Source organism: Grammomys surdaster, unplaced genomic scaffold (assembly GCF_004785775.1).
Source record: "Grammomys surdaster isolate TR1022 unplaced genomic scaffold, NIH_TR_1.0 125985, whole genome shotgun sequence".
NCBI classification, from domain to species: Eukaryota; Metazoa; Chordata; class Mammalia; order Rodentia; family Muridae; genus Grammomys; species Grammomys surdaster.
In genome coordinates this window covers 3891962-3963833 of record NW_021620801.1, presented here as the reverse complement: position 1 = coordinate 3963833, position 71872 = coordinate 3891962, and the positions used below count along the sequence as shown (strand labels likewise).

The 71872-nt window shown below is 40.9% G+C and overlaps 1 protein-coding gene and 1 long non-coding RNA gene across 3 annotated transcripts; both read left to right on the top strand.

Moving 5' to 3' along the window:
• The first annotated feature begins 12222 nt into the window (after nt 1-12222).
• Nucleotides 12223-56441, top strand: Sucla2 (succinate-CoA ligase ADP-forming beta subunit). Of its 2 annotated transcripts, XM_028754265.1 has the most exons (12): nt 12230-12328; nt 19345-19525; nt 24790-24889; nt 25018-25180; nt 37069-37197; nt 39477-39615; nt 48213-48374; nt 48465-48607; nt 50382-50502; nt 51496-51584; nt 55672-55771; nt 55976-56441. In XM_028754265.1, the coding sequence occupies exons 1-11, from the start codon at nt 12239-12241 to the stop codon at nt 55744-55746; spliced, it is 1392 nt and encodes a 463-aa protein (XP_028610098.1). In that variant the 5' UTR covers nt 12230-12238; the 3' UTR covers nt 55747-55771; nt 55976-56441. The 2 variants fall into 2 exon arrangements, with proteins under 2 accessions (XP_028610097.1, XP_028610098.1); XM_028754264.1 differs by having other exon boundaries at nt 12223-12328; nt 55672-56441.
• On the top strand, nt 14551-16030 carry LOC114609866. The gene is made up of 2 exons (XR_003709600.1): nt 14551-14998; nt 15298-16030. It is a non-coding gene; the product is annotated as an uncharacterized LOC114609866 (long non-coding RNA).
• Nucleotides 56442-71872: the final 15431 nt, after the last annotated feature.

The following is a 71872-nucleotide window of genomic DNA, read 5'->3' as shown; positions in this document are numbered from 1 at the left end:
TCCTTTTAAAATAGTAAACTTTTGGAGAGTTGTATTACCTTCATTTTCCACGTTTCTTGTATCTCTGAAGTTAAGCCACTGGTTGAATTTTTTAAATCACCCATCCTTACTCTTTGTGTGGAAATGTGAGTAACTAGGTTATATTAGAGTCACGATGTCATTTTTCTCTGCTAGACTTAGGTTGGCCGCACCAGGCTCAATTCCTAGTACTCCCCTGACAGCTGAATGCTGTGTACAAAGCCAATCCTGATCAATGGGTAGGCCCACTATGAGAATATGGTATAATCAAATAAAAAATATTCCAGAATGCCAGGAAGTATAGGAACGCTGTATTATATGAACTTATGTGTTAGTTACTGTGGTGTAAATGGAAGGAAGTAAAGCAGGGTAAGAGCAGCCACTAGTAATGAGTTACAGAGAAGCAGCAGAGTGGAAACAAATAGAAAGTGAACAGTCAGGACAAAGGCAGGGACACTACTTAGTTCTGGTAAAGAAATGCAAGCTGATAAGGCAGGACAAGCCTGGGCTCAGGCTGAGACACTCAAACTAATGCCAGCATGTTAGACCAAAGCTCCTCAAATGGAAAAGGGAATGGAAAGAAAAGAAAGAGGAGACAGATGGTGTGTGTGGAGTGGATGGGGTGGGGAAACAGAGCAGGATGAAACACCGGCTAAAATGAAGGGTGAGAACTGGGTAGAGACTTCTGTTTCAGTTTCAGCTTTCTGAGGACTTTCTTCCTGGGGTTCCAGATACCTGTTATGTTCCTGTGATCCATTCTGAGTTTAAGTCACAGATGCTGGCCTTTTCAGTGGGTAGTCCTTCCTGGGTCAGGCCATAGAGGCTGGTGAAACCTCCTTAGGCTTAGGTTGTAAGCACATTCTAACTTCTGCTAAGATGAGACAGGAATGAGATGCTGTTTCTGTCTGTGAGTAGTCCTTCATGGGTTGAGTCACAGATGTTGGTTATATCTCAGGACTCTGGTTGTAAATGCTGGACTCACCTCTGAGTGGTCCTTTCCAGTGTTGGGCATGCTGCCTAGAACCTGAGTCTGTTTTCCTCCAGGTGGTCTCCAGCTAGATTTCTAACTTGGCAAATACAATGCTTCAAAAATTCCTTTCCCTAAGTCTAGAGGTATTCTGCTGGCCAAGGGTCATCATCTAATCCCAAAAGTTTGGTTCCCTGAGGTTCTGGGATGGCCAGACTGCTGATTCAATGGGTCTTGTTAAAATGGAATCTCACTGCTGCTCTGATAGGCAGTGCCAAGAGAGTGTTTTCCTGGTGTTTCTCCTCCTGTAGAAGGGTGTGTGTGTGTGTGTGTGTGTGTGTAGTACAGGCATATATGTGTAGTAGATGTACGTGTTCATGCTGAAGCATATGGACGCCAGAGTTTGATGTCAGGATATTGACCTCAATTTCTTTTTCTTCTCAATTTTTTTTTTTTTGAAATGAGATCTCTCACTGAATTAAGTGCCACATTTTAGTTAAACTGGCTGACCAGCGAGCCCTATAGGTCCTCCTGCCTCTGCCTCTCAGTGCTGGGATTACAGATGTATACCACAATGCTCAGATCTTTATGTGGATGCTGGGGAATCTGAATCAATGTCCCCAGGCTTGCACTTTACCCATGAGATGTCTCCCAACCCCATGGTGGAAGGTTTTAAGATAGAACTACTCGCCTGAGTTAATGTGAGGATTAATTTTGAAAAGGTAGATTCAGGCTTAGAGCTATACTTATCCTGGGCTGTACTCAGTGGTAGTCTTAATTGTCGTTCCTGGTAACGGACAGATAATCATTTTCTGGATGTCATAAGAGGTCTGTTTAGGGGAAGGGCCTACCATTAAGGATTTCTAAGGGGCTGAGGTTATAATAATGGGGAATAATACAGAATCACAAAATCAGGCCAAGAAGACCATGGAGTTTCAAGTGTGAGCTTACTGAGAGATTTCTTAAAGGATTAGACTAGTCTTTTTGACCTTCCAGGAAGATTACGGATGTTGAGGGTCAGGCTATTTTAGTTTTGAAAGCCTTACTCCCTGACTGGTATTAAAAATGAAGCCTAACTATAGTCATCCTGAAGAGATCAGAGGAGCATGAGGTATGTAATAATTCCATGAGGACAGTGGTTACCTCTGAGGCTGTTCCTGCCTTAGTTTGAACAGCCTTTCTCTCCCCAGTGAGTACATGCATCCACTAAAACTGGCAGTTGTTCGTGTCCCTTGTATGGCTGTGGTTGTCAGTCTTCCCTGGCACAGTTCTCCTATGCTGGGCTGGCTGTAAAAGAGGAGGAGGTCTGAGACTCCTTCAGGATTGGCCTGACAACAGATGGGTAAAGCTTTGGAAATGGAGCATGGGTCTAAAGATTCCCATGCCTCTGACAGAGGCTCAGTTAGAATTTGGACAGTCATAGCTATTGTCAACTTGACACAAACCTAGACATACCTGGGAAGAGGGAATCTCAATTGAGGAAGTGCCTCCATCAGACTGTCCTGTGAGCATGTAGAGTATTTTCTTAATTGCTAGTTGATATGGGAGAGCCAGGCCCAGTGTTGGCAGAACCAGCTCTGGGTAAGTGGTCCTGGCCTGGATAGGAAGGGTAGCTAGGCAAGCTTGTAAACACCACTCCTTCCTAGTCTCTGCTTCAGCTCCAGACTCATGTTCCTACGTTACCTTTCCTTGATAGAGGGCTGTAACCTGTAAACCAATAAAGCCTTTCCTCTTCTAACTTTGTTCTTGGTCAGTGTTTTATCACAGCAACAGAAACCTAAGAGGTCTTTGCCCTCCCCCCCCAAATGTGGCCTTGTAAAAATTGTTCAGGGTTTTCCATTAGGAGAATCCAGGAAGCAACAGATTGTTTGAGGGCTCCATAAAAAGACATGACTGATCCCTTAGGGGTTGTTGTGAAGCCCTCATTTAAAGCCTGCTGTGTGTCTTGAGGGGTGTGTCACAGATGAGGGGAGCTTACTTAAGGTTGGGAACTAAGGCATCTTGCAGTGGAAGGTGATCCATAACATGATTGTTATCTGGAGAAGCATCGGAGAGCTTCTGGTGGGTCTTTCAATGAATAATGACCACCTGATCTGGAAGCCAGGAGGCTTTGAGTATCTCAGAGGCATGTAATAAAAGTATCATGGGTGGTGAAGAGGCTCCTTTCTCTACAGATGAAAATCATGCTTTTCCAATGTAAAGCAGGTGAAGTTTATATCAATAGCAAGTCTCACTAAATCCTGCAACCTCTGTGAGGGTCACTAACACCTGTGTTCTGTCACATAAACCTGTTTTCACCTGTGAACCAGATGGCCTTGTGGTGCAGAAGTGGAGAATCTTGTACAGCTAGCCCAGTGCTCCAGGTCCTGTCACCTGTTTCACAGGAATGTTGTAGAGGTCTCAGAGTCAGGGTCTGGCAGTAAGGCCATGGGACTTAACCTCTGGCAGGTCTTACCATATGCTCTGGAGGTTTGTAAGGGCAGACACTGGCACTTGCTCTATACCACCTATGACTCAGTGGAAGGCTCTGGAATTAAGAATTTCAGAGAGCTAATGAGGCATGTAGGTCATCATACTTAGCCTTAGGGTTAATTTAGATGTCTCTGCTGTTCCAGGAAGTCTAGGAGCCGTGTCATTTTAGGGACTAGTCTATTCATTCTTCTCTGGTCTCCTTAAGGCCTTTAAAGAGCTTTAGCTGTAAGGCCAAGCTGAGGAATCTAATTTCTGAAAAATCCTGTTATGACAAGAAAGTCCATTGTCCTGTTTTCTGACTTGTGTCTTTGCGGTCAAGTGAAGGTCTTGTGACTGGAAAGGCTCCTTATGACTGGAATGATAAACCCTGTTGACTGGATCTTCTGATACAATATTGGGGCTTTTGAAGGAGAAACCTTATACCTATATAGGCCTAGCCTTTGAAAGGTGAGAACAGTATTTTGATCTAGAGTGGGCTTGTTTGGGATGCTGGTTAATAACTCATCTAACATATTGAGAGTCTATTCCCAGGGAGAAATTAAGGAAGGACATGTTTTTGGCTAGGGTCTATTCAAAGAGATAGGGACTCTCTTAAAAGCCGGAAAGGAGGTAGCTCAGGTTAGCTATTGAGTGAGCTAGTTAAAGAAATCCAGTCTGAGTATACTGGCATACAAAAGAAAATGTCCTATGATGTAAGATATAAATGAAGATGCATTAGAGGATAGATTACCAAGAAGGTGGTCTGTGACCACAGCCTCATTTATAGCCCCAGGTCCTTGAGCATTTCTGTAGGATCCATTTAACTACTTTCAAGATAGGGCAGCTGCAAGGAGTTACATGGGTAGCCAGAAGTTCATCCATTAGAGGCTATAAGCTCTCCATGCCTCAGGCTTTGAAGGGTATTGGGACACAGGGGAAAACTGATGTGGTTCTCAAGAGGAACTGTGAAAGGAGTAGCTGTCAGTGAGCACCCAGAAATGGGACCATCTCATGTTTCAGGGAGAACTTGATGGGTTCTGTGGGGTCTACAGTATAGACTATAGGGAAGACCTTTGGGAACCCAGACAGCTCTGTGCCATGGTAGGACAGTAGGCTGGTGTCAGGAATGCCATGGGTGCTTCTGAAGTCTCAAGGATATTCAAATGACCCTGAAGTTTAGACATGATGTCCTTACCTAAAGGGGAGAAAGACAACTAGGTAGGACCAGAAAGGAATGAGTTTAAAAATATTTGTCTATCATATAGGCTAAAAAAGGGGTAGGGGAGCTTGACATTAGTAGCAGTGGGGTGGATCAGGGGCCAGATGATTTTCCTTGGGAAGACAGTGAGGGCTGAACAATTAGCCCAGTATCTAAGAGCAAAGCCATTCTGTTCCCTACCACATATAAGGATGCTAGATCTAGTTTGTGTGGCCTCTGTACTCCAGTTAGATTTCAAATGTGAGCTCCCTTTTGCTGGGCCCCTTAAAGTCCAAGAACAAAGTCAGAGGCAAAAGTGAAAACAAATGCCTTCAGGTTTGATCTGAGCTCCTTAGGTGGAGTCTGGCCTTCCCTCTTATGGGAGAGAAGCACATTATCACTTCAAGTAAGCCCCCACTTTGCAGACTGGGCATAGCTGGCCCTTGGAAAAGCTCTGTGGCCTTGGGCACTCCCAGATGAACTGTTGTCTTAGATAGGGTTTTCTATTGCAGTGATGAAACACCATGATCAAAAGCAACTTGGAGAGGAAAGGGTTTATTTTACTCACAGCTGAATATAACAGTTCATCGTCAAAATCAGGAACTCACATAGGACAGGAACATGGAGGCAGGAGCTGATGCAGAAGGAGCACTGCTTACTGGCTTGTTTATCAAGGCCTGCTCAGCCTGCTTTCTTATTTGTTTGTTTGTTTATATATTTATTATTCTCTCACGAATTACGTCTCAACTGCTGTTTCCTCCTCTCTCCTCTTAGTCCACCCTCACACCTTCCTTCTTCCCTAAATCTACTCCTTTTCCATATTCCTTCAGAAAAGAACAGGCCTCTCAGGGAGAACAACTAAACAAGGCTAACAAGTTTCAATAAGACTATCAGCCTGCTTTCTTACAGAACCCGGGACCACCAGCTCAGGAATGGCACCACCACGATGGGCTGGGCCCTCCCCATCTATCACTAATTAAGAAATACCTTACAGCCAGATCTTATGGAGGGGTTTTCTCAATTGAGATTCGCTCCTTTCAGATAACTCTAGCTTGTGGTTAAGTTAACATAAAATTAGGCAGGACAACTGTCCTAGTCGATCACAGTGAGAACAGAAGAGTCCTTTGATTGAGCGCTGGGTTGGTTTTCTTAGGCTGAACCATATGGTGACTGGAGAGATGACAAGGTGGAAGCAGTTACTACTGCCATTCATTTCACCTGCCCCTTTGCCTTTCTTCCACAGGGTTGACTCTTCTGTTCCTCAATCCCTTCCTCATTATTAAAGACTCAGATCTCTTCCTAGTTATTAAAGATCTTAGAACTTGTATTTAATAAAGTAGGGAAAGGAATCTGAGGTCTCTGGTCAAGTTTTTGAAGCCTTTGTCTAATATTCGAAGACACTTAGCTTATACAATGTACAGCCAGGTCAGCGTGAGCCCCTGGCTTCTGGTGAGTGTACTGTGCTGTCTCATCTCTCTAGACTGAAACAGTCCGGGGTTTTCAGAAGATCCCGCACGATATCCCATCACTTGGTAGTTAACAGGCTAGATAAAGGTCCCTCCCAGCCCCCTAATAGAATATAGTGATATGGCTTCCCCACTCATTCCTCACACTGCTGATCTGATGTGATTGGCAGGCCAATGAAACCTGAGCAGGCTGTATCTGGGTTAGGAGTGTGAGCCTTCTTTTCCTGGTATGCTTGAAAGAGCAGATTTGGGACTTTCTTCTTTTGCACAGGCATGCAGCAAGTGGCCAGATAGGCATCTTGTCAGGTTAGAAAAGCCACAGTAGCCTTTTGGAACTCTCTAATAAACGTGGCAGATCCTGGCTTAATGACCCTGGCCAGGATTGTCCTTAGATTAGGTCATTCACAGGGAAGGGGATACTCTGAGTATGACAAGGTTAACCACCTTGTAAAGCAGAAAAATGTTTTCTCTGGGAAGAGGGGGAAGCTTTTATTTATTTTCTGCATTTCCTGTATGAAGTTTCCCAGTGGGTGGGTGACTGAGAGAGTTCACCTGGATAAGGATGGGGTCAGTTAGAGAGAGCTTCATGGGCAGAGTGAAGGAGGTGGGAGCAGAGCGAGGATGAGCAAAGGGGTAGTAGCTGTTGGCAGAGGAGTTGGAAGTTGAGCAGGAGCTTCGTGAACACAAAGGGCTATCATGGATTCCCTCTGTGGCTGAGTGTGGTGGAGAGGGAGGAGGATAAGAGAACCCAGCAAGACACCTATGACATCCCTCTCATAGAAAAGGGATCTCTGACAAGGCCATGAAAGCTTGGCAAGAGAGATGATAAAGTCATTTCCTAAATTACAACACCAGAGGCATGACTGTAGGGGATTGGTGCTCACTGTGTCATTAGGCAGCCAGTGTTCATGGCTGAGTATGAAAGGTTTCTTGAGGGTACATCATGGGGTTGAGTCAGGAGAAATAGAAGATGGGACACCTATTGTGGGTCCTATCAGAGGTGCAGCAGGTAGCCTGGAAATGTCCCAGAGAGTATCAGACCTCTCTGAGTGTCTTGGGTGAGTCCTGATCTCATTGAATTGACTCCTGAGCAGTGTTCTCTTTGGGGACATACCCAAGAGAAGCAGCAGCCTCCAAGAGTAAAACTTGGTTTCACTCTGGAGCTAAACTGGTCCAACTGGCCAGGCCAGGCCAGCCTCACAAATTGAAACTGGCCACAGATCAGCTATGAGGGACAGGAGGCCCTCCCATCCTGGAAAAAGTACAAACTTGTGGACATCTTGGATGAGGGAATCTGGGAGGGAAAGAAAATGGCAGATGTGAACACCAAAGCCAGACATGGACACTGTAGCTACATGTCTTGCTTCCTCCCCCACAAAAGCAAGAAGGGAAAAGCAGTGGTGGGAGGCAGGAATGAAGGCATCCCCACAGACTGTGTCCCTGCCATTGACAAGCTGCACTTGTCAACACCCCCACATGTTGAGAGTGAGGAAGGAAAGTAGCTTCTTATCTTTGTAGACTAGTCTCATTTTCCTCTCGTCTTCAGGTCCCACTGAAGTGTTCAGCCTTGGCCAGGGTCCTTCAGACACAAAGGGGAAGTAAAGCTTTCTGTAGTATACTGAAAGGCACTTCTTGGCTTTAACCTGACGGGCAAACTTGTCTGGAATTCCAGGTCAGAGGCCTTCAGATCTTACTGGAGAGCAGCCCCAGCCAGAGATCTTTAGTAGCATTTGAGCCAGTTGGCCACCCACTATAGCATTGGAATGGAGAAGGCAAAAGCTGTAAGGAGACTTCCCAGGCAGACCACCCAATTGTCATGCCACAATAAGAAGCTCCAAGTATGGGGATAAAAGTATTTACCCGGCCAGAAATGATACAAAGAGTTTTAAAAGAATATACATGTCGGAGAGACAGCTCAGCAGTTAGGAGCCTTTGGTGCTCCTTTAGAGGACTTGTTTTTGATTCTCAACACCCACATGGTAGCTCACAACCATCCTCATAACTCCAGTTCCGGAGGCTCTGATGTCTTCTTCTGTCCTTTGGGAGCATCAGGCATGCATGTGGTACACAGACATACATGAAGACAAAATATCTGTACACACAAATAAAATAATAATTTAAAAAAATGAAAAGTGTATATGGAGCGATGGCTGGAACAGTAGCCCAGTTGGTAAAATGCTTGCTGTACAAGCATAAGACTGAATTCCCCAGCACTTATGTAAAAAGCCAGGTGCAGTCTTGCACAGCTGTAATCCCAGTGCTGAGACAGAGTCCCTAGGGTCTGTGGGGTATCTGGCCCAGCCAATCTTTAAGCTCCCAGGTCGATGAGAGGCCCTTTCTCAAAACACAGCCATGAGAAGGTAGGGTGTGATTAAGGAAAACACTAATATCAGCCTGTGGCCTTGGCGCACATGTGCGCGCACACACACACACACACATACACACGGGTTGGGGTGAGGTTGGGAAAAAGGGGAGATAGGGAGGAGGAAGTAGGGAGAGGAGAAGGAAGGGCACTATGGATAGAAGTGTAATGAGAGAATTCTCAGAAAATCAACCCCTCTCTAGGGGCTGCGATGCCCTTAAGAGTTAAGTGAAGTGACATGGTTTTAAGTAGGCAGTTCATTATCTTATATATTTTGTCTGTCTGTCTGTCTGTCTGTCTGTCTGTCTGTCTGTCTGTCTGTCTTGTGTGTCTGTCTGTCTGTCTATTTTTTGACACAAGGTTTCTCTTTGTAGCCTTGGCTACCCTGGAACTCATAGATATTCTCCTGTCTCTGCTTCAGGAGTGTTGAGATTAAAAGTGTGAACCACCATGCCCAGCTCTTATAAATTTCATAATGTCTTTTGCTGTTTCTGAGTGTGGCCATTTGGGGTAAGGCTGTACTCGGTGCCACAAGGCAACACAGGTCACTGTGTCAGACTCCAAGTTGTCAAGTCTGATGGAAATAGAGTGGGGAATTCTGATTTTTATTTTTTGGCCTTTTTATCTTTAAAGGACTGCCAATTATTCTTGTGGTGTGTGACATTTTCATAAGTTTTTCTGAGTTTTGGTTTTTGAAAACCAAAAGTTCAACTTCTTTCAGTTCAAAGCCCATGCATTTCTTTGCAACTTAAAACTGGTCCTTTGCTAACAGGTGTTACTTTAATCAATTGATTAACTAGTTAAATGAAATTAAAGATAGGAGGTTAAAAATGGCAATTAGGAAGTTGGGCATGGCATCATATGCCTTTAATCTTTTAAGGCAGGTGGATCTCTGAGTTCCAGGCCAGCCTGGTCTACAGAGCTAGTTCCAGGACAGCCAGGGCTACACAGAGAAACCCTGTCTCACAAAACCAACCAACCAACCAACCAACCAACCAACCCCTGCAAACAGTTGTTATCAACTCAGGTCCACTGTTGCTTCCAACATTTATAGGGAATTTGTTTTAAGGTTGCTTTCAGCCTTTTGGCTACTTTCAGCAAATGATAATCACAACACATATACACATACATTATTCTAGTTCAGAGCATAGAAGAGTATATAACTTAAGAGTAAAGCTAAGCGTTTAACTCAGGTTGTAAATGCTGATTATAGACATCCAAGACATAATAAAATTGTTACGTTGTACTCTTAAAGATAGGTTAAACTCAAACAAACAGCACATGGTAGGATAGCAGGTTGAGTATGTAGTCTTAAATGGTCTCAAGTAATATTACTAACTCAGCTTCTAAGTCTAAAAAAAAATTCAGTCTGTTTGCAGGCTTTCTGGCGGGGCCCCCCCCCCCCAGAAATGTTAATACCATAGCCTGGCACTTACTGTGGCCAAAGATTACCTTTGGACTTCTGATCCTCCTGCCTCCAACACTTGCAATGCTGACGTTACAGATATGTGACCCTGTGGCCAATTTCTGTGGTGCTGGGGATGGGTCTATGGCTTCATGTATGCTAGTTAAGCACTTTGTCAACTGAGCCATGTCTCCAGGATTTCTTCCACATATGTAAAGCTCAGGGATCCTGAGAGTGGGGGCAGGAGCTCAGTCGTCTGTCCAGCAGGGGATTTTTATGGTCCAGTACATGCTTTTGTGATGGTTGGCTTTAATTATGAATCTGACACAATTTAGAAACCCTAGGGAATGGAGTGTCAACAAGGGATTGCCTAGATTAGGCAGGCCAGTGGGCATCTCTATGGGGAACTGTGGACTAATGGGAAGGCCCAGTGTTCCCTGCATGAGGGATCTGGATTACATGGGAGTAAAGAAAAACAGCTGAGCAGTAACCCACTGCTCTTCTCTGTGCGTGGGACATGTCTAGTTGTTTCAAGTTCCTGTCATCCTGCTCTCCCACAATGATGCACTGTCACCTGGATTTGTGAGCCAAGTAACCCTTTTCTATCTTAAATTGCTTTTGTCAGGGTGTTTTTTCACAGTGGCAGGAAGTGAGATTAAGACGACGTATGTGTCTGCGCCACCTAGAGACTCTAATAAAAATTCCCTTATTTCCCCTGGGTGAGGCCTGGGGTGGTTTTCTTGCTTTGTTTTTTAATGTGGAGCTATTTTATTAGCATATCTTAACTGTACATAATAATGTATTTCATTGTGGTATTCCACATATGTATCTAATACATTTTAAAATTTCATCTTATATGTACGAGTGTTTTGCCTGCTTGTGTGTCTGTGTACCAGTTGCATGCCTGGTGCCCTTGAAGGCCAGACAAGGGTATCAGATCCTCTGGAACTGAAGTTACAGATGATGTGAGCTGCCATATGGGTGCTGGGAATCATACTGAAGTGTTCTGGAAGAACAGCCACTGCTCTTAACTGTGGAACCATCTCTTTAGACCCAGTATGTAATTCATTTCCATCATATTCACCCATTTCTGTTTTTTGTTTCTCTCCCAATTCTGGAGGCTTTCCTTTCATGTCTTTTCTTTGATGACTGAACAAGTTTCCTTAGGCTTACTTACAGGAATGTAGGCTACTCCACTGAATAAACTGGCCTTTCAGTGCCAACCATTAACTTTCAATCAATTTTCATGGAGGAGTGAGGTCTCATGAGACCATTAGCCCCTCCATGACAGGATGCAGGTGGGTTTCATGGAGAGTGGGATATTTCTCCCCACTCCCCTTTAGAGACAGTGTCTCACTGTGAGTTGTAGGGCAGTCTGGAGTTCTTTAACTCCCATCATAGCTTTCACTGGGATGGAATCGCAGGCATATACTACCAGGCATGCCTTGGGGTGGGGTATATTTTAAAAATTAGCATACAACCAATAGGCTTTCTTACAACACTTTTATTTGTAGTTTTGGCTGATTCCCTCCATCTTCCCCTTATCTCACCGTCCCTTCTTACGTGTTCTATTAGTTACTGTGCCTTCACCATAGACATATTATTTTGTCCTCTATAGTTTTCTGGCCTCTAACCCTTGCTCACACATTAATACATACATATAAAAATCTAAAGGTAGCATATTTGAGAGAGAACATGTACTATGTCTTTCTGGGTCCTGGGTCACTCTACTTAAAGTCATTTTTAGTTTAAATCTGATAGTATTTTCTTTTAATTATATGTATACATTGTTGTATGTATGTGCAAGTGTGTGCAGGTGCCCAGGGAGGCCAGAAGAGGGTTTCAGATCCCATAGGCTGTGGTGAGCTGTCTGACACGGGTGTTGGGAATTCAGCTGGGTGCCACAGCTGTACCAGCTTTTAACTACTAAGTCATCTCTCTGTCTCAGAGATACTTTGCTTGTGTTTTCAGTGTGATCGGCTTCAGTAACTAGTGAGTAATAGTCTTTCTAGTATCAGGGGCACTGTTTTTATTATTTTATCTTGTTTTGTTTTAGGATCTCTTGTATCCTGAAGGCTCAACGCATACATTGGCTCTCACAAGTGAGACTAAGAGAAGGTAAGAAGACAGAAGCAGCGGCGTCACAGTTCTCTAGGAAGTGTTCTAGTGGCCTCGTGGCCCCATGTCACTGAGGTGAAAGTTCTGAGGGCCAAAGTTCTCTCTGTGCCTGCCAAGCTAGGCCAGTCTGGCAGCGTCAGGGTTAACCCGAGGCCCCGCCCCGGGGATTGTCCTTGTCACGGGCCGGGTGCGCCTCTGGAGCAGCTGTGTCTCTGCGCCTGCGCGCTGCTGAGGGGACGGGTCGGACTCAGAAATGGCGGCGTCCATGTTCTACGGCCGGCAGTTGGCCGCGGTCGCCCTGCGGAGCCACCGGCCGCAGACCACGCTGCGAGCCGCCGCCCAGGTAAGTCTGCCCTGTTCGCTTTAGTCTCGGGGGTCGGCGGGCACGGCGTGAGGACGCGGCCCGGCTGCGGGGCTCTTCGCGGCGCTGGCACGGCCGGGATGTTTGCGGTGCTCAGAGGCTGCGGGCCAGGGCTGCGAGCTGGCGCTCGGGCTGCTCGGCTCTGCTCCGGCCCCCGTCCTCAGGAAGCCGGACAGGGCGTCCTGGCTGTCGGTCTCCTTTGCGGGAGCCTGCGGAGCGCTCCCAGAGGAGACTGGGGCCGTCCCTGCGGGGGGTCAACGCTTCCGGGCCCCTTTTGGGGAAGGGGGATGCCCTTCAAGTGTACTTTCAGGTCCCGGGAACCGTCGTTGGTGGGAAGGACTTCGGAACACCAGCAGAGTCGGCCTGCCTGCCTTCCCCAGATAGTTGTGTTTTGATCAGCCAGCCCTGGTAGTGAGTACTGGTATCGAGTTTTACGTTTCCCAGCTGATTAGATGGGAGAGTAAGGAAGGAGTCTTTTTGTGAACTTCATTTCTGGACAGACTCTAGGACCTACTTTTTGTTGCTTTGCTTCTCGATATTTAGAGTGTGTCATTAGGCTTGTCAACAGCACTGGAGTTGTCATTAAGGCCAGTTACCATCGATGACAATCTGGTGGCTTAGAGAAGTACTTTGGCCTAAGAGACATAGCAGACAAGACAAGGCTGAGGTCTTATTCCACAAGGGTCCGTTTCTGAAGCTGTGTGCTTGTGTCAGTTCTACAGCATTGAGATCATAAAAACTGGGTACTGGGGATGCAGTTTATTTGGCGGAGTATCTTCCTGTCATGTAGGACATTCTGAGTTCCATCCCCAGCATCCTTGTAATCCTAACACTCAAGGCGGAGGTGGGAGGCTCAGACATTCAAGGTCATCTTTTACATAGAGAGTTCATGGCCAGCCATGGCTATGGGAGACCCTGTCACTAAAGAACAAAAACAAACCAATTAAACAATACGCCCCATAAAAATTGGCCCTCAGTGTTAGTACCTTAAAACTTCAAGAACAAGATTAGCTTTCTAAAATAGAGTCTTGGTTATGTTTTGAAGTAACTACACACACAATAGTTGGATTTAGCCCCTCCTCTTCCTTAAATAATGCTGCCAAGTTTTTAGAGGATAAGGATTTAGTGAACAAATAGGTTTCTATTCTAATAGTTTTTAATCTTTTTGGAAATCCCTTTGCATCTCCCTATGGGATGTTTAATATACCATCTTTTATTTCAGCGCTTTTCCTTTTACCCTAGCATCAAGAATGTGTCTGTGGAGTTTGCTGGTCATCTGAAACCTTGCTCTTGTAGATGAGGACACAGTGTTTTAGGAGGAAACTTGTTCAAGGTCACACATTAAATTTAGTAATTCAGTTCACTTAAAGAAATTATTCCTCTGAGCAGGGTGGTGGTGTCTCAGGCCTCTTAATCCTAACACTTGGGTCTCTGTGTTTAAAGTTAACCAGGTCTACAGAGTAAGCTCCAGGACATCTAGGATACACAGAGAAACCCTGTCTTGGAAAGAAAAAACAATTATTCCTCCGGTCTCCCAGTTTTTCTATATTTATGTGGAGAATAACCCGGGTTATGACAGATATTCATAGATTTGTCCGAGAACTGGCTACTTTTTTGGGTCAAGAATGTTCTTTTTCCTTAAGTGTTTCCCTCCTCCCTCCTATTTCGAGACAGATTCAATGAGTAGCCTGTGCAGCTGTCCTGGAATTTTGTAGACCAGGTTGGCCTCCAACTTAGACTCCTCCCTCTGCCTCCCAAATGCTGGGATCAGAGGGAGGTGTGTGTCACCATGCCCAGCTTTATTTGTCATTTCTTTATGATGACGACATGTATAACTGTGGCTTCCCCTTGCTTTCAAACAGATGATACATTGTTGTTACTCATAGCCACTGCAGTAGAACACCAAAACTCTCTGCTCTTGTCTGACTGTAACTTCTAATGCTGCCCAGTCCTTGGGATTATGCTGCCCAGTCCTTGGAATTTGAATTATTAACAGAACTTTAAAAACCAGTGAAATTTGAAGAGACAACAGCTAGCGCTGCAAAGAAACAATTTATCTAAATACTTCAGAGAGTGAAATTCTTTACAGATCTGGGCATGGATCTCTGAGTTCAGGACCAGTCTGGTTTATAGAATGAGTTTCAGGATAGCCAGGGCTACACGGAGAAACCCTGCCTTAACCAAAAAAAAAAAAAAAAAGCAAGCAACCAAACAACCAACCAAACTCAAACTGGTGAAAATATTCCAACAGTAGGACTTTAATGTTTTCACCTGATTTAACATTTTGCAATATATGCTTTATATTATATATTTTTTAAGAGATCGGACTGCCTGTACCTCCTGAGTGCTGGGATTAAAGACATATGTCACCACCACCACCTGTCTCCATATGCTTTATCTTAATTATATGCATGTATCTAACAGCCAGAGACCACCTTAACAAAACCCCCAGTACTAGGCATGAGACACCCTCTTTTGAGTTGTTGGCCAAGAAACTCTGAAAACATACAGCCTATTGCTCTTGTCCTTAGTTACCCCCAGGAGGTGGAAGATAATCGTGCTCCTGAAGACACGGTGTACTTCAGAAAAGGGCCGGGAGACCTCTGAGGGATACTGATCCAAATGTCCCCTCCGTGGAGACTAGCTTTCCTGGTACTAGAATGCACCATACAAATCTTCCCAAAGGAGGGAGGCAAACTGTAGTCTTACTGTATGAATGACCACCATGGCATGAAAACCCTAAGGGTGCAATAGTGGCACACATACCATCATAGTAATCAGCAACCCCGTTAGATTTAAGACCTGCTCAATAAGAGGGAGTCCAAGCCTGAGACTGGAAACTTAGTTAACTGCTTAGTGGTAGTGAAGTTATGATTATTGGAGGAGAATCTGTCACCACCAATTTATTAAACCAGCATACTCCCTAACAACTTTTCGTGTCATACCCACAGGTAAGTCTAGTCCTCAGCCCTCCTTATGGAAACTTCACTTTGCAACGGATGGAGACTACTACAGAAAACCACAACCAATCAAAATGCAGACTTGTGGAACCCAGTTCCAGTGGATACACCTACAGAACATTCCCATACCTAAGGCTCAGGGAACATTGATGAAGAGGGGCTGAGAGACTGTAAGAACCAGAGGGTCAGGACGAGGGAGTTTCTGTGAGACTGTGTCTTTTAGTAATGTTGGAAGCTATACCGATAAAGTCTCACCAACATGACCGCTCAATGTGAGCTGAACAAGGATGAGAGCAATGGACATGCCAGAGTGAATGAGGAAAAGGCCACAAGGCTTCAGCCCCAACTCTGGGAACTCTAGGCAACTAAGAACTGCTGGAGATGGGAGAGGTAGCCCTTCACAGGGAGAGCACATCACTTAGTTGCTCAGTGCCAAATGGTCATCTCTGAGAACGTACATACAGGGAGCATTAGCTGAACAGACCAGGCTGTATTTAGGAACACATATGTATATATGAGTACATCTATACATGCAATAACTAGTGACAAAAGAGACTGTGAATTTGAAGGAGAATCAAGAGGGTGTATGGGAGAGTTTGGAGGGAGGAAAGGCAAGGATAAATATTGTAATTATAATCTCAAAATTATATGTATATATTTATATATCTATTATACCATTTCTTTTTGCTGGACTACCTGAGAATAAATTGAAGATATCATGACACTTCATCTTGTGTACTTATATGTGTATCATTAAGAATAAAACATTTGAACCCATAATATGTGTAGTACCAGCAATTTGGGGACTGAGATAGCAGGATCACTTGATTCCTAGGCCATCTCAAACCAAACCAAGACACACCCCACCCCCGCTCCATTTCCCAAGGAATAGGATCTTTTCCCAAGTAACCGTAGTATAGTCATATGGAGGAACTTTATCATTGAGTAAGTGAGTATCTAATACGGAGTTCAGATTCTGGTGTCCCTACGGCATCTTCAGATTTTGTTTTAGGAATGGGGGATCTGTTTCTGTGGTATTTCTTTCTGATACATGCAGCTAAGGAAGTACCATCTATTGGCATAAGTTCTGATTCTTTTATTTTTAAAGGTTTATTTTATTTTTATTGTGTATATATGTGTGTGACTATGCATGGGTATGTGCACATGTGTCCAGGTGCCTGTAGAATCTGGAAGAGACTGTCAGATTCCCCAGAGCGAGAGTTACATGCAGTTGTGAGCTTTTCAGTGTGGGTGCTGGGGACAGAACCTGGGTCATCTGGCAGAACAACAGTATGTCCTCTTAACTGCTGAGCCATCTCTGTAGCCCCAGCATTAACATCTGTAACATTAGTGGCACACTGTCTCCTTATAGAAACATTTAAAAGATTAGTGTGACAACCTTTACTAGGTTTATCTAGGTACTTTTTTCACCTGTATTTATTATTATTTTGAGGTATAGTTTATATACAATAAAATGCATGATTTAATTTAATGGCTAGATTGATTTTTAATGTTTGTACAACTCTTGTCACCACTTGGATAAGGCAGGTAGAGTTGTCAGCTCACAGAGAGTCCTGTGCCCCTCTCTTTATCAATACTCCCTTGAAAAGTAACCTCTGATTCTGACTTCTGCCACCACAGGCCAGTTTTGACCAGTTTGAACTATGTAAAAAGAGAACACAGGGGCCAGCAGGATGGCTCAGTGGGTGAAGGTATGTGGCTCCAAGCCTGAACTTGAGTTGGATCCGGGACTCACATCGTAGAAAGAGAACTCACTCACACAAGTTGACTTTGACCTCTTCATATGTGTCATGACATGTGCACCCACATATATAAATAAATGTAATGGAAGCTAGGCAATATCATAGAAGTTACTATTTTTCTTTGGCATCTTTGTTTCAGCATTACATTTATGATTTTAATTCACTGATGTGTGGGCGACTTCCCCCCTCTGAATGATACACTTATAATTTAACCTGTTGATAAACAATTAGGGCATTTACCATTCTGTCCTAATGTGTAAGCCTGCTGTGAATGTTATTATATTTGCCTTTGGGTAGGTATTAGACTCATTTTCTGTTGCTAATATGTAGGAATAGGTCATCAGATAGACATTCAGAACAGTTGCTGGCTTTTAATATTGGCATGACACTGAATCAAGGTATTGAGTTAGTTAAATGAAATGTTAGCCATGCTTTTATTATTTTTTCTTGTTCTTGTTCATGTTCTTCTTGTTCCTCCTCCTCTTCCTCTTCTCCCTCCTACTCCTATTGCCCCCTTCCCCCACTGTGTGTGTGTGTGTGTCTGTGTGTGTGTGTATGTAAACTCTGTGCTAATGGGGTTCAGAGGACAACTTTGTGGAATTTTCTCCTTTCACCTTTCTTGGTTTTGAGGTTTGAACTCTAGTTGCTAGGCTTTCATGGCAAGCCACTTTTACTCACTGAACCATGTTGTCAACCCTAGCCAGCTTTTAACTAGATGAATTAGCAACAAATTGCTGTGAAATTGATTGGCTTATTAGGTTAGAGGTTCTTAAACTGGCATCCTTAAGATTCAACTAAGTGGTTTCTTACTAGTTCAGATTTCTTTGAGTCCACTTTAGAGATTCTGGTTTTGTAGACAATGGAGTCCATGAATCTGCATATTAAGAGACAGTTTTCATTTTGATGCTATGGATCAAGAACTCATTTCAAGAAACAGACTTTCTATATTGCTCTTTAAATTGAACTCTTACGGTAGTCTATTTTTGGTGCGAATTATATTTTGATGTATTGGATTTCCTTGGAAGTCATAGAACTGTATAGCTGAAGCTGAGAGTCTACTACAGTGTGGCCTTGGAGGATTCTTGTGGCTTGTTTGTTCTGTATATTGCCGTGAGGTTGAAAGCATTGAGAGTCTTTAAAGAGGAAGGCAGATATTTCAACGTTTTATTAGGTTCAGCTTAGACTGACAGATGCTGGAGATGTAACTGATGTGAGTACATCCTGAGATGTGGCCTTGGGACAAGAAGCTCAAGAGTTAGCTGCCTTCTACTTCTCTTTCAGCAGTAAGGTGTGTTAGAGATTTCTTTTTGACATTTTATTGAATAAGGAAAACAGTGTGTGTATATGTGTGTTTGAAATGTCTTTATGTGTGAGGTGTATTTGAGTATTACCCACTGCGTGTGTGGAGGCCAGAGGGCAACTTGGAGTTTTGCAGGGGTTCTGAGGATTAAGCTTAGGTAGCTAGACTTGGATTGTAAACACCTTACCCTTGGAGCCACCTCTTGGGTTTTTTTGGTCATAATTCTTATGTTTTCTCTCTGTATGAGCAGTCTTTCTCATTCTTATAGCCATCTGGCATGTTTGTATACTGACTGTCCTTGTGTGCAAATACAAGAATCCAGCCTTAGAGGATAATTTCATCATTCAATGTTCTACATGCTTTAAATGTTTAACTGAATGAATGAATATTCAACATAGGTTGAAAAGGGCAGGAGTTTGTAGTTGTCATGTTCTCTTGGAAGGAGTGTGGATGGGTACCAAATATTCAGTTATCACATATCTAATGCCAGATAGATCCTAGAGGAGGATAGAGAAGAAAATTGGGAAACAGGTTCAGTTTGATGGAGAAGATGACATTAGCTTTAAAGCCTCTGTAGTTATTATTTAGGTAAGTATTTCCTGTAAGCTAGTGGAGATATGGTAATAAAACATAGGTTCATGGATATAAGACTAGGGATGGACAAGGAGGAAGCAGTTAAAAGTTACAAGGGTAACATTTGATGTTTACTGTTGACCAGCTTTTTAGTTTTATATTATAATTGAGTTACTCTATTATATTTGGATGATTTAATATAGCAATTTTGTTGTAGTAATGGAGAACTGAGCACTCTATAAATAGGAATATGTCCGTCAGTCCTCCCTCCCTCTCTCCCTTCCCTCCCTCTCTCCCTTCCCTCCCTCCCTCCCTCCCCCCCTCCCTCCCTGCCCCTCTCATAACAACAAAAAGACAAAAACCTGCCGCTGTCATACTTAAATGTGTCTCCAATTTTTTTAGGTTCTGGGAAATTCTGGATTGTTTAACAAGCATGGATTCCAAATACAGCAGCAGCAGCAAAGGAATCTTTCACTGCATGAATACTTGAGTATGGAATTATTGCAGGAAGCGGGTGTCTCTGTTCCCAAAGGCTTCGTGGCAAAGTCAGCAGATGAAGCTTATGCAATTGCCAAAAAATTAGGTACTTTAAAAACACCATAGTCACCTTGACATAGAAACTTCTATAAGATGGGAATTTTACTTTTGGTTTGATGACTTGACATTTAAATATTTTGGGAGGTAGGTTCTCACACTGCCAAGGATGACTTTAAACTCAGACTTTCCTGTCTTTACCTCCTAGAAAGCTTGGATTAGGCATGGGCTGCCACATTTGATTTGGCTTGTTTTTGAGAAGGTAGAATTTTATGATTGTTGAGACTTTACAGTTATTATAAGATGATATTGAGCTGTACTATTAGTGACTTAGGAATCATTTTATTGATGGTAGGATGCTGAAGTCCTTTTAGCTAGAACAGACTTAAGGGGAAAGTTATTCTCTTTACTTTGTAGCTTAAAGGATGGTGGTTATGATGAATTTGTTTTTTTGTTTATTTGATTATTTTTTGTTTTGTTTTAGAAAAATTCTGAAGAGAAATCTTAGCTGTTTATGTGTGGTATGGAAAGGGTGGGACTTTCTTCCTTGCTCCCAATGGATGCAAGAGAATGAAGAAGGTGAACTCTAGACTAAGCTCCCTGCTGTGTCTTTGTTTGTTCACTGATACATCCCAAAGGCTTAGAAAGATGCCTGACATTAGGTAATCAATACCTAACTAATTAATATTAATTTTTGTTAAATGAGTTCAGGAGTTGCAAAAATGTACTGGTACATTATCTCAGATTTTTAATTTTAATTTTTTTTAAGTTTTATGTTCGTTAGTGTTTTGACTGTATGTATGAGGGTGTCAGAAGCCCTGGAACTGGAATCGTAGATAGTTGTGAGCTGCATGTCGGTGCTGGGAATTAAACCCAGGTCCCTTAGAAGATGGCCAGTGCTGCTAACTGCTGAGCTGTCTTTCCAACCCCACTAGTGCATTTTTTTTAATTGAAAGAATCCTTAATAACTTTCACTAATTTGAGTTTGTAGGAGTATCTTAAACAGTTTTTGATTTTAGGAAATAAACATAAATTTACATTTAAAAAGATTTAGTATGAAAACAATGAAATAATGTAATGGCTGTCCACTCTGTTTTTGTATAGTAGTATTTGAAGTCTGTTTTTATGTAGGTAAGTAAGAAGGCAGTCATCTTGGATTCAGTTTTGATAACTGTGACTTTAAATATGTTTTGGTGAACTTTGTGTTTATTAACATTTCACATAAAATTTAAGAAATGTTTAAAATTTCATTTACCTTAGCTATAAATATGAGTTTCCTTTAAAAATGAGAATATTCCTAGATAAACTATTTTGAGTGAGATGGCCATTGTTTTTTTGACTTGAGAGTATGACTTTATTTACAATTTTTATTGTTATTATAATAAACAATTTCAGATTATTCAACAAAAGTTTTATGGAATACTAATTTCAGTGAAATGCCTGTTAATTGAGTGTAATGGATTTTGAGTTTGTATATGATCCATGGCAACAGGCCCTAACTTATTTATTAATGATGTCAGAAAAACTATCTATTTCAAATTTATTTGTTTCACTTAGTTTTTTTTTCTTTGAAAAAATAATTGAAAAACTTTTTTTAAAAAATGAGATAATTATTTTGTTATTTTGCATTCTGAGAATGTCTGTGGATTAGGACTTATAGGGCAGCTGGGGTTCTGATTTTTTTTTTTAAAGATGTTTCCTTTAAAAAAGTTAGTTGTATGTAGTGTGTTGGCCTGTGTGAGTCCATGTGCACCACATGTATGCAGTGCTCACAGAGCAGAAGAGGCTGGGGATCCACTGGCCTGGAGTTACAGGTGACTGTGGGCTGCCGCCTGATGTGGGTCCCCTGCACGAGCAGTGTGACTGCTCTTAACCACCAGGTCATCTCTCCAGCCTTGGGAGCCCTGACTTTGAGCCTTTTAGGTATTGAGAACGTTTGTTCTTGTTAGAAAATGCTGAAAAGATGAAGGCACATTGTCAGTCTGTTGTAGGATGACACCATAAGCCCTGAGAGGAAAGGCTCAGGCTCCTTCTCACTGTTGTGTCTGACCCTTCTATGTGCTGTCTGCCATGGAAGGAGTTGGTTGCATGGATTAATGGAGTTGATTAAACTATTTTGATCATTTGTCCTCATACTTAGTTTTTAAATTCTTCTCTCCTTCTGTACATTTTGTGTATAAATGAGTACTTCTAAAATACTAGAAAATCAGGAGTTGGTAGATCACCAGGGAGAGCTAGAAAGAATGAGAGTTTTGTTTTAGTTTGGGCTACCTGTCTTCTGGTCCCAGAGGCTACTTGTTGATTTCTGATTAAGGAAAGTATTGGTTTTTTAAGTTAACATTTAAACTACCTTTAACCTATTACTAGTTTCATACATTAATGAATGGTGGAGTCTGGCTTATTGCGAATGGTCTTTTCCAAAAAAGACACTTCTGAGAGTCTAGTATTTACAGTTCTGAGTCTTTGAAGAGCAATGGAAAATAGTCAAGATTTATGAGAATTCTGATTTTTATGAGAATTCAAGGTTTTTTAACATGCCTCTTTTTCAACATTCAGCAAGATGTGTCTTGGGGACTCTTGCAACAGCTTATAAATATCCATGAATATAGCTAAGGGTCGGCTGCCTGGAGCTTCATTCTGGTGGGGAAGCCAAGCCACAAGTGATACGCAGAAGAAAAGAATGTATTATGTTAGAAGTTGATGAATCTCTGGTGGAAAAGTAGGTCAGAGAAAGAAAATTAATGGGTCAGAGGTGTGCAGATTGCATTCTTAGCAATGCCTGTCAGCATAAGTAAGCCGAAGGGGCCAGGTGAGTCTTAGAAACATGACTGGACAGCTGGTAGGTTAGGGTGAGCCGGGATGGCCAGATGAGAGTATGTACCTGGAGTGCAGTGAGCCCTGGACTCTAGGGCTTTGTAGGCCATTGTAAATACTGTGGCTTTTATTCTGACTGAAATGGGTGTTTGAAATAGTTTTAAGTAGAGTTTCATCTCATGGACTATTTCTTTAAATATTCCATCATCCAGGTAAGAAGAATGGTGGTTAGGGCAGGTGCCCAGCTGGAGGCAAGGAATAACCAGTTCTATAGTTGGGGGAGTGGGAGTGTTCTCTTTGTTCTTAAATACCATCTTGACTAACTTTAGGATCAAGTTCTGACTTGGGTAGTAAACATTTCCAATGTAGATGAATTTATAGCATTTTATAAGTGTTCTTTTGTAGTAATCCTATATGCTATAGTTCTCTGTTCTTGTTTGTTTGCTTTGTTTTTGTTTGTTTGTTTAAGACTAGATTTCTCTGTGGAGCCCTGGCTGTCCTGGAACTCACTCTGTAGACCAGGTGGGCCTCAAACTCAAGAGATCCACCTGCCTCTGCCTCCTAAATGTTGGGATTAAAAATGTGCCCCATAACACCCGGCTTAGTTCACTTCTTATTTGATCACCAAAACCATTGATTATCTCAGTGATTGGTTATTTATTCTGCTTTGTGCTTCAGAAATAACTTTTTCTCATAGTACAGTGTCCATCTTAAGTCTGTTCAAATAAGTATTTATAGGGTAGTGGTCATATCCCAGAGATGGCTTTGTGCTTGAGGTACAGTAAATAGCATGAGACCCTGTATTCTTTTGCCATAATATGGTAAATGATGCTACATGGGTAGGGTGGGCCAAAATATTAAGAGAGGAAGAATGAAGAGGATCAGAAATTGTGCATGTCGTTGTGACAAGAGAATACCTTTTTAAGAGGCATTAATCTTGATTATGAACAGTGAGTAAAATCTAGATTAACTATCCAGTTTGCTAGGTTTGGGCAGAAATGCTCCTGTGTGGGTGCTGTGAGGTCAAAGGTCAGTATTGGATGTCTTCCTTTATTGCTCTCCACTTTAAAAAAAAAATTTGCTTTTGTGTGTGTGTGTGTGTGTGTGTGTGTGTGTGTGTGTGTGTGTGTGGCGGGAGGAGGGAGGGAGAGGGGTACGGGCATGCTTGTGCCATGCTCTGCTCTGTGTATGTGCATGCAAGTGTTTTGTATGGTGTATGTGAGGTACAGGCATGATTGTGCCATGCTGTGTGCATTGTGTGTGTTTGTGTGTGTGTATGTGTCTATGTATGTGTGTGTAAAGCAGAGGACAACCTTTTAGTTTTCTCCTGTGGGTCCCAGGGTTTGAGTTAGGTCCCTAGGCTTGTGTGACACGTGTTTTGTCTGCTGGGCATCTTGTCAGTCCTCCACTTTGTTTTTGAGACAGGGTCATCTACTGAACACAGAGCTGACACTGTCAGCAAGGTTGGCGGTTAGCAAGCTCCAGGGTTTTCCCTGTGTCTGTGGTTGTGCACTGGTGCCTGACTTTAATGTGGGTGCCCAGGCTCCGAACTCAGGTCCTCATGCCTACACATCAAGCACTTTACCCACTGAGCGTCTCACCTGCCCCAAGTGAGCTAGTTTTGTACAGTAAATTAGAAAGGGGAGGGAAAGATAATATTGTATAGTATGCTGATTTATAAAGTATATAATTAAACACAGCATGGAATTCTTTTATATGTCTATCTTCCTGACTATTGGTAGATACTCTTCATAACGTCACTGCTCAATGGTGTGCAGTAACATAGCATTTGTTGTTATTGGAGGGAATAAGGCATTATCAGACCTATCAGTCCAGTTACTGGAATGATTTCAAGTCATAGCTTTGTCCCCAGTCCTGCTTGAAGTAGTATTTGTGACTCAACAGTCACATGACACAAGTTTACATTTGGATAGAGACTGGGAAAGTGTGTGTATGTGTGTGTGTGTGTGTGTGTGTGTATGGGTGTTTTTGTCTCCATATGTCTCATGTGTGCCTAGTGCCTGTGTAGGTCAGAAGAAGGCATTGAATCACCTGGTATTGGAGTTACAGATGGTTGTGAGTCACCATGCGGGTGCTGGAAACTGAGCCTGGTTCCACTGGAACAGCAATTAGAGATCTTAACCATTGAGCCATCTTTCCAGCCCTGGGAAGTTTTAAGAAAACATTTTAGTCTTAATATTGTGCTTTTAGTATCTTCCAAAGCACTAGTTTAAGAATAACAAATATTTTCAGTATACTATTTCAGAAATGATTTAAAATAAGTGCTTAACCTTTTAAAGGGATAGACCTTTTATATGGTGAATGTTTTACTTTTCAAATATAGAAAATCTATGTACATGGAATGCCTTAGTCTTAGACATTGTGGTAATGGGACTTCATTTAATAACACTTATTAGTATGCATGTTAAATCAAATATGCATGTTAAATTTTGCATGTGAATCCCTGCTTTCTGTGTAATAAAAGTATTTTTCTTCTAGGGTCAAAGGATGTTGTGATAAAGGCCCAGGTTTTAGCTGGCGGCAGAGGGAAAGGAACGTTTACAAGTGGCCTCAAAGGAGGAGTGAAGATCGTTTTCTCGTAAGTCATAGTTACGTAAAGAAAAATTATCTAAATTATCAGATCATTGAAAACACTGAGCTCTAGCTGCAGTATAGATTTTTCTCAGTTGGAGAACAGAAGAATTTGAATTCTCTTTCTTATTGTAGTCCAGAAGAAGCAAAAGCTGTGTCCTCACAGATGATTGGGCAAAAATTGATTACCAAGCAAACTGGAGCAAAGGGCAGAATATGCAATCAAGTTTTGGTCTGTGAGCGAAGATATCCCAGGAGAGAATACTACTTTGCAATAACAATGGAGAGGTCATTTCAAGTGAGTATTTGTAGACAGGACAAATCAAGATTTACTTATAACTTTCAATTTCAGAGTTTGAACAATATATACATGAGGAATAAGAAGTATTATCCATTACTCACACAGAGAATTTGTCAGTTTTGAAAAATAATATGGTAAAATTTGACATGTAATATAATTTTTAAAAAGCTATAGGGAAATTCCACTGTAATACGTTTCATGGAGTTTTCAAGTGATTAATTCTTTAGATATCTAAAATCTTAAATCTCTGGAGATTATATTTAGGTTAATGGACGGATCAAATTAGTTTCTTACATTGCAAAGTAGTCATACCAAAGAAGAAAGAATAAACCAAAAATGGCATCCTGTTCTTTTTCTACTTCTGGTTTTATTTTATTTTCCTGTTTGTTTTGTTTGTGTGTTTATGTTTTACTAGGTTATTGGTATGAGTGGAAGGTGATGCTGAGTATAAATGATGTAGTTGTAAAGGAACAAGGGGTTTCATGGACCTTTAGTCTCGATTCCCTCTCTTTATGGATCAAAATTTTAGCATTGGACATAGGCATCTCTTCAGTAGAAACCCAATGTACAGAAGATCCAGTGCACAGAGGGCTGCTTGGGATGTTAACTAGCTTTTTGTTTGAAGCAAACTATGCATGTTTGGAAGTCCTAGCAAAGATTGCTATACAAAATTATTATTGTGTGCTTTAGAGTAACAAAATTTAAGTAGTTTTCTATATATATAATAACTTTTAAAAAGTATTTTTCTATATTGTAATACTTTCCCTCCTACAGTTAAAATCTTCAGTAATATTCAGTTAATAAAAGTATCTTACAGTTTTTAATTTTTATTAAGTATTTCTTGAGATATAACACTAGGTGGTAGCAAAACCCCACTTGGTATGATTTTTAAAAGTATTTTTTTTCCTGAATGTTATAATTTAGCTTTGTAAATGATTTCAGAAATTACACCACAATAGTTTTAATTTGCAGAAGTTATGTTTCATGCATTCATGCATTTACCTGCTGTTTTTTTTTTTACACATTCTTTTCTTACTTGGTATACGTCAGTACCGATCGTCTTGTTAGTTATGTAAGTGTCTGGACAAACCAAGAGAGACTTTAGTTCTTTTTATTAGTGTGTATGTTCATGTGTGGCTGTGTGCACGCATGCACAAGCATACATAGGACCTTCACTGGGTTACGGGGCTCCTTGTTGTGTCCAGACTTCTTTCTTTTTTAAAATTGTGTTTTTAGACAGTCTCTCTCTGTAGTCCATGCTGCCCTCAAACTTGCAGGGTCCTTTTGCCTCAGCCTCCTGGGTGCTAGGATTGCAGCTTCTGCCCAGAAGAACTCATCTTGAATGTAGCAAACTGATATATGTTACTTACGATGTGGCACAGCATTTGGGAGGAAGATCAAATTTGAGTTCAGTTTAAGATCTTGAATATTCAGAGAAGCATTTGGGTCTTTCTTACTAATGGAAACATGCTTTTATTTCAATTACAAAATTAATGTATTTGTAATGATTCAGATGGAAGATACTATTAATTGTGAAATCATTTAGCCAAAACCATGATGTTCATTTGTTTGAGACAGAGCCTCCCTCTATATCCCAGGCTGGCAAATTATAAGGCTCTTTGGTGTTATCTCCTTAGATTGATAGAGAATTGGTTGTGCTTTCTGGAGTATGTCTGACTGTTAGGGAAATCCCATGAATAGGTCTCTGTTGAGCAAACAGAGACAGCAACTGAGGGTTCGGCTCAGAGCTCACAGCATGGATAAGGGTGTCGGTTTAAAACCCAACAATACCAAAAGTCACTCAGCAATTAAAGCTAAAAAGCAAAGTAATTTTTGATTGAATTAAGATAGTATACATGGCTAGGTATGGTTGTGCATGCTGATAATCTCAGCACTGAGGAAACTGGCAGGAAGGCAGGAGACTCAGTTTTAGGTTACTTGGGCCATGTAGGGAGTGCCAGGCTCCCAGGGCTCCTTTTGTTACTGTTATGGTTTAGTTGCGGTTGCTTTGGCTTTGGTAGCAACACATGAGAATCCTTGGGCAGGCATGTCTGTGAGCTGGTGTGCCAGAGTGACAGACATCACCGTACCCTCTCTAGCACTTTGTGAGATGTGACATTTGCCTACTGCCTTTGGTATTGACTTTGTCCTGAGAAAACTGAATTTGTCAGATGGCCTTTGCTATTTTACTTTTCCAGTAAAACTTGATAATCAGCTGAACAAGTGTACTTCACCTGACTGTCAGATTTGGCTTTGCCTGGAGTAGATTCGTAAAAGGTACTAAAGCTATTCCAAAAGTTTTCATTAAGTTTTTCTTAAGTAGATCTTTATCTTATACTTTAAATTTAAACTTATTTTAAGGCAAGGATTCTTGAGGGACAAAGAATTTAGGTTTATGAAAGTGAAAATAAATAGTAATATTTATTATTAGTGTAAATATATACTCATTCATTCATTTAGTTTTTCTTTTTTTTTAATAATTCATTTTTTCTCAAATCGTAATTCATTCACACAGGGGTTATAAACACAGAAAGGCAGGATGTGGGGAAGGGAATGACAATGAAGTGTGGGTGTTCAGGGGGAATACAGATATCTTCAGAACCGGGTATTGGCTGGGTGAAGGTTCAGGGGACAAGTCACTATGACTCTGCCTGTGACTCGCTTTTCCTTATCTAAGTTGGTATTGTCTGCCAAGGCTACCTATTTACAAGGTCTATGACTACTCAGGCTTGTAAATTTCCACAAAAGCTGCCTGTTTACATTAGCTTATAGCCATCTGTTTTAATGTTTTTCCACTGAGACCCAAGACTTGGTGTTAGTATACATGTATGACAGGCCTATTGCTGATTTTAGGCCTATGGCTGATTTTAGGCCTACAGTGTGTAAGCAGGGCTGCCCCTGACATCTCCTCCCTTCTCTTAAGTATAGAAGGGTTGTGGCAGTTCTAAACTTGAAAAGGCGGGGATAGAGGCCTGACCTCCAGTGTTTGAAGGGGACCTTGTAATGGCTCCAGTCCACCTGTCATCCAGTGAGGCATGAGGGCCATACCCGTCCCGATGTCTTTTTCCTGGAGAGGGGATACTTTTGACATCAACCCCTATGCAGTCAGGCTTGTCCCTCAGGGAACCCAGAGAGATATTTTTATCTTTTATTTATATTCCCTTGCAGTGCTTAGCCTCGCAGCCTAAGCAAGAATTCAGATTGCCTGTCAGAGGGGGTTCTCTGCTTGGTCTAGGGGCAGAAGTCCCCCCTTTTAGGTTGGGTGGAGATGGGTTTTGGGAACACCCTGTATAAAGTAACAACCTCATCTTGAGTCTCGTGATCCTCCATAGCTAACTTTTGATAATGTATCTGAGTAGGTTTTGCTACCAAATTATTTAACTGTTGTATCACAGAGTTAGTCAGCCTATTTGAGGCCCAGGGACCAGCAGAAATAAGCAAAAAGAACCCAAATAATGGTCCCAAGATGGGAGGAAATAGAGTTGACAACCTTGGAGAGGCTGAAAACCAGTTCTTATACCAGCCTTCATCTGTCTCTTTCTCTCTCTGATTTTTCTTAGGCTTCACTACCTATTTCATGCTCTCTTTAACCCTCCTTGTCTTGTCTATGTAAAGGCAACCCTCTTCTTTAAGGGCTGTACACAATCAAGAGCTGTACACAACCTTTTCTACTGTAATAGAGTAAATCAAGTCCAATAAGGATTTTTGCAATTTTAGGAGATTTCTTCAGACAGTGAAACGGGGGATTTCTTCAGATTAGTGATGTCAATCTCTAGCTGTTTGATGTTCTTGTCAGTGGCCCTTCAAAGGTCTGAGTAGTATAAGTTCGGAGGCCAGCATCTGGATTAGAACTTCCAACAGCAGACATCACGGGTGATTCATTTTTACCTGGGATGCTGCCTGAGTTCAAGTTCCTGGGAGTCCCTCTTTCTCTCGGTTTTCTGGGGTTGGGTACAGAGCTGCCGCCTGTGACCTGCTCTATGCTCGGGCCCAGACTGGAAGTCCTTCATTTAGTTTTTTGAGACAGGGTTTCTCTGTGTTGCCCTGGCTGTCCTGGAATTCACTCTGTATACCAAGCTGGCCTTGAACTCAGATTCAAAAGGTGTGCATCACCACACCTGACTTGGGTACAGGTCTGTGGGCTTCCTTCGTCCTCTGTAGTTTGATAATTCCCTAGAACAATTTGCAGAACCATATTGAATGTTGTACTTAGTGATTATGTTTATTATAAGCCATAGGACGAAAGTCACAAGCAGTCAGATGCAGAGACATGCAGGGCAAGGCTGAGGGCTTCCTAGACAGGAAGCTTTAGTTGTTTCAGTACTGCCCCATTAGTGATCTTCCTGAGTTGTCTTCATTGTTTTCCTGTCTCCTCTTCTCCCATCAAGCTGTCTAACAATATGCAGAACATTGACAACCAGAAGGGCTTCCTCCAGGTTTCTGGAATCTACAGGGTTTCTTACTTTTAAAAATTTAAAATTATAGTCAAATCAAATGACTCAAAGTTTACCATCTATGGATGTGTTAAAATATATGTGTGTGTGTATGTATGTATGTATGTATGTATATATGTGTATATATGTATGTATGTATGTGTATGTATGTATGTATGTACGTACATATGTATGTATACCACACACAATTTTTTTTGTGGGCACTGATTTCTGGCACTTCCCTTTTTGAGTCAAGATCTAGACTAGCCTTGAACTTGCTATGTAAAATGAGTTTCTTAGAATTTAGGGTAATCCTTCTGCTCTAACTGTAGAGTTCTGGTATTATAAGAATGTGCCAACTCACACAGCCTGATTGTAGAACTTTTTATTTTGCAAAATTGAAACTGTTGAACATTTCACTTTTCTCTTAACTAGGTGATAGCTACCATTCTTTCTCAGAGTTTGGCTATTTAAATGCCTGTGTAAATGTAGCATCTGCATTTTTTCTGACTGGCTTATTTCATTTTTAAAATGTCTTCAAAATTCATCTATGATAGATAACATATGACAATACTTTTTGAAAAATTTCTTTCCTCCCCCCTCCCCTTCCCTCCTCTCCCTTCCCCTCCCCTCCCCTCCCTTCCCCTCCCCTCCCCTCCCCCTCTCCCTTTCAGTTCTTTTGAGTATATACAAATAGGATTACTGGATCATATGCCAGTACCCTAGTGTGAATGTTTTCTCTGTTTTTCATTGACTGGTACAGCCATCTGATTATTTGATTTCCTTGCCAATACTTATTTTCTAATTTTTTGATAGTGGCTATTCTAAAGGATGTAAAATGATACCTCACTGTGTGTTATCACATTTTTAAAATTATACTTACTGTTATTTGTCAGTATGTGTGTGTTGTATGTATGTGTGTGTGCGTACACTCATATCTGTGCATACTTGCCTTCCTTCCTTCCACCTTGTGAGTACTAGGATTTGAATACTGGGTTGTTGTGCCTGTCTTTACCTACTGTGAGGATCTTGCAGGCCCCTTATTGTGAATCTGATTTATGCTTCTGTAAAAATTAATGTCGCTTGAGTCTTCTTATATGCTTGTTGTCCATATGTATATCTTTTTGGAAAAAATGTGTATTTAGTACTTTGCCCATATTTTAATTTCCAAATATCTTGCATTCTTTAGGTTGTTTTTCATTTTGTCTGACTGTTTCCTTTGCTGTGCAGAAGTTTTCAAGTTTAATACAACCCCACTGGTTATAGCCTTTGTTTCTTAGGTTTTTGGTATGATTTGTAAGAAGTCATTGACACATTCATATCATAAAACATTCCTCTGTATTTTATTCCAGGGCATATGTTTGAGTCTTTAATATTTTTAATAGTTTCAAGACATATGTCTGGGTCTTCAGTTCATTTTGAATTAATTTTTCTCTCTGACTTAGGGTAAAGGTCCAATTTTATTCTTCTGTATCTAAATATCTCTTTCCCATTACATTTAAAAAAGAAAGTATCATTTTCCCTTTGTGTATCCTGGGTATTGCTGCTTGTCACGTGACTGTATGATATGTGAGAGATTATTTGGGCCTGTTATGGTATTCCATTTGTCTTAATGGCAAGTATCATACTGTTTCTTGAGACAGAGTCTATTTATGTAGCTGAGGCTACACTCAGTCTCTATCCTCCTGCCTCAGGCTCCCACTATGGTTTCAGACATGTGCTTCTGCACTTGGCTTCATACTGCTTTGATTAGAGTTTTGTGATAATATTTTGAAATCAGGGAAGATGAGGTCCCCAGCCCATTTCTCAAGACTGTTTTGCCCATTGTGACTGAGATTGCAAATGAATTTAAAGATGGAGGAGGAAAAGGAGGAAGAAAAGGAAGAGGAGGGAAAAGAAGACCCTAGGCATTGGTGTTTTAATAGAAATTTCATTGAGCCTGTAGGTTGTTTGGGTTAGTACAAACATTTAAATTTCTTTACACCTCATGGGCCACTATCTTTATATGTTTTGTGTGTCTTCAGTTTCTTTCAGCAATGTTTTAAATTCACTTTTAATGCATAAAACTCTTTGGTTAGGTTTAGTATTATGTATGCTGTTCAGTTTGGTGCTATTACAAACTAGACTTGTTGCCTTTTCAAGTTGCTTATTTTACTGTATTGAAATAAAACAGATTTTTTTTTTGCCTGCTAACTTTGTATCAAATTTTGCTAAAATTATTCTAATTTTATATGTGTGTGCAGTTCTTGCAGTTCTTTCTGTATGTAAGATCATCTTATCTCTATAGAGATAATTTTACTTTTAATTTTCACCTTTGGGTGCCTTTTCCCCCTTTTCTTTAAGACAGGTAAGAACTATAGGCAGATACTCCTTAAAGTATTACCCAGTGAAAGCAGCTTTTCAATAAATGTCAGATTAATTCAAAGGAAGAGATATGTACCAGCTAGGAGCTCCTTTTGACCACTCCAAATTAAAAACTAGTGAGGTTCAAGAATGACAAAGATAAGGGAGACTCGTCATCAAGAAAAATTTCTTCTCAAAAATAAAGAGCCTTCAGTAACCTGCAGTATCACCTCAGCTATCAAAGGAGTCTGTTAAAAGAAAGGAAAATTTCCTTGTAGTGGATTAAAAAGTCACTAAACCTGGAGGCCACACAGATTAGCAGTCCATTGTCAGCTTCCACAAGCTAATAATGGCAAGAAGCATGGCAGCATGTAGGCAGACATGTTGCTGGAGCCAAGAGTTCATCCAGCAGGAGACTGTGTATTATACTGGGTGGAGCTTGAACATAGGAGACCTCAAAGCCTGCCCCCACAGTGACACACTTCCTCCACAAGGCCACACCTCCTAATAGTGCCACTCTATGGGCCAAGCATTCACACACTTGAGTTTTTGGGAGGTCATACATACTCACACCACCACCACAGCATTCATATGTATCTGCGTGGTACTGCTTGCTTGCCTGTGAGTGGATGCATGCATGTGTGTGTGCATGCGCTAGTGCACTCCAGGCCAGACCATATGTACAGAGGTCAGAGGACAACTTCTAGGGAGTTATTTCTTTCCTTAAATCATATGGGGATTGGAGTCTGGTTGACAGGCTTGGCAGCAAGCACTTTTACGAGCTGAGTCATCTCACTGATCCTGTAAGCAGTTCTTTGTGTAGGCATGATCATTTAAAAGGATTTGGTTTTGCTGCCTATCAATTTTGTTGTTCTGTTGTCCCAGACTTGTGCTTTATTGCTGACTCAAACACTTGAAGACCAAACTGTTACCAGTTGTTTGATTGGAGTCCTTTCTACCTGGATAAACATTTTGAGTAGACTTGGAGAAGCTTTTCTAGAGTTGGTGGTCCCTAGTCCTTGAGTGTTCAAGGCCCCAGGGCTGTATTTTACAACCTAGAGGGTTGTATCTCCAAGCCCTGAACACTTGGGGACTATTGCATCAGGCTTTAGACGCCAGAAACTTAAGGCTGTGTTTAGATTGGGTGCTTATTGCTTTGGGCTCTTAACTACCAATGGCCTCAGTACTTGGTGGCTACTGTAGTCCTTGCCTCCCAGTTGCAGTAAGTGGTATGACTGGCAGCAGCAGGTATGCCTACTGGTGTTAAAGCTCCTGAAAGGGGCAGAGTTGTGACCCTCTCATTCTGTAGTAGCTAATGTTAACACTTCTTGGATTTAGTGTGTCATGATTCTTAACCTCGACAACCTGGCAGCTTCCTGGGACTGCTCTGGTGACTGGGCTCACAGTTTCTGTCTCTTCCATTCTTCTTTACCTTTGGCTTGCTGGGTTCTTCACCTTCTGTCTACTTTTCCTGGGTTTTGTTGTTTGTGCCATCACTTGCTAGGTTTTCTGTTTCTGCTGATTTTGTTGTTACTTGAATTTCTCTTCCCTCCCATTTAGTACACTTGAGAGTCTGTTAATGTTCATCTTTTTAACTGTCCAGTTCTTAGTTTTGTTAATTTTTCCCAATGTTATAAAATCACCATCACACTGTCACTAAATGGCCATGTTTTAGAATGTTGTGTTGGTAAAGTTTTATCTGGATGCTTAGAGCAGCCCTCATTTGAGGCATTCTGACTGCTGCCCCTTCCTCTTCAGCTGGAAGCAGTTTAAAGCAGTCTGCACCTCAGGATCCCTAACAGCCGTTCAGTTGACCTCTGAGAGGGGATTGGGGGACTAGGATGTAGACAGATACCTGATAGGCAGAAAGACAGGGAGACAGGCTGTGGCCAGGTAAAACAAAGATGATGAATTTCCAAGATGGCTCCCTCCTTGTTTTTCTGAACAGAGGCAAAAACCTGGCAGCTTAAACCTAAGGCCTTCTGTGCTTTTCTCCTGCCGATAGGGCCCCTGCTGATGGACTGGGGCAACAAGTTCAAGGCCAGATTACACAGCAGTTGTAGGCCAGTTAGCCATCCTGTCCTTAAACTGATCAACCTTAAATTAGAGGAGGTAGAGCCTACAGATACTTTAAAACCTCCCAGCTTTAGAAAAGAAACTGCTTTGCCAAGGGCCTTTTTCTTGCTGTGTCTACTGTATATGTTTTTCCATAGCTTCAATAAAAAGCCTTTCTTCAACTACAATCATCATCATCATCATCCCTATTTCTTTTAGTTCATCTAACTTTTGCTAGTTACTCTTTTTTAGTTCCTTGTGATATAAAATCATATCCTGAGCTGGTGTTTTTTTCTTCGTCAAAGTGAGCCACGTGTGTCAGTCTGACTAGAGTACTAGCTTTCTGGTACGTCCACAGTCTTTCATCTCATTTCTTATCTCTGTTTTCTAGCTGTGTTTGGAGTTAGAGAAATGGACTAGCACCCTGGACAACACCCTGAAAAGCCAGAATACAAATGTGTGTGTCATCTTTTAACTCCTTGGGGCAAAGGCTGTTTCAAAGGGGTTTATTTTCATGGCGGATGGTAGATGGATATGGATGTACACCCTCCCACCCCCTAAACTCATGGCAGACCTGAGTTAAATAGGGAGGGAGAAAAGGGGAGAGCGTGGGGAAGAATGTTTAATTTGCTCCGCCCTCTGGCCTTCATTAGTATGTAAATCTCTCTAGGGCCTGAGGCCTGTAGTCATACCCTCTACCTGTACACTTTGGGAGGGGCTGTAATAGTCTATGTGACTGAACAATGTAGGTCCATGGAGACTAGAATGCGCGTCAGGACCCTGGGTTCTGGGAATGTGGCTGAACACCTGCTATTTCTTCGTTGGAGTCTTGGGGTTCCAGGCCCATGCCCAACCATGAACCAAGATACCCTTACACAGTTCCATACCCCTTAGTCCCAAACTGAACTGGGGTTGGGTGGGTGGCAGATGTACATGAAGTGAAATGGCTTTTCTTAGCAGTTAGTACATGAGTGGTTAGTGTTAACTGTTTCTGGATGCAATGACTCTCATGTTGGCTTCCTGAGTTGTCAGGCCTTTTCAACGGCATGTTGGTGCTAGAACCTGATGCTTGTGGGAGGTGGCAGGTGAGGGTTTGGTTTCCTTCTTTACTAATCTTCTAAGGCTACCATCTAGAGTTTTTTGTGACTTCATTGTTGCAGAGATGATTAAATTATTATCCCTGCAGTTGACTAAATTTTTAAATCTTTGTCCTCCACATGGTGTTATTCAGCTCAAAGCTGTGACCCTCTGCTCATCTGATTGAGCGATGTACTGTGGCCATTGGCCAAATGACAGTGCCTTAGGTTTTCTACTGCTGTGAAGAGACAGTGTGACCACGGCAGCACTTATAAAAGAAAATATTTAATTGGGGCTGGCTTACAGTTTCAGAGGCTTAGTCCATTATCATCATGGTGGGAGATATGGAAGTGTACAGGCAGACATGGTGCTGGAGAAGGAGCAAGAAGTTCAAGCCACACTGGGCGTAACTTGAACATAAGAGACCACAGAGTCCACTCTCACAGGGACACACTTCCTCCAACAAGGCCCAGCCTACTCCTGATAGTGCCACTCCCTGTGGGCCAAGCATTCCCACATTTGAGTCTGTAGGGGCTATTTCTCTTCAAGCCACCATACTCAGCATAAAGTGGGGTCCACGACCTCTGACTCCTTCCTTGACCATAAAGATGGCTGAAGACTTAAGTTACTTATCATACTGGAGCAAAGTCCAGCTAGATAATTCATTATCACATATGTTAAAATCTAACCACATGATCGAAAATAAGTTTTTACTTAAATATGAGTCAACTCTTAAAAAATAGATTTCCTTTAGTTATTGCTTTAAGTATTTTAAGAATTGTATTTTCCAGTGAGGGGGACTAAACCATTATTTGAAATTACATTTTATGTTTGTTACTGAAATACTATAATGAAATAACAATACAGTGACTTTTTTTTAAATGTCACTGAAACTAGAGTGACAGGTGGTGGTTGGTGGTTGGGAGTGAAGCCCAGGCCCTCTGAAGAGTAGCCGTTTTAGCCAGTGAGTCAGCTCACTAGCTCTGATTTGTATTTTCTTATTCATTATATTAGCATTTCCTCTAGGCTCTGCCCAAGCATTACCTAGCAACAGCTAGCATCTCCACCCACCAGGTAAAAGCCAGGATCCAGCATGTAAGAAGATAGCTCCTTTACCCGCATCCCTCACCCCCAGTGTTGCTGGCTAACCTCTTCCTTCCTGCTCTCCTTTCTCTCCTTTCTCATTCTGTCCTTCTCTGTCTACCTTTCTCTGCTTCTATCCCCTTCTCCAGGTCTCCTTCCCTTCCTGCCAATAAACCTTTATATTAGGTCTGTCACATGGCTTGATTGTTCAGAGGAACACCTTGGCTAGAAGCTGTGCTGCTCCTTCCTGCTGCATTACACTCCATTTTATAAAACACAGCACGTTAATATGATTTTACTATTTTTACATGCCACTAGATCAGTTCTAGTCATACCAGATTAGCAAACCTACAAGACGTTTGTTTTTTAATTTTATTGATTTTTGGAGGAACTGAAAGTTCATAATTTAACTCTTTGTGCATATGCATTTTTTTCTTATAGTGTGTGTGGCAGTAGTCAGGGCTGTTCTTGCAAGATGGTTAGTTTTGTTTACTTGCAGGAAGACTAGTGGCTCAGAAAAACTACAGATTTTTCCTTAGATGGTTTTTTGTTTTTGCTTTAAGCAATACTTTAACATCTTTTTAGTTTTATGTGTAAAAATGTATAGGTTATACTTTATATATTTGATTATATTTACTTAGTTGGTATAGATGTGTATTTTATCTTTTTCCCTTGCAGGAGAGATGCCATTTTTATTTTTTGTTTCTGCTTCTTTTCTATTTTTCAGTTAAACATTTATAATGGTTACTTATTGGAGATAATGTTACATTGTCAAAAAAATTGAAAATATGATGTGGGAACTGTAGATGCCCAAATCTGACAGTGCACAGATTAGTTTAAAAATGTATTGAGTCTAAAATAAAATTGAATGCTTTGCCTCCTCCTTCCCTGTAGGGGCCTGTATTGATAGGAAGTGCACAAGGCGGTGTGAACATTGAGGATGTTGCTGCTGAGAACCCTGAAGCCATTCTAAAGGAACCTATTGATATAATCGAAGGCATAAAAAAGGAGCAAGCTGTGACAGTAGGTTACCTTCTGAAACATCGTTAGCTTTTAATTAGATAATTATAATACTTAAGACAGTTAACTTTGTAAAACACTAAACAGTTTAAGTCAGTTTAATTTTTTACTTAAATTGCAGTTTTTAAAAGTATTTACAGTATTTTTAAGATTTTGAAAGTGTCTACAGTAGTTTTCTTGGAGATTTCTGTGTCATTGCTGGATCTAGTTCCATTAACAGTGATTCCATAAAGTCAGCATTTGTCCAGTCATTCTTAATAGTTCCAGAAATGTGTCTTAGTGTAGAAGCTGTCTGAGTCAAGATCTGCAGGAGATCCTTCACTGACTAGTTAATATGCCCCACACCATTTTTCTAATGCATAGGTCCCCTTTCTCACTTTTTAATTTGTTTATTTACCAAAGAATCGAGTGATTATCAATCATTGCTTTTTATAGTCTGAGTTTTAAATCTTCATCAAGTCATTTTAAATGTTCCCCAGCCCCCCTGTAAATTGCATATAGTGGCAGAGAGACTGTCTTACAGCATCCACTCAGTAACATTTGTTGATGGTTTCCAGCTTTCTGTCCTGTCCTTCCTTCCCTTCTGCCTAGCTTCTGCTCTTTCCAAACAAAACTGTAGAATTTAATACTATGTGTTTGAGTATTGCTTGATATTATTTTTAATGATGCTGTTGAATTAAATTATTTGGTTTATGGACAAAAGTAAGCTTAATTATTTGCTGTGGATATAAACGCAGACCCATGAGTTGCTGTGAGAAAACATTGGTAAGTAAGCCTAGTTACTGAAGTATAGCCCCAGCAGACCCATGACTGAGGGAAGGCTCACAGGGCAGGGGAGTCTCTGTAGTGAGACCCATGGCTAAACAGATGAGTGGAATAAATATGCAAAAAGCACATATGATTTATTACAAATTATATAAGAATGGTGACTAGAGAGTAAATTTCAGATGAGGAAGCAAATATTTGTTTCGTGAGAGCTAAGATACAGCAGCAAGGCTGTGTATCCCAGTGTATGTCAATGGCGTAGTAGATTGGTGAAAATCATTTTGCAGTTCTTAAATATCTAAGTCTATACAAAAAAATCTTTATGGTGAAAATGGTACTTATTTAATTTCTTTTTTTTTTAATTTATAAAAGCTTTTCACTCAACATTCTTTTTTCTAGTCAGTAACTCTACTTTTTTTTTTTTTTGCTATTTGACTCTTTATATGAATCATATTCACCCTCAAAGGATTTAAGATTTTTCTGTTCCTGAAAATCAGGGTGTATTGCAGCCTTTGATATTTGAAATACAGGGAGAGAATTCTTTGAAGTGTTTCTAAGCAGACTCTAGTTCTGTGTATCATTATTTCAAAATTTCTCAAGGAACTTTGAAGTTGATAATTGTTCCAGCTGGGAAAGTAGCTTGGTGGTAGAGTACTTGACACACAGGTAGGAGGTCGTAGTGATGACCCAGCAGTGACACCGCAAGAGGGCTGTGTACTTGCTTCACCATAGAAATTGTGACCTACAACTCCTGGCTTGGGACCTTGAAAGTAGTTGTTTAAAATGTTCCATAGATGTCTCTGATTCAGACTTCTGCTCACCTCTGTAACTCTTCTAGATGAGAGGCTCAAATGCCGGGGTCTTTGGGGCCTGTCAGAGTTGAGTTTTGAATGGATGAGACAGTGTCCTTTGACTGCCTCTCCGGTTAGCCCAGGAGAGTCACATTCCAGGGGTTCAGTAGTCACCATAGTGGACTAGACAGAAATGGAGCATTTCCACCCAGGCATTTCCAGCCCAGTAGACATGTCTTGCATTACCTTAAAGGCAAAGTAGGGTACTTTATTAACTTTGGTTAGTGTTTAGACCATTGAGATTATAAACCTTTTTAGATGTTGTTTTAATAAAATATAAGTCTCTTTTTTCCTCTCTGTATTGTTCCAGTTTTTAGTATATGTGCTGCCGAAGTGAGCACATCTGTCTCTTTTTCAGTTTCGGTTGACTGTAGGCTTCCATAGAGGCAGAGAGGAAGCTATGAAGGGAACACTGGACTGTAATCTAGGCTAATGGTTGGCACTTGACCTCTGAATCGATTTCTGATTTGTAAAATAGGCATAAAGCGTACCCTGTAAGATTTTGAAGCAGCAAGTTTTTTGTTTAAACCTTTAGTAGCTGCTCTTTCCATGATTTAACTACAGTTCTTACACTTATCCTTTTAAATGATAAAGTTTTTATTTGTAATATTTTAATGCTGATTAGACATATACAAGTTACTACTGAAAAAGACAAATTACTTTCAGCTTGCACAGAAGATGGGATTTCCTTCTAACATTGTGGATTCTGCAGCAGAAAACATGATCAAGCTTTATAAACTTTTTCTGAAGTATGATGCAACTATGGTAGAAATAAACCCAATGGTAGAAGATTCTGACGGAAAGGGTAAGGTACTTTCTTCTATCACATGTATCATCTGTTGTTCTTGTGTAGTAGTTCATCTTCTGATGAATTGTATATGAACAGATGTAAGAGAAACCCATTAAAACACAAGAGTTGTGCTGCCTGTGACCACCATTCAGTCACAGTTGTCTGGTTGAATTAATAAAAATGATACAACTTGAAAATCCAAGTGAGTAGTCACCCAGTCACATTCCAGGGGTTCAGTAGTCACCATAGTGGACTGGACAGAAATGGAGCATTTCCACCCAGGCAGAAGGTCTTGAGGAGCAACACTTGGTTGGAGAAATAAGGGTTATGGCAAGAGTTAGCTATGATCTGGGAGAATTAGCCATCCAAGCCTCCATGCTTGGATCCTTTCTATGTAAATGTGTGCTCAGACATGAAGTCATTTCAAAATTTAGAGCCACTAGAGAAGAATGGTAGCTTGCTTATCTTTTATTGCTGTGAAGAGGTCCACCAAAACCATGGCTTCAGTGAGGCTACACAATGGCCTCACTAGGACTCCATGCAGGGACACCGCTGACACATGCTTGGCCTCATCAGTGCCTTTTCTTAGAGGGAGATTCCATAATCCCTTTCTTCTGTTCTTGACTCTAAAGCCAGAACCATGTGGCTGAAGCTGCCAAGTTCTGCTGCTTGCTTTTCTTTATCTGGTTATCTCCTTGAACACAGGATTAAGCTCCATTCCATTTCCTGGTGCTCTTTTTTTTTTTTTTCACTCAAATAGTGCATTTTGTGTTTTTCTTTGCTCAGTTTGCTCCTTTTTCTTATAGATCTGTGTGAGAATGACCACTAATAATAACACAACGGAGTCAATAATGCTGTTTTGAGATTTCCTCTGCCACTGTAATTAATCCAAAACTCTTCATTTTAGTTTCAGGCAGACTTTTCGGACAAGGGCAAAAAGCAGAAACATTCTTAATCAAAATATCACAGAACAGTCACTAAGCCACATACTAAAATTCTCTGAAACCTCTTGAGCTAGACCCCCATAGTTCAAATCACTCTCAGCACTAAGTTCTTCTGTGCTTTTAATAGTATGGCCCATTAAGTCCCACTTAAAGTATTCAATTGCTTTTCTAACCCAAAGTCTCAAAATTCATAATTCTCCAAACAAAAGCATGGTCAGGCTTGTCACAAGCAATACCTCACTCCTGGTACTAACTTCTGTTGTAGTTAGGGTTTTTTTGCTGAGGAGAGGCACTGTGACCATGACAACTCTTATAAAGGGAAACATTTAATTGGCCCTGGCTTACAGTTTCAGAGGGTTAGTCCATTCTCGTCAAGGTGGTATGCTAGCAGATATAGTACTGGACAAGGTGCTGAGAGTTTTACATGTTGATCTGGGGGCAGTAGTCTTGTTGCATATTTTGCCATTAGTTAACATAGTAGGTTTTATCTTCAAACTGATGATGAAGAAATGGTGTTTTGTCTAATTTATTCTGTTCTTTGATTTCTACTAATGTACATTTTTCATGTTTGTTGAACATATTTTCTGTTTTGGAGTTTTCTGTTGATGTTCTTTGTTACCTTTATTAGTTTTCTGTGGCTGATAAAAATTACCATAACTTTAAGTGACTTTTCCCCTTCATAGTTGTAGGCTAGAAGTCCAAATCATTATCCATCCAGTACATTCCAGGTATGAGCAGGGCTGCATGATTTCAGGGGCAATAGTGAAGAATCTGTGCCTTTGAGTTCTCCCCTTCCTGGTAGTGTTCCTTGGTCAGTAGGCACTTCATTTCAGTCTCTGCCTTTGTGGCCACATTGTTTCTTTTCTCTTCTCTGTGTGTCTGTCTAGTCTTGCACCTTTTTCTTGTAAGGATGCTTATGGTTCCTGTAATCTAGGATAATACCTGATCTCAGCATCTTTATCATGTCTGTAGAAACTATCATATCAAGTAACAGTTTCTGTACTTTGTAATTTCCTTGCTGTAGTATCCATATAGGATTAGTTTTCTTACTACTATGATGACTTCTGGATACTTTCATATCAATTTTTAATATTACTGAAAAGTTAAAACAATGTAATGAAGTATATTTACTCATCCTTAAAAATCTTCCTCTCTACTCTCATCTAGTCTGTCTGTGACCTCATTTTTGGTTGTCTTTTTTTTTTTTTAAACTATTCATCTTTTAAGTAAAATGTTAGAAAACATGTTCTTAATTAATTACTTAATTGGCCGGGCAGTGGTGGCGCACGCCTTTAATCCCAGCACTTGGGAGGCAGAGGCAGGCGGATTTCTGAGTTCAAGGCCAGCCTGGTCTACAGAGTGAGTTCCAGGATAGCCAGGGCTACACAGAGAAACCCTGTCTCGAAAAACCAAAAAAAAAAAAAAAAAAGAATAAGAAAAAAATTAATTACTTAATTGAAGATTGCAAACTACATGCATTCTGTATTTTTCTTTATTCACTTAGTAACTTCTCCTGGTGATCTCTCCAGGTTATACAGGCTCTTTGTTTATTAAGAGTGCTAACTTCTTTTCTGGCATTTGAGCTAAATATTTTCTTAATTATATTGTTTGTTTAATGTTGCATGCCTTGAACATATTAAAGCTTTTTGTTTTCAGTTAGTCAGACCTCTTTTTTGCTTCTTTTATTTTCATGGTTAGATTATTTTTCCCTACCTCAGGATCAGGAACTATGAATGTGTAAAGTGTCCTTTTTTATTGTTTCATTTAAACAAGTTTCATTTAATTTAGGTTTTTAGAGTTAACAATCATTTTATTGCCTCTTTTTTAAAGTAAGCACTTTTTGTAATATCGTTAAATACGATGTGGTTTCTCTGTTGATCTTTGGTACGCTGACCCATCACACCCAAGTACCTGATTATGGAGATGTGATTATTTTTTATATGGAGTATTCTATAGTATGTGAAAAAGTCACACATAGAAAGAGGAAACTGTGTGATTTCACTTAGATAAGAAATGATGTTCACTCATAGGAAGAGTTAGAAGGTGCTGACCAGGCTGAGGTGTGAGGAATGGGAAGATGCATTGGTCAGAATATGAGCTTTCAGTTATGAGTAACTCTGAGATCTAATCTGCAGTAGGTGATGCACCACACATTAAGATGAAGAAGAAAGGATTATTTAGTTGACAGTTTGGTTAGGGCCAGTTGTTTGGGCTTCTGATGAGAGCCTCTCTTGATGATGGGAACACACTGACAAGTCACACCATGAGGACAGGAAACCAAGAAGATCCAGAGTGCAGGCTTGTTCTTTTTATTACAGCTTGCTCTCATATAAACTAGCCACCATACCCAAAAGAAGCATGTTAATCTGTTTAGGTGTCAGCACTCTTGAATGGTTGGGTGTAATAGCCTTTCCTCTTAAATAAAGGTCCTACCAGTTCCTAAGTGCAGGATGAGCCTCTAAAGTATAGGGGGTGCTTTCAAACCATATCCAGGCTCTTCAGCACTTTACCTCAGATCTCATGCTTGTGCAGCAAACACTTACCCATAGAGCCGTCTTTCTAGCCACTGTTGATGTTTTGAGTGAGATCTTTGCCACCATTTCTACTAGGTTCAGACTCTGGAGTTTACTATAGATTTTAATTCTATCTATTGTGTTTTATTTTTCTTAGTTAAAAAAAGCCTTTTGTGCATTGCAGGTTGCCTTTTATGTTTGTTATTAAACAGTTTTGAATTTTGACCTCACTAACATATATCCTAAGCATACTTAGGTTTGTATAGTAAGTTTTTAAAATAGTATTTTTCATTAAGAAGAACATATCAATGCCAGGTTCTGTTATAAGTACAAATGTGGTCCTCTTTAATTTTTTAATACAGACAGTAGTTCTGTGAGTTGGATATTATTCCTACCTTTATAGATTATGAAACTCAGGCTTGCCTGAGGACATGCGACTAGTTGTAGATGTGCTGTCAACCCCAAACCAGTGATCAGTAGAACTGAGTCCTTAATTACAATAGTTGCATGCCAAGTGTATTTCTGCTAGGGAATGTGGTGGGAGCAAGAGATTAGAAATAGGGGTAGACCTTAGGTAGCTGTAGTTGTATGCTGGGACAGAAGACTAAGCATAGTGTAAATGAAAAGAGAAGGCTTTATTTGACAGATTAGTTTGAATTTGTGCGCTGTTACCAGATCTACATGTTTTGTTTTTTTTTTACAGTGATGTGTTTACTTATTTCCATTGGAAACTTTAGAGCAATGTAGGATATAATTTTAGCATTATAGATTGACAGATTTCCTTAAGAAGGTACATACTTAGTTCCAAAAGTATTCATTAAAATGTATTCGTCTCTTTATAAACTGGTATGTGGTTGTCATAAAATATATAGTATAATTTTAGAGAAATTTCCATAGCACTTTTTAGAAAAAAAATTTTGGTAACTAAATTTAGAATTACTGTTTTGTGTAGTTTTGTAGGAAATATCTACCATGTACGATGAAGTATACCATGTAGTTGTTTGAGTAATTGAAAGATGGAGACTTAAGAGACTTTTTTTTTAGTAATGGGAAAACAATGTCTAAAAGCAGGATAACATAAAAAGTATATAGTGCTGGGTATAGTGGTCCCTGCCTTTAATCTTAGCACTTGGGAAGGAATAGACAGGCATACCTCAATGAGTTTGGCTTACATGGTGAGTTCCAGGTCAAGCAAGACTCCATAGCAAGACCCTTGCTTTAAAAAAAAAAAAAGAAGAAGGGATTTGCTTAAATAGCTTATCATCATTGACATTAGAATCTCCTAAAGACCCTTTAGTGATTATTTCCCTTCTCTGCCAGAATTCAGTCAAATTGGATCTGACAGCTCAATTACAGATTAGATAATCTATCTACTCAAATGCTAAACCTCCGTAGGACAGAATTTGCCCTGGATTAGCAGATAACTTGTTCCCCTGGGTAGCTCACTCCAAGAGATGATGTGTTTATAATCCCTGAGTTATTAGGCAGACAATTTGTTATTCACCCTCTGGGGAGAAGTGAGTATGAACAGGAAAATGGGCCAGAAATGGTGATAATCGTGAACCTTTGATGTTGTGACCTTAGCTCTCAAGTCTAGTGTATTGAACACTGAGGCCACTGTTACCACTCTCAACTAGTTTTCCTTTGGTCTTCAGGCACACCTGTGGCTAGCTCAGATGTTTGTTCCCAGAAGTTTCTAGTAAATAATATACTCATTGCTAGGAGAAAGAGTTAGATGAATCCTGAAAAGCATTTTTTCTCATAGTAGATTATTCTCAGTCACATTGTCTAACGCAGGCTCAGGAATTTCTGCAGTGAAGTTAAATTATGACACTACGATATTCTCAATACTCTAATCAATGATAAACTGCCTAAGTATGTGTCTGGAACCCAAAGACCAAATGTAGTGAAGCTTGAAGGACCTTAGGAGCTGGAGCTCTGTGACTCTGGAAGTTTGTAGCTGTCATTACATAGAGAGTTGCATTACAAATTTGAGGCAGAGTTGGGATTGTTTCAGTCAGGGCAACTTGGACTGCTTCTCACAGATATGGACAGTTTTGGTTTTTTTTATAGCCTTATAAATTATATTGTTTGGATTTCAAGTCTTTTATTGTACCTTACTTTGAAGGTAGTAAGATATTTACAGACCCAGGTGCCTCATGGCTTCAGCTTCTCAGCACATTTACAGCAGCAGCAGTACACTCAAGCCTGGAGAACCCTTGCCAGTTAGAGTCTGTTGGAGATTGGTTCTAATGCTTTGATTCAATAGAGAATCTGCGTCTCCAAACACGAAATAAAGGTCCTTGTCCCTAATGGTTTTTGATCGATCAATAAAGATGCCAGTGCGCATTGCATGGTCAAAGGGAGACAGGGTGGGACCCTTAGAGTTGTGAGGGCTAGGATGCAGGGGGCCAGAGAGGGAGGATTGCCAGGATGTGGTAGGAAATGGAAGAGGAGAGCTGAAGAGAGAGCCAACGAGCCATGTAAGAATTTGGGTAAGTGGCCGCTGGGCACTTCCCATATTGGGGAAGGTATAGGAGTGTCCAGCCATTGAGTTAGCCAAGGCATTTAAAAAATAAGCTAATGTATGTGTGCCTTTCATTTGCAAATCCAAAGAGTTCCTGGGCTGGTGGCTGGAAGCACTTGACCTACTGGGTGCACAAAATATTATAGCCAAAACTCACCACTACAGGGTCAGTTACTAGTTTCCCCAGGCACAGTACTTTGTACTTAGGCTTCCTCTCAGCACCTGCTACTCGGATTTTATCAGAAGTCACATCAAGTATGTAGTGCTCATAGTGAGGAAGAGTTATCAAAAGTGGTAAGCATTTTTTATAAACTGTAAATTTAAATATCTAGGAATTATGCAACAGTCCATCAGTATGCAATTTATGTAGAAAGTGAAAGGTAAGAATTGTCATATTTTTGCTTTATCAACATTAATGTAACATGATGGATGGATCATTTACTGAGTTAATAATCACTGCCTCTGCTCTTGGATGCTTGTGTGCAGTGCCTGGGGATGCCAGCAGAGGGAGTCAGATTCCGAGACTACAGTTAAGAGTTGTCAGTCACTATGTGGGAGCTGGGAATTGAATCTGGTCTTAAGAAAGCACAGTCAGTGCTCTTAATTGCTGAATCCTCTCTCCAGTCATAAGTTTCTTATTTCAGAGCTAAGTAAACATTCATGTAGCAAACTTAACAAGAAATGGGCACAAGAATAAAAGGGTTAAAGTAAGTGGAAAGGAAAGTATGTGTTCAAGGCTTCTTGAATTATGAAAAATAACAGTAGAGAAAATACTGAGTTTAGAGAATATTAGGTTTAGAAAAATGATAAGCAAAAGCCTTTTTAGAGAGTTACAGTTAAAACACAGCAAAGTATAAAAGTATAAACACTTAAGATGAAGTATTGTAGTTCCTATTGGTCTTCGTCTTAGTTAGGTTTTCTGTTGCTGTGAAGAGACACTGTGACCACAGCAACTTTTATAAAGGGAAACATTTAATGACATATGGAAGACCCATTCACCTGTGTTTACTCTTTTGGGGCCTATCAAGGTATTACTCAACCCAAACCAAGTTCAGACCTACCTGCGCTTCCCCTGATCTTGATCAGCCAGATAATGAGGGGTGGTGCGATGGATGTAGAGACAGTAACTGAGAGTTTTAACTTTCCCAACTATTCTTCTAAGTTGAGAATCTCAGCTTCTGAATCCTGTGCCAAACTTGTGCTTCTGTGTTCACACCCTGTACTGAGGAAGGGAGAGCTGATAAACTGTGAAGTAGGAGAAGCAACCTATAAGAGCTGCTTTGTGTTGGGCATGGTGGTTTGTGCTGCCTATGCCTGGACTACTCGCTGCCTGACTCTACCTCCCCTTGGGGGATGGAGGTGAGGTGGTGCAGAGTCAACACAGACTCCAGGAGCAGGTGAGAAACGCCACAGCAAACTCATCTGAGCACTGCTGCAAGGTCCTATAATACCCTCCATCTGCACCCCCATTGGTTCCAAGAAAGCATCTCTCCTAAACAGCAGTTCCCCATTGGCTAGCATTGTCTGCCCCAGCAATCCTTGGTCTCTCAGGCAGTCCTCAATTAGGTCCTCCTGCAGGAGAAGCTTTTGTGACTGAGGTGGCCCTGCCTCCCACTGTTCCTGTTACAGGCATGTGCCTGTAATTCCTTGGGAGGCTGGAGGAGGTGTGTGAGTTGGATTCATAGTAGACCCTGTGTCAAACAACCAAGTGTTGGGATGTAGATCAGTGATAACAACTTTCCTACTATGTGTTACGTTCTGGGTTAGATGCACGTGATACCTTAAAAAACAACAAAAAACCTTTTCATTGAGTGCTAAGGGTAGTAGCAAATTGGAGTGGGTATAAGAGTGAGTGGTAGGAGCACTGGGACAACTAGTCTAACAGGCTCATGGTTCCTAAGTATTTTGTGCTTTATCAGCCATTCCGGATCTTGGATTTTTGGGAGTTACTATTTTTGTTCCCCTTTTCTTCTTTTCTACTTAATCTTTTTAAACTGTGAATCAAGTTCTTAGTTCACAAGTCTATAGAAATTGTCAAAAGTCATCAGGTCCACGGGCCAGAGTTTGCTGACCTCCACTTCCCTAATTCAAGTCTTTAGAATTTCTGCTGCTAAGAAGGAAGAGTGAGGAGGAGGTGGTGGGCTTGAGAGAAAGTTCCATCAGTATTAACACGATTTTGCAACTCAGTGGGAAATAGCCATTATAAAAGTGGGGAGAGTGGCTTTAAGATTTATCAGAAGACAGTTCCTTGAGTTGTAAGGAGTAGTATCTGGGGTCCACAGGAAAGAATTTTAGCTAAGAATATGACCAGTTCATTCTTGAAAAGCTTAAAAAATGTGTAATGTCTTTGAGGAACTTTTTTTCTCTTTCTTTGTTTCTTTCTTTGTTCCTTTGTTTCTTTCTTTCTTGTGCCAGAATAGATGCAGAAAAAGTAACTTTAGGGTATTTAACATTCCTATATTTTGTATAAGAAGCAATTTGAATTCATTGTGAACATAAATTGAAATACTTTGAATAAATAACAAATTAAAATGTGCTTTTTACCCTATACTAAACCATGTTTTTATTGGATAGTTCATTGCATCTCTGTCATAAAATTTAAATTATTTTCTTCATTTCCCCTCTAAGTGTTGTGCATGGATGCAAAGATCAATTTTGATTCAAATTCAGCCTATCGACAGAAGAAGATATTTGATCTTCAGGACTGGAGCCAGGAAGACGAAAGGGACAAAGAGGCAGCTAATGCAGATATTAACTATATTGGCCTCGATGGGACCATAGGCTGTCTAGGTACCTACTGTATTTTCATGTTATATTGGCTTCGTACAACTTAATATGTTTTCTTTGTTCCTTACACAAATCATCTTTCCCTCTTGATAGTAAATGGTGCTGGCTTGGCTATGGCCACAATGGATATAATAAAACTACATGGAGGGACTCCAGCCAACTTTCTTGATGTTGGTGGCGGCGCCACAGTCCAGCAAGTAACAGAAGCATTTAAACTTATCACTTCAGATAAAAAGGTAAGGGTGGGGCTTATGTGCTAGGATTTGAGTTGTAACTTGATTAATTGATAGACCGTCATTCTGCTAGTTCAGAATTAAAATTTAAAGTACTGCAGAAGTTTGAAAAGAAGAATTGAAATCTTAAGTGAAAACAAGTTAGAGAACCTTTTGACAGAATTAATGTTGAAATTTAGCAAACAGTGAAGAAATTTGATTAAATTAGATAAAGATACCATTGATGCTTCTGGTGAACTGGCGTGAGAGCCATTCACAGGGGAAGTGGTCTTGTTGATACTATTTGACTGCAAAAGCCTGGAATTGTAAAAATATACATGCTCAAGAATACTTAGTTCATTAATAAATATTATTGATATTGCTGGCAATGTTTAGTTCTTTTGGCATTAGACTTTAGGAAAAAAGAAATAATAGATGATATTAGAAGATGGAAAAGTATTCCTTCCTGTTTAGAATTTAAAAAAGATTTGTACTGTCTTTCCCTTGGAGTCCTATAGAGTTATTTACCACATGTATTAATTTTTTTTTTTAACTACAAATTTGGCTAAAATGGGGCACAGTAGGTGTTGGTTCCTATTGTACTGTAGAGGCAGTGGTTAAGGATTTTGAAATTGATGTGCTGAGCGTGAGTTGTGGTGACTACCTCATAAACACTTGGCTATGAACATACTTTTAAAAGCATTATTTTCATTCGTGTGTGTGTGTGTGTGTGTGTGTGTGTGTGTCAGTGTCTGTGTGTACATGTGCATGTGGATGCCCATAGAAGCCAGAAGTGGATCTGCTAAACCTGGAGTTACTGGTGCTTGTGAGCCACTGACTGGGGTGCTGGAGACTGAGCTCTGGTTCTCTGCAAGAGTAGCAGACACTCTCAACTGCTCCCCAGCCCCAGGACGTTTGACTTAGAATGATTTGAAAGTCCTCAGCATAGGAAATTGAGGCCTTAGGAACTAGAGAGATGAGGAAACTAGAACCTGTCCCCTCAGTTTTCTAAAAAAGCCATTGAAAGAAAGAGAGTAAACTGGTAGAGGTAAGATCACATCAGGAGTGGGCTGATGTCCAGGGCACACAGTTTAAAGAAGAGGAGTAAGGACTGAAATAGCTACTGGAAGACCTTTCGAGGCTAGGCAGGGCCAGCTTGTAAAGGGTTGAGCTGTGATTAGTTAAAGGGGCTGTGGCCAGAGGAGACATAGTTGTGAGGTATTATGACCAGGGTTTGGGTCAAAATTGGTTGTATTGGTCGGGTGCCGTGAAGAGAGCAGTCGGGGATGAGTACAATGGAAATGTCTGTGGTGACGGTGCCGTAAGGTCGGACCTGAGATGGTTGTGTTGGTCACTAGGAAGAAGACTGACTTACAAGATTTTTGTTGTATGTGATATAGTAGAAAACAAACATAAGCTAGGTATTGAAATTAGTGGTTGTAAGTCCTGGTGGTAGTGGACTGGGAGATAGAAAAGGAAATAATAGGAGCTGGAGAGATGGCTCAGTGGTTAAGGGCACTGGCTGTTCTTCCAAAGGTCGTGAGTTCAATTCCCAGCAACCACATGGCGGCTCACAACCATCTGTAACGGGATCCTATGCCCTCTTCTGAGGTGTCTGAAGACAGCTACATATACTCACATATATAAAATAAATAAATAAATCTTAAAAAAGAAAAAAAAAAGGAGAAAAGGAAATAATGGTTTTACCTGAAATTCTTTACAAGGAATTGATCTTTGTATTCCAGTGTTTTGGGAGAAGAGGATAAATACTTACTTCTTTTTAATACTTTATTAATAGGTACAGGCTATTCTGGTCAACATTTTTGGAGGAATCATGAGATGTGATATTATTGCACAAGGAATAGTCATGGCAGTAAAAGATTTAGAAATTAGAATACCTGTTGTGGTACGGTTACAAGGTGAGTGTTAATGACCTTAGTTCTTTCTAATTGTTTAAATGATGCAGTTGTGAGGTGCAAGGTTAACTTAAAAAATGAGCTTACAAATAGCTACATCTTTTCAATGAAAGCATTAAACACAAAACTTGAAAAGTGTTATTTTCCTTTACTGTGATCAAATACCCTGATCAAAGACCCTTAAGGAGCAGTTTATTCTGGCTTACAGTTGCATTGGACAGGTTGTCCACAGCAGTGGAAGAGGCACTGAGGAGGAGCAGAGAGCTGACACTCACATCTCAGTCACACACAGCAAAGGGATGAGACTATAAACTGCCATTGCCTGTCTCTAGTGAGATACTTCCTTCAGCAAGGCTCTCTATCTTGAAAGTTCTGTGACCTCCTCAGATGGTGCCAGCAACTGGGGACCAAACGTTCAAATACATGAGCCTGTGGGACATTTCTGACTTGAACTACCCCATGTGATTTTGATGTTGATTTTTGTTTTTTAAGACAGAGTTTCTCTGTATAATAGCCCTGGCTGCCTTGGAACTCACTTGTACATCAGGCTGGCCTCAAACTCATTGATATCCTCCTGCCCCTGCCTGGGATTAAAGGTGTGGGCCACCACTACTTGGCTTCACAAGTGTTTTTTTTTTTTTTTGTTTTTGTTTTTTTTTGTTTTTGTTTTTTTTTTTAAGTTTACTATATTGGGAAGAATACTTGAAGTTCTGCTTTGTGTAACGTGATGTGCTTTTTATTGTGATTTATTTGAGATTCTGTCTTTGCTTTTATTACCATGGATATGGTAAAGCAAAATATTTCACAAGGTAGTTCCAAGCTCTTAGAATATTTTTTAAAAATTAAATACTTGTGTTAAATAATAGAAATTCCTGTGCTGAAACTCTTATAGTGAGAAAAAGATTTAAGTGCTTTGTGTGTGTGTGTGTGTGTGTGTGTGTGTGTGTGTGTGTATGTATAAAGCTATTTTCTTCTGCTTTCATAAATCACTTCTAGGTACACGAGTTGATGATGCTAAGGCGCTAATAGCCGACAGCGGTCTTAAAATTCTTGCTTGTGATGATTTGGATGAAGCAGCTAAAATGGTAAGTGGGCTCTGATGACTCAAGGATACTTTTTCAGTCTGGAAAGGATCTAGATACCTTTAGATTCAAAAATGAGTCGGCCAAGTAGTAATACTAGTGCTCCAGGAAAGCAGGCTTCATTCTGGGGAGGGACAGCAATAGCTACACACACTGTTATGATGGGGTTTGCAGTGGGGGATTGTCCTCAGCCTTCTACAACAAGGAAAAGCAGGACTTTATTCGAGGGTCCAGACGGCTACTCAGAAAGTGGGAAGTTACAAACAACACAGCTGAGGGAAGATTCAAACTGAGCAGTGTAGAAGAGGTTGGAAGCAGTGAGAATTTACAAATTCTTTCTCAGAGCGTCTTGTACATCCATCTTAAATAATGGTCAATTTATATCCACTCTGGTCTAATCTATGTTTTCCTCTCATCTGTTATTAGTAGTAAATCCCCATGTGCAGCATTTTATACGTCTGAATCATGTATATGAAGGCGAATTAGTATGATGATGTAAAGAAATTACTATTATTTAAGTGGAATATGGGTGTTCTGATTGTGAAAGTTCAACAATTATTTTGTACCATCTAGGTTCTTTGTTAAGCTTGGGGTCAAGCTGTTTGCATTGCAGTTGGGTAATATACAACTATATTTCTTAAATGATAGCCCTCCTGTTTTAAAATAATCCTCCTCTGGAGTTTGACAAGTACTATGTTATGATCCTATACAGTCTCAGTCTGGGTTTGATGATTGCAACCATGGGTATCATCTGTTTAGGATGTTCTTTTGTCCACTGTAATTTTCTCGTATTGACTGTTGACAATATTTCCCTCCTCCCACTCCCACCCAAGGATTTTCCTGGTGGTAAAATTTCCATGTGTATAGATGAAGAAATAGGCTATCTAAATTTACTCATTTAAAGTCATATACCTCTAACCCCAGATTACTTTTTTTTTTGTAACTACTCTCCTTGGAGAGAAGCTGAATTTTGGTTTTAGACATGTCTAATTTGTATGACATTTTGTATGAAAGCAGATAGATATCATTGGAATTTTTGTTGGTTATGGTTATCTCACAATCTATTGCCTTACGCCAGCAATTCTTATATCTAAACTCCTACCCCAATGCATTCAGCTTGTAAGCTTTTTCAAGGTAGGTTTATTTAGTTATGCTTTGAATTATGGGGTGTCTTGCAAAGATACTCTTTGTTTGTGTTTTCAAGGTAAAATTTAGGTAAGACATCTAGTTATATATCTTTATCAGAACATATTTAGTTGAATTTAGGTTATCAAGAATGTCAAACTTGACAGTCTTTTAAGTGTCAGTCTTAATAGGCTGTAGTGTGACTTGTATCAATGTCAGAATAGCCCTAGTATTTTTTTTTTAATTTTTATTGGATGTTTTATTTACATTTCCTATATTGTCCCCTTACCCCATCCCCCACCCACCCAGGAATCCCCAATCCCCTCACCCCTCCTCCTTCTTCTCTGTGGATGTAACCTCTATCTACCCCCCCCCAACTCCCCACCCTCAAAATTCCCACCCCCTGGGGCATCCAGCCTTCATGAGGTCAAGGTTCTCTTCTTCTACCTATGCCCAGCAGGGCCCTCCACTCTTACATATTCAACTGAAACCCTGGATCCCTCCCTAAGTGCTCCCAGGCTGGTGGTTTAGACCCTGGGAGCTGTGGTTGGTTGGTATTGTTGCTCTCCTCATGGTGCCTCAAATCCTTTCAGCTCTCCTTCAGTCTTCACTCTAACTCCTCTATTAAGAACCCCATGATCAGTTCAATGGCTAGTTGTGAGCATCTGCCTCTGAGTATGTCAGACTCTTGAAGACCTCTGAGGTGATAATCCATATCAGGCTCTTATCAGCATGCACTTCCTGACTTCCACATCAGCATCTACCTTTGGTGATTGCACATGGGATAGATACTCAGGTGGAGTGGTCTTGAGACGGCCCCTCCTTCAGTTTCTGTCCCTCACTTTGTCTCCATATTTGCTCCCTTGAGTATTTTGTTGCTCCTTCTAAGAAGGACCGAATCACCCCCACTTGGTCTTCCTTCTTTATGGGCTTCATGTGGCCTGTGAGTTGCATCTTGGGCATTTCAAGGTTCTGGGCTAATATCCAATAATCAGTGAGTGAATACCATGTGTGTTCTTTTGTGATTGGCTTACCTCACTCAGGATGATAATTTCTAGTTCCCATCCATTTACCTAGGAACCTCTCGAATTCATTGTTTTTAATAGCTGAGTAATACTCCATTGTGTAAATATACCACATTTTTTTAATCCATTCCTCAGTTGAAGGACATCTGGGTTCTTTCCAGCTCCTGGCTATTATAAACAAGGCTGCTATGAACATAGTTGAGCATATGTCCTTATTATATGTCCTTATTATATGTTCGAGCATCTTCTGGGTATATGCCTAGGAGTGGTATAGCTAGATCCTCAGGTAATGCTATGTCCAATTTTCTGAGGAACAGCCAGACTGATTTCCAAAGTGGTTGCACCATCTTGCAGTCCCACCAACAATGGAGGAGTGTTCCTCTTTCTCCACACCCTCGCCAGCATCTACTATCACCTGAGTTTTTAATCTTAGCCATTCTGACTGGTGCGAGATGGAATCTCAGGGTTGTCTTGATTTGCATTTCCCTGACGACTAAGGATACAGAACATTTCTTTAGGTGCTTCTCGGCCATTCGAGTTTCCTCCATTGAAAACTCTTTGTTAAGCTCTATACCCCATTTTTTAATAGGGTAATTTGGTTGTCTGGAGTCTAATTTCTTGAGTTCTTTGTATATATTGGATATTAGCCCTCTATCAGATGAAGGATTGGTAAAGATCTTGTCCCAATTTGTTGGTTGTTGTTTTGTCCTATTGACAATGTCCTTTGCCTTACAGAAACTTTGCAATTTTATGAAGTCCCATTTGTCAATTCTTGTTCTTAGAGCATATGCCATTGGAGTTCTGTTCAGGAACTTTTCCCCTGTGCCCAAGTATTTGAGGCTCTTCCCCACCTTCTCTTCTATTAGTTTCAGTGTATCTGGTTTTATGTGGAGGTCCTTTATCCACTTAGACTTGAGCTTTGTACAAGGGGATAAGAATGGATCAATTTTCATTCTTCTACATGTTGTCCTCCAGTTGAACCAGCACCATTTGTTGAAAATGCTGTCCTTTTTCCACTGGACAGTTTTAACTCCTTTGTCAAAGATCAAGTGACCATAGGAGTGTGGGTTCATTTCTGGGTCTTCAATTCTATTCCATTGATCTTCCTGCCTGTCTCTGTACCAATACCAGGTAGTTTTTATCATTATTGCTTTGTAGTACAGCTTGAGGTCAGGGATGGCAATTCCTCCAGAAGTTCTTTTATTGTTGAGAATAGTTTTCGCTATCCTGGGTTTTTTGTTATTCCAAATGAATTTGAGAATTTCCTTTTCTAACTCTGTGAAGAATTGAGTTGGGATTTTAATGGGGATTGCATTGAATCTGTAGATTGCTTTTGGCAAGATGGCCATTTTTATTATATTAATCCTGCCAATCCATGAGCATGGGAGATCTTTCCATCTTCTGAGATCTTCTTCAATTTCTTTCTTCAGAGACTTGAAGTTCTTGTCATACAGGTCTTTCACTTTCTTGGTTAGATTCACACCAAGGTATTTTATATTATTTGCAACTATTGTGAAAGGTGTCATTTTCCTAATTTCTTTTTCAGTCTGTTTATCTTTCATGTAGAGGAAGGGTACTGATTTGTTTGAGTTGATTTTATAACCAGCCACTTTGCTGAAGTTGTTTATCAGGTTTAGGAGTTCTCTGGTGGAAGTTTGGGGGTCACTTAAGTATACTATCATATCATCTGCAAATAGCGGTATTTTGACTTCTTCCTTTCCTATTTGTATCCCTTTGACTTCTTTTTGTTGTCTAATTGCTCTGGCTAGGACTTCCAGTACTATATTGAATAGGTAGGGGGAGAGTGGGCAGCCTTGTCTAGTCCCTGATCTTAGTGTAGCCCTAGTATTTTAAATGGAAACAAGTCTGTTTCTTTTGCCTTGGTTTATAATAGTCCACCTTTTTATGAACATACAGACATGCCCTGTTCTCTCTTTCAGGTTGTAAAGCTCTCTGAAATAGTGACCTTAGCCAAAGAAGCCCATGTGGATGTGAAGTTTCAGTTGCCAATATGAGAAAGACCTTGGTGGATGGCTGCGGGTATTAATGTGCTATAATTCTTTATTATACTGTGGTCTCTCCTAGTGTCCCTTTTCTTTTAAATGTGTGGGGAATGTAATCACCACATAGGCACACATACCTTTGAAAGCATTTGCTCTGCATTTGATTCTGCTGCTCCAAATGGACTGTTTATATAAAGAATGTCTGATGGAAACTTACTTACGGTGGTCTCTTTTCTTGCAGCCATCTTTTTTGCTTCCTCTACAGAATGTCACTTGGAGTATGCCTTTTTTCTGATGTTGGATACAAAGTTCCTCATTGATAAGAGTCCTATAAATAAAATGACTACAAAGATAAAGCTTTATTCTTTAGTATGAAAATATATCTAATAATCTCATTAGGACAATGGTGTGTTATAACAATGTTTTATATAAGGAATATTTATCTTAAGCATCAAATGGCTCTTAAATGTATCAATAGTTATTTATACAGAGAACTTGGAAGCACTCCTCAGAATATCTTTTAAGTAGAGAAGTAACTTGCTGATTATTTGAACATTATTTTAATCATTACAGGACATTGATAACTGCAAGTTTTCATGATTCTGTGGTGGTAAAAACACCTGCAGGTTGATAAAAAAAAGGCACTTATTAAGAACTTGGACAAAATTAGAATGCCAGTTTAAGTTAATAAAAGTTTCCCAATGTAATTTGGAGTAATGTTTTTTTTTCTTTTGAAGTAGCAGGTGTTCATTTTATTAATTGGTCTAAGGAGCCAGTTTATAGCTCATACTACTGGACATGGCCGCTCATACTCTACAGCTTTAGAAGTCTTCTGTTCACAGATCTACTGTCTGCTACATACTGTCATTTCGTTCACATGCATATTTGTACCTTTGAATTTTAGGGTATGAGGTGGGGATGCCCTGTGGACCGCTTACTTAAAAACCCCTTTGACACCTGAAATCTCAGATTTATAGTTAAGCTAGAGTCCTGTACACTACTCTAGTTTCTATGGAGAATATAACATGTTACTTGTGTTTGCATGGGTGACTTTGGGGGTAGGATTTATGGCCTCCTGTGTCAGGCAAGCACTTGCCTACTACTCGGTAGATGCTGAATCTCCTCGATTATAGTCCTTTTAGCAGATACACATGGTTGGGAGGGAAGAGCCCAACCAAAAGCAGTGCTCAAGCAGCACACTGAAGCTGTTGATGCTTATTTTGGTGAGATGTTTGTATCTGGTACAGAATTGTATTTAGAGAGAAATTTAAATACGGAGTTTAAGTGTTCAGCAGTGGGAGCCAAGAGTAAAGGAATAGAGTGAGAACCATGTCCTTTCCTGTGGAGACAGTTGAAAGAGAAGTGTGTGGTAATCAATTTTCAGATTTCTGTAATGTGTAGTCTTTAAAAAAATAAGAGTTAGAAGTTTGTGTTATGCCGGCAGTGGTGGCGCACGCCTTTAATCCCAGCACTTGGGAGGCAGAGGCAGGCGGATTTCTGAGTTCGAGGCCAGCCTGGTCTAAAGAGTGAGTTCCAGGACAGCCAGGACTACACAGAGAAACCCTGTCTCGAAAAACCAAAAAAAAAAATAAATAAAATAAATAAATAAAAATAAAAAATAAAAAGTTTGTGCTATTACATTTAAGTTTTGATTGTAGAGTTGAAAGAATAAGACAGTAGTGTTTGATTTAGAAGTTGGTGTCTAACGTGACAGCCTGAGGAGGGGAAGTGGTATTGGAGCGCTGGGATAATGAAGCTGTGTGTCTGAGTCCTGGGGTTGGATCCACTCAGTGTCCATAGTGACACAGAATGGCCGAGATAGTGAAGCCAGAGTTCCTGAGACTCAGGATGGTGATATCTAACACTATTGTTTTTGATATTTGACTTTTGTGCTTCCACATGAATTATTTTTTCTGTGGAGAATGCCTCTAGAATTTTTATTAGAATTACAGATTGCATTGAATCTGTAGATAATTTTTAGTAGGATGGCCATTATCACGTTATTAATCCTATCAACTCATGAGCACAAGAGGTCTTTCTATCTTCTAATGTCTTCCTCAGTTTCTTCATTGGTTTTTGTTTTGGTAATTTTGAATAGAATTGTTTCCCTGATTTTTTTTTTTTTTCCGTCAGTATACTTGCCCTTGGCGTATAGGAAAGCTGTTGATTTTTGTATGTGAATTTTGTGTCTTGCTAACTTGCTGAAAGTGTTTATCAGCTCTAATAGTTTTCCGGTAGACTCTATAGTGTTGTATATAGAGTCTGTAAATAGAGATACTTGGTTTCTTCTTTTCTATTTGTTGTATTCACTTCTAAGTTTTTCTCATTGCTCTAGCTGGGACTTTGGTACTATATTGGGTTAAGAGTGGAGAAAGTGGGCACTTTGTCTTGTTCTAATTTTAGTAAAAATGCTTTGAAATTTCCTCTATTCCAGAGTTTCTCAACCTACGATATGTGACCCCTAGGAAGCTTAAAGACCCTTTCACAGGGGTTGCCTAAGACTATTGGAAAACACAGATATTTATTTTATGATTCATAACAGTAGAGCAAAGTTACAGTTATGAAGTAGCAGTGGAAATAGGTTTATGGTGGAGGTCACCCAACAGGACGAGCTGTATTAAAGGGTCGCAGCGTCAGGAAGGTTGGAACAGAACTAATAGACTGAATGTATATGGGATTTGTCAGATATATGGCTTACAAGCTGTGATCACCTAGTCCAGTAATGGCTGTCTCCCAACAGAAAAGTCAAGACTCTGGTAGATGTTTAGTCCATGAGGCTGGATGCTTCATCTGATCTTGGCCTATGTTGGAGTCCTGAAGAATTAGGTTCTAATAGCAGTGAAGGAATGTCCAGCAGCAGGGTAGATGGATTTTCCCAGCAAGAATGAAGACAAGCAGGCAGAAAGCAAAAAAGCAAAATGCTTTCTTTTTAAATATCTTTTTATAGAAGATGTGGCCAAAATTTAGGGTGGGTCATCTCAAGTCAAGAAAATGCTCAACAGATGTGCCCAGTTACTTATGTTTTAGATGATTCCAGGTGTAGTTGAAGGGACTAATGTCACTAAGGTTTTGATTCCATTTCTCACCCAAAGCCACATCTGCCGAGGCAACATATTTATGATTCCCATGACCCTGACCAAGGTCCAGAACTATTAATATAATACCTGTATCAACTAAACATAAACTGAAGTAACTGATAAAGGTATAAATCAAAATTGTGATTTGTGTAACTGCTATGTTCTGCTGAAACTAATATTGCAAAGACCCTCTGCCCCTCATCCACTGTTCATGTAGTGTGGTCTGTGTGGTTTTGGCTTTAGAAATGCTGTCACCCTGACCTTGGCACTAAGAGTTGCTCAGGAGCTAGTGTTCACTCAGTCACACCCAAAACCAAAGAGCTATTAGACTCCAAATTGGCTCAACATGCTGATGGTCTGTAACGTTCTCTTGTGGATTATTTATAGTCACGTTGAGCACCAAGATCGACCACCATACTACTCATGCCTTTGATTGGGGAATTGAGATCATTAATACTTGGTTGTTACTAAAGAAGTGTATTCGATTCCCCTTCAGAGTATATTTTTGTCCTCTCACTTAACTTTTATTTTAGCATGGTCATTTCTTGTGGTCTAGTAGATTTTTTTTCTTTGTCTCAGCATTCCTTCACATACCTCTGTAGAGCTGACTTAAGTGATCACAATTCGTTTAGTCTATTTTTATCATGAAAGTTTTTATTTTTTCTTTGGTTATGACAGATGGCTTTGCTGGTTATAGCAGCCTGGGTTGACAACTCAGAGTTGTCTCTTAGAGTGTAAAATACATCATTATAAGCCCTTTGGCTTTTAAAGTTTCTGTTGAGAAATTCACTGTTACTCTGCTGGCCCTGCCTTTATCTGTGATTGGTGTGTCTTTCTCGGAGCTTCCAGTACTCTACACATAAGTGTTTTGACTGTAATACAATAGAGGGAGGCTCCACTCGGCCGGCTCTGATAGCTGTCCTGACGGCCCCTAGACATGCACTGGCACCTCTGTCCTAACTGAGCAGTTTTCAGTTAGAATTCTTTTCAAAATGACTAGCCTTTAGGATGCTTCTTCTTCTCTGCCCCAACCATAAATTTAGTTTTTTTAGAGTGTCATGTGTACCTTGAAATTTCCTCTGGTACCTTATTACTGTCTGCCTTTGTGAGACCAGTCCTTCTACATTGTCTTCAAGCTCAGATAATCTGTTTTTCTTGTCCGTTCTCTTCCTGAGACTTTCCATAGGTTTTTTCTTTTTCTTTTTTAGATTATGTCCTCCCCCATCCCTGCGTTCTACTTATGTTTTAGTATTTCTGTTTCTTTGTTGGACTTCTCAGTGTCCTGATGAAAGCATAGCTAGTGGATGAGACTGCAGGAAGAGAAGCAAGCCAAACCCATCTAGTTTGTATAGCAATTTTCTTGTGAGATAAAAACCTTTCATCTTGGAAGTTTGATAAGACACAGATGTGCTAAGGCAGGGATTCTCAACCTGTAGATCACAACCTCCCTGGAGGTCGACTGACCTTTTCACAGGGGTTGCTTATCAGATATCCTGTATATCAGATACTTACAGTAGCAAAATTATAGAAAACAATGAAAGTAATTTTATGTTGGGGGGGGTGTCACCGTAACATCAGGAATTGTATTAAAGGGTTGTAGCATTGAGAAGGTTGAGAACCACTGTTTTGAGGTGAGGTCAAACAGCCCATCTTTCAGGGAAGCTCCTTCAGCTCTGGAAGTAAAGAAGTCAAAGGCTTCAGGAGCCCCTGAAACTGACCAGATTCTCTAGGCTCCTCTCTCCTCCCCCAGCATGTATAAACATAATGACTCCTGACAGACTCAGATCATCAGCCAGTTGCCTAGAAGAGGCTCAGAGCAGCTAAGCGGCCTGGCAAGGACCCTCGCAGCTGTGAGCTGCCACAGGCTGTGTGATGCTGCAGGTTTCCACTTTGTGTGAGCTGCCACCCATGCTGCGGTGCGCTTTTGGACGCGGCTGGTTTGAGTCAGTTTTGCTCTTGTAAGTAACCAAAGTAAATCCCACTGGTTCACTAAGTTGAATTTGGGTGCCATCCTCACTTTAGCCAGGCAGCAGTTTGTGATCTGGGCTGAGTAGACTGTGTCTCCCCAGGAACCATGCCACACAACATCCATGAGGACTTTAATGTTGTTTCAAGCTCAAAAGCATTCTGGAATTTTTATATGAAACACTATACTATATCATACCCAGTGGTGCTCTGTGTACATTTTGCAAACCAGTTTGAAAGCTTTTTCATAAAATTTGGAACTTAAAATTTTAATCTGTCTTGACCTGATTCTTTGATAGGATCCAATAAAAGTCATTACCAGAAAATAAAATTTTAGACATAGTCAGTCCCAACTTAAATTTGATCTAACACCATAGAAATGTCTTATAAGATTGTTATAAAGGTTTCCAAATGCTTAGATATTCACGGACTATCATCAGTCCTCTGATCATGTTTTCAGTAGAGCCAAGAATAGCTCCATCAGAGTTGGTGAGAATGTCGGCACTGGAAGTGCAAGTCAGCTGTAAGTAAATACTCAGGAGAGGCCCTTCCTCCTGCTCAAACTCAGCACACTTGGGGTTGTCAGTCTCTGGAGTCCTAGAGTCTAGTCACCCCCAGTACAGTAGCACAAGTCAGCAAGCAGATGGTGGATGATGTGTCTGTGGCTTTGGTTATCAGTGAACACATTCATTCATGTGTCCATTGCCTCAGAAGGGAATGAGATGGTTTATTTTTGAGCCAGTATGAGTGACCCTAGCCTACAAATGGAGGTTGCCCCATGTTCCAATGTGGATGCAATTTCATCATGTAGTTACAAGAATAAAAAGTCACCAGGCACTTCTCAAATGTATTGCTGGGAATGGTTGGATTACAGCAAATAAGGAAATCTTGCTATTTTAGTTACTATCTGATGGTATTTGTAGCTTCTGAGTTGGTGGAAGGGGGAGGTGTTAATACACATTTCAAAGAATTTACCTGCTAGTCCCAAGAATGCTTTGTCAGACATTGAGGTGAGCAGTGAAGGACTATTAAGGGCTTTAAAATAAAGACAGTTTGGCTGTGGAACTGGCAACATTTCAGCTCCGCAATCATGAAGTTCTCAGTCAGCCTTTTAGAATCTTTAGTGTAAGTATGGCTTTTCCCCACCCTGGGGAATCAGGTCACAAATATCTGGTGGGAACTGATTACCCACTAGTTGAGACTCTAGTCAAACAGTTAAGGGTGATGGTTCCGGGGTGTCAGGATGGGCAGGTGAAAAGGAGACCAAAGGCAAACCATGACTATTCATGATTAGTTCCCAAAGTAGACAAGCATCTTTTTATTGGTTTTATATAGTGCTGAATGAAGCAAGCATCATCTTAGAAAAAGCTGTTTTGGTAAAAAAATAATACTGTAAAACAAAACAAACTAGAAAGCTATGAAAAACAACAAAGACAAATTAAAATCACCTGTGCTGCCAGCAAGCATTCTCCTGGTCTCTGTAGAAGCACACCGTAATACAGGGCTATTCTTGGAGCTTTAGAGCCGTGGTTGTTATGAGTGCTGCTGTGTCTACCTACAAAACAGACACACACACACACACACACACACACACACACACACCCCTCTAGTAAGTCCTTAAGGCTTTCATTTGTTTATTGAGAATACGTAGAAGTTGGGTGTGTGCTTTGATGTGTGTATGCGACTATATTTTTTAACTTTGTTGACCATTCTTACTGATGTTAAAGAAATTTTTGTGTATTAGAGATAATCCATTTCTCTGTTATGTGTTGTGAGTGTATTAGACATGCTTTTGTAGCTTTGAGTCAATACCTGAAGTAGAAAAGTTCTGTTTTGGCACAGACTTGCGCAGTCATAGTTTCACAGTTTCAGGGTTCCGTTCACGGTCTGTTCTGTTCATGCCCTCTTGCTCCTGGATCAGCATCATGGAGAGGCTGCGTATCACGGTGGATGGGCATGATGAAGGAAAGTGGTTTTCCTGACGGTATTCTCTGCTGGAAAATGAAGAGAGGAAGAGGCTGGGATGAGAGATACCTCGCCATTGGCCTACTTCCTTCAATTCCCCATCTCCTAGATTCTACCACTTTCCAGTAATGGCATCAAGCTATAAATTCACGAGTGGATTAATCCACTCAACATTAGAGCTCCTATAATCTAGTTGATCCCCAAAGCCCATCAGCTGGCAGCCAACTGTAACACATGAGCCTTTGGGCAACATTTTATGATTTAAACCATAGTCACTTGTTTGCTATATATGACTTAATATCCATCAAATGTGTCACTCTGGTTTCTGGTTTCCATGACATATGTAAATATATAAAGTCTTAATTTGTTTTGACACAAGATCTGAATTTGGGCTATGTATACAGATCTTGTTTCCCATATGTCTTAGTCAGTTACCCAGACACCAATTATTTCCATTATCCATTTTTGAGATGTCATATTTCTCACATGCCAAATCATTGTGTGTTCTTGGGTGTGTGTGAGACATTTACAGGGAGACCATAGTATTTGCTTTTATGAGTCAAGGTCTTGCCATGTACCCCAGATTGGCCTGGAACTCAGTTATGCGGCACAAACTAGCCTCAAGTTTGAGATCTTCCTGTCTCAGTCTCACTTAAGTACTGGGGTAACAGACCTGAGCCACTTGCCTTACAGGAAGACTTTTATGTAGGAATTAGGAAAGTGTTCTAGGCAATATTATTTGAGTCCATGGCATAAAGCAACATGAACTGCTGTGAGAGAGAAACACTGGCTCAGGTGCCAATTTAGATTCATGTATATCTTTAGATTCCCAGTAAGCATGCAGTTCCTTTAGCCAGTACCCAGAGATTCTGTTTCAGTGAGGTAGGCAACACATATATGTAACACTTTCTTTAGGTGATTCTAGTATAGGCAGTTACTTGAGACACAAGGTTAGGACAAAAGGTAGAAGAGAAGTGAACTGGTATTGTTTAATGCACCATTCTCAGTCATGACTGGATCTTACTTTGGTGAGTTCTTCCCAGATCTCAAATACTGTGTGCATCTGCTTCAGACACTGTTTTGCATATATGTGTAAGAACTCAAATGTAGGGAATGAGGTTTACCACTGTCATTTTCTTATTTATGAGTATGTCTTCTTGAGTGTATACCACAATTGTAGGTACTCTGGAGAATACAAGACTGCATTGGATTTCTGAGCTGTGTTGGGAGCTAAACTCTGGTACTCTTAACCACTAAGCCATCTCTCCAGCCCCCTCATTGTCCTTTAAAATATAGACAATGGAAATCATCATTTTAGGCATTATAGCATGAGGCCATTGGAAGTGTCAGTCTAAGGGCACATGCCCCTTATATATAACCAGGCTAAGGATTCTTTTTACCAGAATGTCAGTCACTGAGCACAGGAGAAGAAGCTGACGGGGGACAAGTAGATTCAGGTACCAACTTGGCTAACATTTGAGCCACAGAGTGTGCAAACAGCAGTTTGGGGTGGAGGAACACTTCTCTCTATGGCCCTGGGTAGGAAAAGGACGAGATAACACTAGACACCACATACCAGCTCTGCTTATCGGCACCTGAGCCAGACTTAATAATAATAACTGGGTAGAAATCATATAGCTTGACTTTGTTTCTTTTTAATCTTGCCTGTCCAACTGTAGAAATGCCAGGATAACTGGGTAGAAATCATATAGCTTGACTCTGTTTCTTTTTAATCTAGCCTGTCCAACTGTAGAAATGCCAGGGAAAGAAAATGCAGTTAGAGTATTTAGAGAAGAGGCTGAACTTGTCAGCCCGAGGCCTTTGGATTAAGGTAGGTCATGGTAATGTCTTTCTCAGAGAAGTGGGAACTGAATCTGATGAGTACTTTGGTTTTTTTCAGTCTTAACTTTTTTTAGATTTTATTTTTTAATGTATTTGTGTGTGCGCACGCGCACGCTCACCAGTGCCTGTAGCAGCCAGAGGCATTAGATCCCTCTAGAGCTGTAGTTAACAGTCATCATAGGTTCTGGGAACTGAGGACCTGTAGTGTTCTCCTCGAACCATCTTTCCAGCCCCCAGTGAACACATTTGACAGTAGTTCAGAACCCTCTTACTATTAGTAGCGCACCTACCCACAAGATTAGATTCTCAGTTCTTAAACTGTTCACCCCAATGCTCACACTTGACAATTATAATAACCAAGAGGACTATAGAGGTCTCTTCTAATGAAAGAATCTGTGATTATAGAATTCAGTTATTCTAGTGATTCTAGAATACAGTTTTTCAAGGACCAACTCCCAGTATTCATTCAACTCATTCGGCACACATTGAGGATCTCCTAAGCATCACACAGGGCCAGATCAGTGACACAGGATCCCTCATTTAAGTAGCAACGTCTAGAAGAGCATGCACCAAATACATAACCATGAACTGTGAACCTTTGATAAAAGGCAAGTGCTTTGATAACCATAAGGTATGGATTTTAGTCTAACCTAATCCAGCAAATGCTTCCTCTAAACACAGTGAGTACTAACCTTTTGTTCCCCACACATAGTAGGCAACATGTACAAAGGAGTGACCTTCCCTTTGCCTCCATCTTACAGCGGAGGCTGCAGCCAGCTTCCTTCATCTGAAACACAGCCAGAGCACCCACTCTTTACGTTACAGCTCTAAGGCAGTACATCAGTTTTATACAGTGCGCATGTCTGTCCTCCTGACATTTCATTTCTCTTAAAAAAGTGGAATGGTCCTTTGTGCTTGCTTCCTCCCACTGGCATTAGTATTTCTACCCATGGTGAGATAGGGAGAAATTCCAGTTTGGACCAACTTACTCAAACAGGTGGGGCTGGGCTCATGGTTCGAATGCACTCAGAGAAGTGGAAACAGCATAGTTGGCACAGTTGCCAGTAGGGATCTCTGTGAGATAGAGAGGGATGTGTTCTCCACAACAGGTTTAAAGATTGATAAGCCAATTATTTTTAAAAGTGAAGGAAAATACAAATAATCACCTTATTTGTATTTTGACTCAAAAGTCAGCTGACTTTTTTTTTTCTTCAGAGTTTGGAATTTGCCAAGCTGAATTTTGGCCTTTTTTTTTTAATTGGATATTTTATTTATTTACTTTTCAGATGTCATCCCCTTTCCTCATTTCCCCTCCCTAGAACCCCCATCCCATCCCACCTCCTCCTTTTTACTTTTATAGCATTCCAACTACATGCAAGTACTAAGGTCAGCTCCAGGCTGAAGAACCAGCAACACAACTGATGCAAATAGTCAAGGAACTAGCAAGACAACAAGCAGTCAAAGAACAAGTCAGCTGACAGAAATTTCTAAGTTCTACAGGATAGCTCAGCTCTACCAGTAGCAATCCAGATCATTGCAGAAAGTGAAGGCAGAGCCCAGCTTTCCCGGCAGTCCTGACTCAGGCTCCTGAGGAGCTGCTGCTGCTGTTCCTGCTTCTTTTGCAGCCTTTCAGTCCCAAAGACAGGAAGAACCAGGATTGTAGATGAAGTGGCCCCAGTGAATGCTGAGGTGAAGAAAAAGAAATCTGCCTTTTCTGAACCACAAAGGGAGAGCTCAGAAGCGGCTCTGGTGACAACACCAGTCAGATCCAGAGTCGTTCAACAGTTGCATTGAGCTGGCCGCCATCCTCCTCTGTCTCCTTAGTGTTCACTACTGCACTTTTCATCTTTTGGGAACTGAGGAGACAGGTGGCCAGTGTGAGAGCAGTGGGCATGACCCTGGGGGCAGCACACCATTCTGAGTGTTGACTTTTACCATTTGTTGTCCTGAGTGTTAGAGACAGAAACTAAAGATTTCTATTATATGATTTCAAATCTCTGCTGTGTAGTGTTAATCTGAAAGATTTGTCCTGTCTTCAGTTCACACTGGATATAGTCAATTCTTGTTTCATACAGTGGAAAAATTATCCTTGTTCTTTTCAGTCCCCCCCCCCTTGCCATTTTGTGTGTAGAAATACATGTGAACAGGAGTGTTAGTAAGAAAGGGGCATCTTGACTTTGGTTGGGTGTCTTCAAACGTTAGTTCTCAGAATCCCCTTTAGTACAGGCATGGGAACACTCCACTCCCAAGGAAGTGCTCTCTGCACCCACAGTTGAAATATGAACCTACAGCTTCATGTACGCAGTGACAGCAGCCCTTTGGGGCAGGACTTGACAGATGACCCTGAGATGCAAAGGTTAAGTGACTCACTCAAGCTTCAGTGCTGTGACCTGAGCCCACCCCGCTGCCTTCACTGTAGCATTACACACCTCTTCCATCACTTTGCTGGCTTTAATGGAGAAGTGATGTTAGGCTTTTAAATTTTCTGTCGTTTATAGTCATTGCTGAAAGAGTTCTGGACTCGGTCCAAAAGGTTCTTTTCCCAAGTGTTCGAGGAGAGCAGTGGGCTGCTCCAGGCAGCATCCATGATACCCTGGTTCTTTGTTTTATGTCCTCCCCCCTCATCCTCTCTGCCCGCCTTCCCTCCCTGTTTTTAAGTTTTGTCTTTTTCCTTCTAGTTCATTGGCTTCATTCTTAGGGATGAGATGATGCTGTGACCTCAGCGCTGACACATGATCTGTCCTTGTCAGGAGTACAGGCTAGACTCTAAGTGCCTCTGAGTCCACAGGGTTGGAGTAGGGAGTAAAACTCTGACTGGTAAGCATCCAAATGGAAAAGTACACTCTCCAGTGAGAGACTGGATGGCCTAGGTGAGGAGGCAGTGCAGAGGCATACAGGAAATGTACCACCTTGCAAAGTGAGAGCTTTCTTTAAGAACACAGACTCCCCATTTATAATGAAAGTGGTTTTTGTTTTGTACGCACACACACACACACAAACACACAAACACACACACATCATCATCAGTAAAGATCATGCCCCTGGGGAGTGAATCTCACTCAGAATATGATAGCTACTATAAGCTGAAGCCCTGGGTCACCAATGCTCAACACGATTTCCCCACTCCTAGACAAGACTGTTCCAATTAAGCATCGAAATATTAGCTGATTTTTCACATAAAAGTCTCAGTCACCTGTAAGACAGCACCAAAGGTTTATTTTCTTCACATCAGTCTGTGGTATTCATTATCAGTTAAAGGTCCCTTTCTGGTTTTCTGCTGTGACACCCTATGGTCTTGTGAGAGGGCCTTTGCAGGAGTCTTCCTTTCTGAGGAACAGAGCCACTGCCTCCTACCCACTGTAACACAGGTTTCAGGGTTTTTGTTTTTGTTTTCTTTCAACAATAGGACCCGTATGGCTTGCTGATCACTTTAGTTGTCCAGAAGGCATTGGGAAGTTAAAGATGTGGAGACAACAGTTCTGCCCTTTAAGGGCTTAGAGCGAAAAGCAAGAGGGAAATCATCTGCGTTTAATACACTGTGGTTTTCACAGCTGTAAAAGCACTGAGAGTGGAGCACCATGCCAGAGATCAAGAGAAGGCTTTCAAAGCTAAAGGAATGGAGTATGTGGGGGTAGCTAAGCAAGAAGACATCCCTGACCAGGATGCACATGAGTAGATCCCAAGTGTGGGAGATGTTAGCCAGTGGGGCATAGTAACGGAGGAGGGAGGCTGGAACTAGGGGGTTGGGTGGGAAAAGTGGAGAGACTGTGGTCCTTCATTCTTTCCTAAGCTCCTTGGCGGCCAGGAAGGCTCAAGGCTCAAAGAAGCTTTATTGTATGAAGAATGGATTGAATTTTCCCTCCTCCCCTTTCAAGCTGGTTGTCCTAGCACTGTTTATTGCAAATGCTAGCTTTGCCCCATTGAGTTGGCATCATGTGATTCCCATCTTCCTGTATCTCTGGCTCCATTTTAGGATGTTACCTTTTCTGTAGTGATCTGGTTGTCTACTAGGTGTTATAGCAACTCTGTGGTGTGCTGTGGTTGGACTGGCTCTCCTCAGAGCTTCTCTTTTGTTGTTTTCTTAATTTTTGTATATTTTTTACTTATTTAAAATTTTATGTGTATATATATTTCTGTGCACCTAGTATATGCCTGATGCTTATGGAGGCCCCACGAGCTTGCTGGATGCCCTGGAACTGGAATTACCAATGTTTGTGAGCCACTCTGTGGTTGCTGGTAATCAAACACAGGTCCTTTTGGAAGAACAGTAAATATTTTTAACCTCTAAGCCATCTCTCCTGCTTATCTATCTATCTATCTATCTATCTATCTATCTATCTATCTATCTATCTATCTATCTGACAGGTTTTCATGTATCCCAGGCTGAGTTCGAATTGGCTATGTAGCCACCAAGGATGACTTTGAACTTATGATTTTCCAGCTTTCCCCTACGTAGTACTGGAACTATAGGTATGTGCCAGTTCTATGTGGTATTGGGGATTCTTCTTGTATGCTAGGCTAACATGCTACCTAGGATCACCTTTTGTCATTTAATTCTTGATTGTAGTTAGCCCTGAGGGTATGAGGGTAGGGCATTTGGCAAGCTATGGGTCTCTAGATTGCTGTCTCCTCTGTGCTATGAATGTAGCCGCAGTGATACAGACGATAAGGGTGTCTCACGTCTTTCAAGTGAGTTGGACCTCAGAGGAACAATTCCTAACCCATACTGTCACTGTAGAATAGATTGAATTAAATCTGACTTTCACAGGGAGATGCAGTAGCTTTTGTATTTTTTTGTTTCTTAAAAAGATTTACTCTGTACTCCAACTCCACTTTAATTGTTACATTGCCATATATACTAATAAACATTTAGATATGACCTGCTGACTCCATTTATTGTTGATTATATGTACATATTTTTTAGGGCTGACCACTTGGTACCAATCAGGGGCCCGTCCTGGGGAGGGTTAATTCTCTCTTTGTTAGCGGTTGTTTTATTGTTGGCAGCTCTTCATCTAAGAGTGAGGCCCCATGACATTTCCCCATTCCAACTGGCATTGGTAATACTCAGGTCTTGCTTAGGCAGTCATATTTGTTGAGATTTCATAGGTATAGCTGCCCTAGCGTATTTTGAAGACACATTTGCTCACCAGATTCCCTGGTCCTGTGGTTTAGAGAGCACAGTGTTCATGTGTTCACAGACAAGCACTAGGGAGACCAGCAGGCTTGTCTCTTTAACAGAAGGGTTGTGTATACCTGTTTTCCACTGAGAAGGCTGGGAGTGGGTATAGTTAATAACCTGGTGATCCTTGCTATCTGTAGGGCCTGGCCACACCCAGATCCCCAGAATGTGTATCCCTGGCTCTCCCTCCCTAGATCTCAGTCAACAGAACCCATCCTTAGGGGAGATGTCACATGTACTTTGTAGTCTGATTACCCCCATGCTGTCTTGGTCAGAGACCACACAGATCCTAGGCCCTTAAGCTATAGAACCCATCTTCATGGTAGAGACCACTTAAACTTTGCAAAAGAGTTTTAATGTACTCACACCTAAAGCATTGTTGTGCACATAAAATTGAGATAATTGTTAGGAAGCTTTTTGTTTTGTTTTGTTTTTTAAATGATACTCTACTTAAATATGTCTAAAATAAACCGACCTGGTGTCAGACTCCAGAAGTTTGAACCAGCCTGGCTAAGTTGTGCTGAACTGAGTTTCTTTCTTGATTTTCACAGTTCATTTCTCTGCTGGTAGGAACCCCCCCACCCCCAACATACTCTGGCTCTTACAGTCTTCCCACCCACTCTTGATGTTCACGAGCCTCAGGCATTTGCATTTTCAGTGGCTCTCCAAGTGACTATACCGTAGAGCTGAAAATCCTAGTGTCAGACTGGCCACCAGGAGTGTCTTTGATTTTACAACAGCTGCAAAGGTACAAGACATTTCATGCGGTGGGCTGTGGAGAGAGGAGCTGGCATGCTTGGCTGTCAGAAGTGATGAGGTGGTGTTTGGGAGGGCAATCACGACAGTGAAACTGCCAGCCACAGCAGGACAGAGTGAGGAACACCTGTAGCCCAAGGAACCCTTTTCCACCTCTACTCAGGTGGTACGGTCTGGTGGATTCTTGACTTGGGCCCCAGGGAAGAATTTCAGGAGGAGTCAGTATGAGTCGAAGTTGGAATTCAGTAAGGAAAGGGCCTGGTATCGATCGAGCCACAGGGACTGAGACAGGGGAGGAAGCCACACACATGTAGCAGATGTGCAGCTCAGTCTGCATGTGGGCCTTGAACATCTGAAATGAAGGCTAACCCAAAAGCTGTTGCCTGTACGTGGGATATGTTCTTCTAGCTGGGATGCCTTGTCTGGCCTCAGTGGGAGAGGATGTGCCTAGCCTCATTGAGACTTAATGTACCAGGGAGGGAGTATACCCAGGGGAGATGGGGATGGGGGGATTGTTAGGGTGCCCGGGCAGGGGGCAGAATGTAAAGTGGATAAGTTAAAAAATGACAATAAAAAAGTTCAAAAAATATGAGGGAGGAGAGAGGATAAAAAGGGCTGTAGTACATGCCCTTGAGTTGGCACAGGTAAACCAGAAAGAGGGTTACATTTTCAGGTCTTAAGATTTTGACAGTCTTTTGGTGGCTTAGGAGGTTACACTGTTGAGAGTAAAATGTTTCGGTGTCCTTTTAAAGGAACTTCTTAAAGGTTGATGAGATCACGAGGTGGCTACACTATGCAGATTAACAGGCTGATGAGACTTCAAACACAAATCAAAAAGTGAAAGGAGCCTTAGCACAGATCCAAGAGGTAATCAAAGTGTGTGTGCTGACTCTAGCGTGGTTCAGCCTCTGTTGATGAGATTCTCCATGTTCAGCCAGCAAAGGTGGGGTGCGCTGCCCTCCCTCCGTGTACCCCACGTTTTCTCTGTCTTTCTGTTCTATCACAAAGTGATGCTGGCTTCCAAGGTAGCCCAAGAATTCCCAGCAGGGACATAGAGCATCATCTTCACACTTACTAATGTTTGCCAACTAGTTTGCTTCATTCCACTTCTTGAAACCATTCAGCACACACGTGACTTTCTTGAACTTCAAATATTTGTTGTGCTAATGTGCTTTTGCATGTGTGTTAGGAGAGCAAGTTATTTTCTAAATGAGAACAGGATTCACTGTACACTATAACATATAACATGATACTAGCCATGAGTTACTCTCATGATAGAAGAATTCCAAGGAATGTGAGTATGGTGAGAATTCACATCTCTGGGTTCACTTCTGGAACTTTCTGTAGCACT

Coding starts and splice junctions, on each gene's coding strand:
- Sucla2 (XM_028754264.1), top strand. CDS start 12,239: ATGGCGGCGTCCATGTTCTACGGCCGGCAGTTGGCCGCGGTCGCCCTG. Junction 25,181..37,068: donor CAATGGAGAGGTCATTTCAA/GTGAGTATTTGT, acceptor CCTTCCCTGTAG/GGGCCTGTATTGATAGGAAG. Junction 48,375..48,464: donor TGGGACCATAGGCTGTCTAG/GTACCTACTGTA, acceptor CCCTCTTGATAG/TAAATGGTGCTGGCTTGGCT.